The sequence below is a fragment of the Phoenix dactylifera genome, chromosome 1 (assembly GCF_009389715.1).
Source record: "Phoenix dactylifera cultivar Barhee BC4 chromosome 1, palm_55x_up_171113_PBpolish2nd_filt_p, whole genome shotgun sequence".
Classification (NCBI taxonomy): domain Eukaryota; kingdom Viridiplantae; phylum Streptophyta; class Magnoliopsida; order Arecales; family Arecaceae; genus Phoenix; species Phoenix dactylifera.
In genome coordinates this window covers 16,324,293-16,395,947 of record NC_052392.1, presented here as the reverse complement: position 1 = coordinate 16,395,947, position 71,655 = coordinate 16,324,293, and the positions used below count along the sequence as shown (strand labels likewise).

The following is a 71,655-nucleotide window of genomic DNA, read 5'->3' as shown; positions in this document are numbered from 1 at the left end:
GAGGGACTTCAAGAGGTTGTTTTACAACCAATATTTTCCGGATTCAGTCAACCAGTCTAAGCAGAATGAATTCTTGGCGCTGACCCAGACCGACCGGATGTCTGTTCTGGAGTATGCCAATAAATTCAACGAGCTGGGACGATTTTGCCCCCAGTTCATGGAGGAGGAGAGAAGTAAGGTGAATCGGTTTGAACAGGGATTGAGGTACGGGATTCGATCCCGAATATCCTCTCATCTGTTCTCAAGCTACAAGGATGTACTGGACCGAGCCTTGAAGGTTGAGGCTGACCTGATACGGTCCGGGAGGGAGAGAGAAGACATGAAGAGGAACCGATCGTCGGGAGCTCAGAGTAGTGGATCCGGGGGCAGCAAGGGGTCGGAGCCCAAGAAGAAACAGAACAGAAGCTGCCCCACCTGCGGTAGGAACCATGGCGGACCCTGCTTAATGAAGACCGGAGCTTGTTTCTCTTGCGGGCAGATAGGACACATCGCCCGCAACTGCCCGAGTCGAAAGAAGGACGAGCCCAGACACACTGCACCAGAGGACCAGAGATCAAGGGGTAACCCTCGAGTTTTCGCACTGACTCGACAGGAAGCCAGTGCTAGCGATCAGGTGGTGACAGGTACACTTCTGGTCAACTCGGTTCCTGCCCTCATTCTATTTGATTCTGGTTCTACGCATTCTTTCGTGTCAGTTAGCTTTTCCAGACAATTACATAGCACATCTGAGAAATTAGTGGAACCATGGCATGTTGCTACACCCCTTCAGAAAATCGCAATTGTTGACACTAAACATAGAGATTGCATAATTCAGATAGAGAAAAAAAAAAAAAAAAGAAGAGAGAATTAGAGACAAATCTTTACAGCTTGACATGCAAGACTTTGATATTATCTTGGGCATGGACTAGGGTGGTATTTCGGATACCTGGGGAGCAAGAATTTTTCTTCAGGGCGACATACCCCTTCAGGGTGCTCCCACATTGCACTTCATTTCCGCTTTGAAAGCTGGAAAGGCTCTGAAAAAGGGGTGTATGGCCTATCTGGCCTGTGTAAAGAATGCTCAGAAAGAGATCAAACTGGAAGATATTCTAGTAGTTAGAGAATATCCGGATGTTTTTCCGGAGGAATTACCGGGATTACCCCCAGACCGAGAGATCGAATTTGATATCGACCTCGCACCAGGAGAGGGGCCAGTCTCCAAGGCTCCTGATTAAGCTAAGGCTTCAGGCTGCCCAGGATAGACAGAAAAGATGGGCTGACAGAGGAAGAAGGGCCTCGGAATTTTTGGAGGGGAACTTTGTCTCCTAAAAATTTCACCATCAAAGGGTATTACCCGATTCGGAAGACACGGCAAATTAAGTCCTCGCTACATTGGCCCATTTGAGGTTCTTGCTAGAATAGGCAAAGTTGCCTACAAATTGGCCCTACCTTCAGAGCTATCAGGCGTACACAACGTCTTTCACGTCTCCTTGTTACGGAGGTACGTCCCGGATCCCAGCCATGTGGTACCACATGAACCTCTGCAATTAAATAAAGATTTAACCTATGAGGAGGCTCCCCTGTGCATCATAGACAGAAAAGAGCAAATCCTCCGAAGGCGCACCATTCCCTACGTTAAAGTCCAGTGGACCAACCACACTGAAAGGGAAGCTACCTGGGAATTGGAGGAAGAGATGCGACAACGCTACCCTCAGCTCTTCGAGAACCAAGGTATGTTTAATTTCGAGGACGAAATTTATTTAAGGGGGGAAGAATGTAATGTCCGGGCCCACAACCTACTAGGCCCAATAGAAAAATAGGCCCAGTTAAGGGTTGGGCCCAAATTTTACTGTAGCCAGTATAATGATTATTATAAAAAAAAAACGAAGGGATAAGACCGACAGGGAAGGGTGACCCCCACCCCTGCTGGCAGTCGATGCCGGCGCACCGGAGACAGAGGGGGCGGCGGCCATTCCCGGAGAGGGGAGGCATGGAGCGGATGGGACCTCTCAGAGAGGGGGGTCTCATCTTCTAAACCACTATTTAAGTCCCTGCCGGCAACCCTAAGTCGGAGGCCCCCAAGAACACTGAAAGAGAGAGAGAGCCGAAGCCCTGGAGCCTAAGGCGGAAGAGCCCTGAAGCTCCAAGAGGAAGGAGGGACTACGAGGGGGAGGAACGGCCCAACGGTAACCAGCAAAAATCCAGGTAAGTGGCCCTTAGGTTAAATAATAAAGTTTTAGGGAGTGGAGATACCCCTCTGTAGGGTATTCTCCCTCTGTTTCACTGATGAAACAGAGGGGAGGAGACTGGCACAGAGAGGAAGGAGACCGGCACGGGAGGGAAGAACAGGAGGAGGGCCGTGGGCCGGACCCACAGGCTGCGGGCCGGACCAACAGGCCGCGGGCCGGCCTGAGAACGGCCCAAGCCGAGCCCACGCCACCCGGGCCGAGCCCAGCCGGACTCGGCCTGCGGGTGACAGGCCCCGGCCGTGGCTGCCCTAGGGCTGAGGGGCAGCCAAGGGCCGCCGGGTCTGCCGTGCCGGCGACCAACGCGGCCTCAAGGCCGCCAGCCTCAGCTGAGCCCCACCTCTCCGCCGGCCGAGAGGTGGTGGCGAGACTCCCACAAAAAAAAAAAAAGAAAAAAAAAAGAGAAGAAAACGGAAGAGGAAGAAGAACAAGGAAAAGAAAAAAAAAAAAAAAAAAAAAGAAGAAGAAGAGGGGGATACTTACCGCGGACCACGGCCTTACCTCGCCGTGGTCGGAGCCGGAGAAGTTCTCCCGAAGGAGATCGGCCTCGATCCCACCTCCCGGCTCTTCTCCTCTCCTCCGGCACCACTTCGAAGGAGAGGGAAAGGGCCGGCCTCCCACCGTCGCCGCCCCGAAGGGGAAACACCACTCCGGGCTGGTAGATCTGGCCGGGGAGGGTTCGGTGAAGGTCGGAAGGAGGAGGAGGCGGTAGATCCGGCCGGCGGAGAAGAAGAAGGCCACAGATCTGGCCGGAGGAGAAGAAGGGGAGCCGGAGAAGAGGGCCGGAAGCATGGGCTTCGGTAGAGACAAAGAAGGTGAAGAGCCGGAAGCCTCTGGAAGGGGGGAGAAAGAACCCGATAACGGGTTCGCGGGTCGGATCCGAATCCGAACCCGCAACCCGTTAAGCCCAAAGAAAAAGAAAAAGAAAAAGAAAAAGAAAAAGAAAAAAAAAAAGGGGAAAGGGTTTAGCCAAATTTGACTAAACCCGAGCCCAATCAAATTTGGGCTAAGTCTGGACAAGCCAGACTATAAATTTAACCAAAATTAAACCCAAATTAAACTTGGGATTAAGCCTAATGACCAATTAGAAGGCCAATTAAACCATATGGACCCAATCAAGGCTCCAATATGAACACATTAGACTTGGGCTAAATTTCGGGTAGAATCCAAACAAGTAAAAGGAAATAATATGCTCATTATAATGTGATTTTAGGTGACTCAGGATCCGTCACCAGGACGTAAGAAACTTGGGAGAAAACGAATCACTGTAAGTAACCTGTCCTAATCCTGTTATGGATCATGTCATGTTATTAATATTTTCCTAAGCATTTATTTTAAGTATATATGTTTCATGCATGATATGTTACAATGCATAAGTAACTTGCATGATCCCAGAAGCTATGGCTATGTATGCAACATGAGGATGCTGATATTTTAATCATGCATGCAAGTTAGTATAATGAAATACTATCTAGCCAAGAGGCACTATAATGGGCTCAAAGATGCTACTGAGAATGACTGAGCTGCCAGTGGCTGAATAGTAACTGAGCTGCCCCGCCAGTGGCTGAATAGTAACTGAGCTGCCCCGCCAGTGGCTGAATAGTAACTGAGCCTGCCCCGCCAGTGGCTGAGTTGGAATTGGGCCTGCCCCGCCAGTGGCTGAATAGTAACTGAGCTTGCCCCGCCAGTGGCTGAATAGTAACTGAGCCTGCCCCGCCAGTGGCTGAATAGTAACTGAGCTGGCCCCGCCAGTGGTCGAGTCTGACTTCGCAGTAGCATCCGAGAGAAAAAGGACCACGGCATGCCGGGGGCACGGTTTCATATGCATATATTATGAAAAATTTTGTGATTTGCACTACTGCTTTGTTTAAATCGCATACTTGTTATGCCATGATGATCATTAGATAAACGTGCATGTCAGCTTCTCAAACCCTGATTTACATGTTTAGCATACTGGTTGATCCGATAGGATTATGCAGGATTACTTACTGAGCCGTGTAGCTCACATCTGTTTATGTTTCGTTTCTTTCAGATCCTCATCAGTGATCGCCATCAGATATGTTTTTATTTTGTTACAGAGCTTCGTATTTTTGGAAGAAGCTTATATACTTTTGTATATTTGAATAGTATAGAAGTTCTGTATTTTTGGTTTTCAAACTTGAAGGTTGTACTACAAAACTTTTAATATATATATAAGGATGAATCCTTTTGGCTACCTGCTACCCCTGTATGAGGCTGCGTGCTACTGTGGGCGATAGTCGGCAATAGCACGGCCGTGTCACGGATCCGGGTCCGGGGCGTGACATTCTAGTGGTATCAGAGCCTTAGGTTAAACAATAGGATAACCATAAAATGCCTAAGGAAAGGGGTAGTTAAGAATGCCACCGTCATAGAAAATGTTATAATATGCTAGTTTATCATAACCTCACTTTAAAAATTTTTGACTGTTAGGCGATCATTAGGAAGATATGGACGACGACCAGAGACCACCCTCCCCGGAGCCTAGTGAGCAGTCGGTTCCCCCAGATACTCCACGATCTGCAGCAGGTCAGGCAGGCCTAGCCGGAGTGTACCAGCTTATGGCACAAGTGCTGCAACAGCAGCAGATGATGCAGCTGGCCGCTATGCCACCGGCAGGCACCTGCTATGAGAGGTTTCGCCGACTAAACCCTCCGACCTTTGAGGGTGGGCCTGACCCTATGGCAGCAGAAGCATGGATCCGGGAAATAGAGAAGATGTTCCGAGCTCTTCTTTTCCCCGATGAGGTGAAGGTCCGGCTGGCGACCTCTATGCTGACAGGAAACGCCGAATACTGGTGGACGGCCATGGAGACGGCTTATGCCGTTGACGGACTTACATGGAGGGACTTCAAGAGGTTGTTTTTACAACCAATATTTTCCGGATTCAGTCAACCAGTCTAAGCAGAATGAATTCTTGGCGCTGACCCAGACCGACCGGATGTCTGTTCTGGAGTATGCCAATAAATTCAACGAGCTGGGACGATTTTGCCCCCAGTTCATGGAGGAGGAGAGAAGTAAGGTGAATCGGTTTGAACAGGGATTGAGGTACGGGATTCGATCCCGAATATCCTCTCATCTGTTCTCAAGCTACAAGGATGTACTGGACCGAGCCTTGAAGGTTGAGGCTGACCTGATACGGTCCGGGAGGGAGAGAGAAGACATGAAGAGGAACCGATCGTCGGGAGCTCAGAGTAGTGGATCCGGGGGCAGCAAGGGGTCGGAGCCCAAGAAGAAACAGAACAGAAGCTGCCCCACCTGCGGTAGGAACCATGGCGGACCCTGCTTAATGAAGACCGGAGCTTGTTTCTCTTGCGGGCAGATAGGACACATCGCCCGCAACTGCCCGAGTCGAAAGAAGGACGAGCCCAGACACACTGCACCAGAGGACCAGAGATCAAGGGGTAACCCTCGAGTTTTCGCACTGACTCGACAGGAAGCCAGTGCTAGCGATCAGGTGGTGACAGGTACACTTCTGGTCAACTCGGTTCCTGCCCTCATTCTATTTGATTCTGGTTCTACGCATTCTTTCGTGTCAGTTAGCTTTTCCAGACAATTACATAGCACATCTGAGAAATTAGTGGAACCATGGCATGTTGCTACACCCCTTCAGAAAATCGCAATTGTTGACACTAAACATAGAGATTGCATAATTCAGATAGAGAAAAAAAAAAAAAAAGAAGAGAGAATTAGAGACAAATCTTTTACAGCTTGACATGCAAGACTTTGATATTATCTTGGGCATGGACTAGGGTGGTATTTCGGATACCTGGGGAGCAAGAATTTTTCTTCAGGGCGACATACCCCTTCAGGGTGCTCCCACATTGCACTTCATTTCCGCTTTGAAAGCTGGAAAGGCTCTGAAAAAGGGGTGTATGGCCTATCTGGCCTGTGTAAAGAATGCTCAGAAAGAGATCAAACTGGAAGATATTCTAGTAGTTAGAGAATATCCGGATGTTTTTCCGGAGGAATTACCGGGATTACCCCAGACCGAGAGATCGAATTTGATATCGACCTCGCACCAGGAGAGGGGCCAGTCTCCAAGGCTCCTGATTAAGCTAAGGCTTCAGGCTGCCCAGGATAGACAGAAAAGATGGGCTGACAGAGGAAGAAGGGCCTCGGAATTTTTGGAGGGGAACTTTGTCTTCCTAAAAATTTCACCATCAAAGGGTATTACCCGATTCGGAAGACACGGCAAATTAAGTCCTCGCTACATTGGCCCATTTGAGGTTCTTGCTAGAATAGGCAAAGTTGCCTACAAATTGGCCCTACCTTCAGAGCTATCAGGCGTACACAACGTCTTTCACGTCTCCTTGTTACGGAGGTACGTCCCGGATCCCAGCCATGTGGTACCACATGAACCTCTGCAATTAAATAAAGATTTAACCTATGAGGAGGCTCCCCTGTGCATCATAGACAGAAAAGAGCAAATCCTCCGAAGGCGCACCATTCCCTACGTTAAAGTCCAGTGGACCAACCACACTGAAAGGGAAGCTACCTGGGAATTGGAGGAAGAGATGCGACAACGCTACCCTCAGCTCTTCGAGAACCAAGGTATGTTTAATTTCGAGGACGAAATTTATTTAAGGGGGGAAGAATGTAATGTCCGGGCCCACAACCTACTAGGCCCAATAGAAAAATAGGCCCAGTTAAGGGTTGGGCCCAAATTTTACTGTAGCCAGTATAATGATTATTATAAAAAAAAAACGAAGGGATAAGACCGACAGGGAAGGGTGACCCCCACCCCTGCTGGCAGTCGATGCCGGCGCACCGGAGACAGAGGGGGCGGCGGCCATTCCCGGAGAGGGGAGGCATGGAGCGGATGGGACCTCTCAGAGAGGGGGGTCTCATCTTCTAAACCACTATTTAAGTCCCTGCCGGCAACCCTAAGTCGGAGGCCCCCAAGAACACTGAAAGAGAGAGAGAGCCGAAGCCCTGGAGCCTAAGGCGGAAGAGCCCTGAAGCTCCAAGAGGAAGGAGGGACTACGAGGGGGAGGAACGGCCCAACGGTAACCAGCAAAAATCCAGGTAAGTGGCCCTTAGGTTAAATAATAAAGTTTTAGGGAGTGGAGATACCCCTCTGTAGGGTATTCTCCCCTCTGTTTCACTGATGAAACAGAGGGGAGGAGACTGGCACAGAGAGGAAGGAGACCGGCACGGGAGGGAAGAACAGGAGGAGGGCCGTGGGCCGGACCCACAGGCTGCGGGCCGGACCAACAGGCCGCGGGCCGGCCTGAGAACGGCCCAAGCCGAGCCCACGCCACCCGGGCCGAGCCCAGCCGGACTCGGCCTGCGGGTGACAGGCCCCGGCCGTGGCTGCCCTAGGGCTGAGGGGCAGCCAAGGGCCGCCGGGTCTGCCGTGCCGGCGACCAACGCGGCCTCAAGGCCGCCAGCCTCAGCTGAGCCCCACCTCTCCGCCGGCCGAGAGGTGGTGGCGAGACTCCCACAAAAAAAAAAAAAGAAAAAAAAAGAGAAGAAAACGGAAGAGGAAGAAGAACAAGGAAAAGAAAAAAAAAAAAAAAAAAAAGAAGAAGAAGAGGGGGATACTTACCGCGGACCACGGCCTTACCTCGCCGTGGTCGGAGCCGGAGAAGTTCTCCCGAAGGAGATCGGCCTCGATCCCACCTCCCGGCTCTTCTCCTCTCCTCCGGCACCACTTCGAAGGAGAGGGAAAGGGCCGGCCTCCCACCGTCGCCGCCCCGAAGGGGAAACACCACTCCGGGCTGGTAGATCTGGCCGGGGAGGGTTCGGTGAAGGTCGGAAGGAGGAGGAGGCGGTAGATCCGGCCGACGGAGAAGAAGAAGGCCACAGATCTGGCCGGAGGAGAAGAAGGGGAGCCGGAGAAGAGGGCCGGAAGCATGGGCTTCGGTAGAGACAAAGAAGGTGAAGAGCCGGAAGCCTCTGGAAGGGGGGGAGAAAGAACCCGATAACGGGTTCGCGGGTCGGATCCGAATCCGAACCCGCAACCCGTTAAGCCCAAAGAAAAAGAAAAAGAAAAAGAAAAAGAAAAAGAAAAAAAAAAAGGGGAAAGGGTTTAGCCAAATTTGACTAAACCCGAGCCCAATCAAATTTGGGCTAAGTCTGGACAAGCCAGACTATAAATTTAACCAAAATTAAACCCAAATTAAACTTGGGATTAAGCCTAATGACCAATTAGAAGGCCAATTAAACCATATGGACCCAATCAAGGCTCCAATATGAACACATTAGACTTGGGCTAAATTTCGGGTAGAATCCAAACAAGTAAAAGGAAATAATATGCTCATTATAATGTGATTTTAGGTGACTCAGGATCCGTCACCAGGACGTAAGAAACTTGGGAGAAAACGAATCACTGTAAGTAACCTGTCCTAATCCTGTTATGGATCATGTCATGTTATTAATATTTTTCTAAGCATTTATTTTAAGTATATATGTTTCATGCATGATATGTTACAATGCATAAGTAACTTGCATGATCCCAGAAGCTATGGCTATGTATGCAACATGAGGATGCTGATATTTTAATCATGCATGCAAGTTAGTATAATGAAATACTATCTAGCCAAGAGGCACTATAATGGGCTCAAAGATGCTACTGAGAATGACTGAGCTGCCAGTGGCTGAATAGTAACTGAGCTGCCCCGCCAGTGGCTGAATAGTAACTGAGCTGCCCCGCCAGTGGCTGAATAGTAACTGAGCCTGCCCCGCCAGTGGCTGAGTTGGAATTGGGCCTGCCCCGCCAGTGGCTGAATAGTAACTGAGCTTGCCCCGCCAGTGGCTGAATAGTAACTGAGCCTGCCCCGCCAGTGGCTGAATAGTAACTGAGCTGGCCCCGCCAGTGGTCGAGTCTGACTTCGCAGTAGCATCCGAGAGAAAAAGGACCACGGCATGCCGGGGGCACGGTTTCATATGCATATATTATGAAAAATTTTGTGATTTGCACTACTGCTTTGTTTAAATCGCATACTTGTTATGCCATGATGATCATTAGATAAACGTGCATGTCAGCTTCTCAAATCCTGATTTACATGTTTAGCATACTGGTTGATCCGATAGGATTATGCAGGATTACTTACTGAGCCGTGTAGCTCACATCTGTTTATGTTTCGTTTCTTTCAGATCCTCATCAGTGATCGCCATCAGATATGTTTTTATTTTGTTACAGAGCTTCGTATTTTTGGAAGAAGCTTATATACTTTTGTATATTTGAATAGTATAGAAGTTCTGTATTTTTGGTTTTCAAACTTGAAGGTTGTACTGCAAAACTTTTAATATATATATAAGGATGAATCCTTTTGGCTACCTGCTACCCCTGTATGAGGCTGCGTGCTACTGTGGGCGATAGTCGGCAATAGCACGGCCGTGTCACGGATCCGGGTCCGGGGCGTGACAAGTTCCTTTCTCAATTGCATGGTATTAGATTCTTGGAAGGTAAAACTTGTCTTGAAAATAGAAGAATGCTATGTTGTTATTTCCTTGAGCAATTAATACAGATAGGTTTTTATTCTTTGAATGATGTAATAGTGTCATCTTGCCCACAACAAAAATTAATACAAATAGTTAGCTTTCACACTGCAAATTGTCTATAAGACGACGAATAGGAAAATTTCACATCAACTGTACCAACGCAAACTTCTTGGAGAAGGTCGTATGGAGGCCCAGTTTATTTGTCGACCCAAATTGGATGATCCAGACCGTCCAAGGAGAGAAGTGGTGATCACGCTCGTTGACGAGGTGCTGGCTAGTGGGCCCCGCGTCACGCCTTGGCCGACAGCGGTTAGTTGCCGGAAACAATGGGTCGAGCTGTAACCGGGCCTAGATTGCGCCACGTGGCAGGCTGCGCGATCCCGCGGGATTCCGTCAGCCGGCGCGGTTGTCGTGCGCCCCGGTGCTCCCGTCACCGCCCACGCGCGCATCCGACGGACGCTTTTGCACGGAGGATCCGAATCGCAACGCCCCCACTCCCGTAGTTGCATCAGCCGGCTTCTTCTTCTTCTTACTTTATTATACGGAACGTAAATAAATAAATAAACAATAATCTGCCATTGAGAAAAGAATGGCTAACCCTCTGATATATCAGAGCCATATTTAGTGGCGGTGTAACTTTTTAAGTCAAAAATATTTACAGAAAAGCCAATAAAACTGCAGATTTGATAGCTTCGTACGTATCCAACTACTCCGAAAATGTGCTGTAGGTTGGAAAGAATGAGCTGCCTAAAGTACTACGAAATTTATTATTTTTTGATTTTTTTTTATGTGCACGTACTGAAATTGTTTGAATCATTTAAAGTCCACATTGCTTATCTCATCCCATATGGATCCCCCACACGTTATGGCCATCCCCCTCCCTCCAACCACAAAAAAAAAAGAGCCTAGAGTGATTCATGAACGGCATCAATATTTTTTAATGCTTTAAAGAAATAAGAAATAACTTAATACAAAAAATACTGTCTACAGATGGATAGGTTAGCTTGTGGGTCGCATTGATGTGTTGGTGCCGGGAAGAACACAGCAATCAAATTAATGGCGGTTTCCTGTCCTCTAATAATTAATTTATATAAGAATGGAATGGAAGAGCCATTTGTATACGAAACATGAATAAATATAGAGACTTGATCTTAGAATACCTCCTCTTATTGCTATTTTTTTTTTTTGCAAATAGCGTATGCTGAGTTCTTGGGGTTGGATGGGAGGGACGAGAGCGGCACTCCGAGTAATATAAGGGCAAAAGAAAGCGTCAAAGGATTGCTAAGAGATGGGCATCCAAAGACAAGAATATAATGGAATCTACAAGGTTGTATGTAGTTTTGTGCAACCTTTTCCATGATGATTAAGGTGGAACAGAACCGTCCTATTATAAATTTAAAGAACGAGAGCAACACATCATAAAGTAAGCAAGATGTTGTCAATTGTCATCGTAACTCTTGCTTGAAGTTTGATAGGGTTGGTCTTGATGTGGCTCCGCAGTTGTCCCTTCTGCCGGTTCAAATATTCCATCCCCCTGCTCGGATTGAAGATTGTTTGATATGAGCTTCATGTTAATTCCAAATGAAGAGCCATAAATTAATGTAATAACCGAAGTAACCCTAACATGTTGCTAACCCCGTTCATCTTGAGCTTGAAAATGCTCGCAACTCATCATAGTAAAATGAGTCATCAAATCAGGTCAGCTTCATTATTTGGATTTCAATTATAAGGCTAGAAGCAGCTCAATATGGAAATAATACATTCGCAAAGTTATCGTATGTATGCCATCATGATCGGTAATTAAATGTCTAATGCGGTGTTTAGTCCATGTATCCTGCTAGGGCTCTATCCATCATCTAGAGTAATTCGACACTTTCTGAAGCAAAAATTGGAAGGGCTTGGTCTCTCGAACAATAATGCTCAATTTGATAGGTTAAATAAATCTAGTCTTCTAACAGAAAATCTGTAACTTAGTTGTTACTCAGTGCATCATCAAGCTAGTGCAAGTCTGCAGGGAACATTTAAGTAATTTCTTTTTACTCTATAAATAAGAGCCGCCCGATAATGTTGATTGAGTTAGAGAATAGGCAGGCATATGTTGGCATTCCAATCTTCTTTCTCCTTTTGGGGCCTATCCGAAAGAGAATCTAGTTAGCTTTAAAAAAATATATCAAACTAGCATGAAATTTGGTAAAAAGAATTACACAGCTGATGTGCAGCCTTTCTTCTACTCTTTTCTCTACAAAGTTTGTGCATCAAGCAAATTAAGAGCGAGGAGTCAGTTGTACATCAGCCATGCAACTTACTCGTTAGAGATTTCTAGAAACACTGTTTTCAACCTCTAAAGTTTAGCCACCAGTACAAGGTAAAACTTCAAACCTAATTGCTTTGAGTGGTAAAGCTAGGATGTGGAAAGACATCCCATTCATTTGTAGTGTGGCAAGGTCAAGGAAAAACATTTTTATGCCAATGTCTTAGCAAATGAAGAGAACCTTTCCTTGTCACACTTGCATTCATGTATCTATATATGCAATGAAGCCTCCTCTTTTTCCTTATTCCATATTGACTTTTATTTTTTTTCTCCCTCTTCAGGCACTCCAACTCATCTGAACCTTGCCTGCAACCAACCGTCGTCCGTCGTCCCAGCTTCTTCCCGTTTTCCTCCCTTCTACCCCATCAATATATTATTATTGACCTCTACCCCACCCATCTATATAACCCTTTCTCCTCCGTTCTGCCCCTTCAAGTTCATCCATCCACCATCTCTCTCTCTCTCACACACACACACACGCACACACTCGTTCATGGCAAGTGCAATTAGAGCACCGCTCATGGAAGACATAATGAGCCAAGAAGCTTGCGAGAGGCCGGCGACGCTAGCCTTGCGGAAGGACTCGCATATGATATCAAAGATGAAGCCAAAGATCAGAATAGTGCACGTATTCGCGCCTGAGATCATAAAGACCGACGTCAAAAACTTTCGGGAGCTCGTGCAGCGGCTCACCGGGAAGCCCACGAAGAGAAACGGTGGCAAGGAGAAGGCGGCACCTGCCGTGGTCGATTCAACGGAGACCATGGGAATGAGACGGAGCTACCGGGAGTCGTGGGGTGGAGAGAGAGTTAAAGGGGAGCAGGAGGAAGGGAAGAGGGGGGGTTGCGGACGGAAGGGAGTTCGGGTGGGTTCTTGAGGGGGTTCGGTGATTGGGACGGCATCTTCCAAGGGCTTAGTGATTTCCCATTGCTTCCTTCGAGCTCTTCTCGCGTGGATGTGACTGGAAAGGCACATGTCTCTTAAGAAGAAGGAACTAGCTAGCTAGGATTGGAGGTTTGAAGTTTGCTTCGCTCGATCTTCTTCTTCCTTGTTCTGTTAATCCTTCAGAAGGTGGGATCTGTAGATGCATGGGTTTTGAGTTATAATTCTCTTAGTTTGATACTGGAGGTGATTTTTATATATATATATATTATATTTCCTTTTCCTTAACCATGGATGTAAATACATGAAAGGCATACTGATGTTTCATTTATTTCTTCCTCAAGCTTGAAGTGGGGTTTTGGATAATTGCTTACGCTCTTTCACATCTATTCTTCTGTTCCTGTATAAGTTAGCTATGAAGCAAGTCATGGGTCCTTTGATGGGATATTAGATATGATCTCTTTTTTCCCCCTCTTCCTTTCCCATATCCTTGCTACAATTTTGCATTTATTCCTGCACAACCGGCTGCTCTTGTTTGGAATACATACTGTTTCCTCTCTCTCTCTCTCTCTCTCTCTCTCTCTCTCAGAGTAGCGAGGTTGCAGTACGGCAAGGAGAAGGTTTCAGTAGCGAGGTTGCAGTACGGCGAGAAGAAGGCTTCGGTAGCGATTTTATTACTTGCATCCTTTTGGTGGTCCATGAAGTTGTAACTTTTTTTTTCCTTAAAAAAAAAAAAAAAAAAAAAAAAAAAAAAAAAAAAAAAGGAAAGAAGAGGGTGAGAAGAATCTCACCCGCGTAGCAAACTCCACTAGCCTCCCTCCCCACTGGAGAATATTCGATACGGGCAGACAAGTTTTACTCATATCCCCCATCGGTGGGAAGCCTCACGCCGCGCGTTTCGAACCTGAGCCACTCCGATGGAATCAAAGTCCTGTTCCCACCGTGCTACCACCGAGGTGGTATAAAGTTGTAACTTGCAGGCTTGGATTATTGTCCCTGTTGGAAGTGGACCTTGTCTGTGTCTTGCCCTACAAACCGTGTGGTGAGGAAGGTGCATAGCAGAATGCGCCTAGTCAAACTATTTAATTGGGTTCCCTTTCACATAGGACAGCAAATTGGTGGCCTTGAGGTCAAGGATTTGGAGAAAGACCCATTCCATTTACTCAATAAGTTCGTGTTAGCTGGGCGGTCCAAATCTGGATTAGGTTTAGATTGAGTGTTAATTTCTTGGCATAAATATCACATGCTAGATATTTTTTTTGAGCTTGCCTTTACTTAGAATGGTCTGCCTTGTCAATTCCAAACCAAATTTGGCTTTGAGCATTTAATGAATCTAGGAATCAATGTTCTAAATCACATCCTATTCCAGTGAGAAAATGAGATCAGGACAAGGCGGGACTCTAAAATCTATCCGTCATGGGGAAAGAAGAAAAAAAGAAAAGAAAGAAGAAGAAAAAGAAAAAAAAAAAGAAAAAAAAAGAAAAAAAAGGAAGGCAAAATGAAGAAATGAAAGAAAGAAAGAAAGAAAAAAGAAGAGAAAATATATATAAAAGAAAGGAAATAATAAGAGGAGAGAAACGGTGGGTACTTGAATGGCTGCGAGGATAGGATGAAACGTGGTATCCTGTTTCATAGGATACTCCTATCCTACAAGATTTAAAATATTGCTAAAAATAATAAGGATAAGAACCCAACATCGAAGTTTATTAGTTGGCCCAACTTGCAAGCATATTTGAATTATCTATAGTAGGTAGTCTCAAAAGGTTTGATTCAATTGGTTGGCACGGCGCACATTTTATTAATGTATGTGTTATGATGAAAGGAGTCCATCAATAAAAAATTATAAGGTTAAAGAAAAGCTCGAGTGTTGGCCCAGAAGATTCAAACGACGACACCAAGATATGAAAAGATGAAAAAGAATAGATTCTAGAGAATAAGGAAGCCATAAATCCCAGTATATCAAAAAAATTTCAGGGTGCCAGGGAGGGACCGAGCATAACAATCCCACAGACACCCATTCATGCATCTGCTTTCATTCAGAACTGCATGCCCGAGCCTCATTTATGGAAATCAACTGTCCGATGTCTTGGATAATCCAAAAGTCTAGCAATTGCATTAGGCAAAGACCTGTTATATGCTTCCTCTTGCCTCCTCTCTTCAGGCAAGCTAAACTCCTCCGAATACTGTCATCAAGTATCCGTAGTTTTGAAATAAAAAGAAAGACCTTATGATCTTATTACTTAGTCGAAATAAAAAGAAAGACCTGGTGATTACATCAGGTCAGATGTTACCTTTACATATTTATAGATTTTTTTGGATGAATACCCTCTTAAAATTTATATTTACTTTTGTACTCTTATAAAATACTGTTTTTGCACAAATAGCCCTAATATAATAGTTCTTCTAATACTGTTAATAAAAACAATATTTATTTTAATTAAAAATAAAATAGAATTTTAAAAATTAATTTTTTGTCTTCCATTACGATTGCTTTATAAATATTTCTTTTTGCGCATCTACCCATTAAAAGTATTTTAGTCATTTTAATTTGAAATCGTTAATTTTTTAAGGATGCTAGATGGTGTGGGTACATATGCAAAAATAAAAATAAAAAAAAGAATACAATAACAAACCAAGTATTTTACGATGGTGTGTGTGTGTGTGTGTATATATATATATATGTATATATATGTATATGTGTATATATGTATATATATGTGTATATATATGTATGTATATATATATATATATATATATATATGTATGTATATATATGTAAATATTATTTTTGAAAGAATATTCATATAAAATTTGATATTTAAAAGAATATTCATTCATGAAATAATAATAAATACCTAGATGCCGATACACCTTAGATACTAGCCGACATGATTCTTTGCTCTATCTTACTTGAAAATAATATCTACCAGCCGAAGCTTCCGTAGCCACCGAATACTTCAACCGCCTAATTTAAAAAACAGTAGGCTATGGCTGGAAACTTATTGTTAGGTCAACCAAACATGAGAGCCATTGGAGACGACTTAACCTCCGAAGCTTCCATTTCTTCGAGTTGCATTCCTCGCAAGCCAGACACTGTTACTGTACAAGTCGGTAACAATATCTCTATCAAAACTCTCCGTAGAAATTAAGCTTGAAGATTTGATGCTTAGAGATTAAGCTTCTGTCTCCATATTGCAACACCATATCATAGCCATTCATTCCTTGAGTCTGAATTTTTTAATCCATATTGGATCTATCAAGTCGCATTAATTAACATTGAAAACAATTTTTTAATCATATGAACAACTGTAGTGATCATGCACAAGCAAGATTCTCTAAAATCTAAACGAGCTGTTGTACCCAAAAAAAAATCTAAACGAGCTGGCTTTGCAATTGTATCCGGCTTAAATTGCAGCCACCCAACTTCCAAAAGATTTAACTTCTTAATGCTGCATGACCATCTCTGAAGCGTCTCTCAGCGCATGGGGCATTTGGATTCATACGAGTTATCCAAAGTTTCTGCAATAAGAACAGGTATTCTAGGCATATCAATACGGCTCTCTGCATCATTACTGACAGCAAAGAAATGAGAAGTTTAACTTCCATTGGTAAGTCCCAGCTTTAGCCATGAGATTACAAGTACTAGGTCACCTGATGCATACAAGATAGTCATGATTGCAAAAAAAAATCCAGATAAGAGAACAAAATGCGAGGCTATTTAGTATGCCAAAGCCTTAGCATCCAAATCATGCACAGACGAACAATTAATCATATCGTTTCACCAAGGTTTACCCTCTCCTGATAAAAAGAAAGTAGTGTATATTTGCTAGATTTTTTTGCATATATACCCTCCAAAATATACAAAATTATATAAATACCTTCATAAAATTGCTCTTTGCATATATACGCCCATAAAATACTTATTTTGTATGTATATATTTTTTCCTTCTTTTTTATATATATACCCTACCATCTTATGCCATTAAAAAAATAAATAATTTAAATTTAGATTGAAATATCCTTACAGGTAGACGCGCAAAAAGAAAACTTTATAAAGATATACATGCAAATAGAAACTTTGCAAGGATATTCATGCAATTACGCATATTTAGGAGAGTATACATTTAAAAGATCCAATAAAAAATGATCAAAATTCAGTAAAGATAATTCAGTTGTTCTTAATAAAAAATGTAAAAAAAAAGAAGATAAATTATCATGTCACATGATCTCATATTAATATCAACTCTTATAGAATGAATCATGTTATTTTTACGAAATTCTTGCCTCAAAAATAAACAACACAATATTTACTAAACACTAAAAAATATTTTACTAATCTAAGCATCTTTATTTAATTTAAATCTGATATGCTTTAATCTGTTCAAAATAATAATGATATATAGATATCATAAATTTAATAATAATAATTATATTAAAATTAAATAGAAAATAGCACTACCAAAATGATCACCTAATATTCCAACTTAACCGAGGCATGATCTTAAAAAAAAAAATAGACAATGTGGATCAATGTTTTTTTTACTTGTTGATCCAACTGAATTATAAAAGATTAAGCAAGTTTCAGCCGAGTTTTGATTTTTTTTTAATAAATTTTTTGAATGTATTTCCTTCTAAATATAAAAAATTATATGAAAACCCTTCTAAAATTTCTATTTATATGTACACCCTTACAATCATTTTTTTATATCTACCCATAAGGATATTCCAGTTATTGTAGTTTTTAAGCAATTTATTTTAGAATTTTTACATACATACCCTCCTAAATATTAGAATTTGTGCGAATATCCTTCTAACATTGCAATTGTATGTATATCCTCATCAAACACTTGTTTTGTATGTATCCCTTCTTTTTTTTTTTGCATATCTACTCATGCCATCTAATGCCGTTAAGAAGTTAGCGGTTTAAAATTAAAATGATGAAAATACCCTTGGCGGGTAAACATACAAAAAAACGTTGATAGGGGTATACATGTAAATAGCAATTTTAGAGGGTTATTATGCAATTTCATATATTTAGAAGGATATACACGCAATTTTTTTTTGGATTTTTGCATAAATTTAAATATTGTAATTTGCGTGAATGCCCTCCAAATTGATATTTACGTACATGCCCTCACAAAATACTATTTTTGTATGAATACCTTTGACATAGCGATTCAACTAATATGATTAGCCAAAATCATATTTATTAAAATTAAAAATTAATTAAAATTATGAAAGTATTTTTTTATTCTGAAGCGGCTAACAGGTAGGGGTACAAATGGGTTAGGTCAGGTCGGGTCATGCGTGACCCCGACCTAATCTGATTTCTTATTCGGATCCTAATTTTGGACCCAGACCCGACCCAATAGAAGATCGAATCAGGTCGGGTTAGATTTATGGCTACAATTTTTGACCTAATGGGTCATTCAAGTTGGGTCGGGTCCATGTATAACCCGAACCCGACCCAAAAAAATTCGAGTCTGAGTCAAGTCCGGGTCATGGGTATTGTTTTTGGCGCTTGCCAAACCGAGCAAATCCATGGACGACGGCAGCGACGTCGGCAAGGTGGGCAAGCCGGCAATCGAGGGAGCGACGAGCATCGTCGATGGCAGCAAACGGCATCGGCGGCAACAGGCCGAGGAGGAGGACAACAAGGACGATGATGAAGGTGACCATGAGGCGGCACCAGACCTTGGGGATGATGGAGAGGACTTTGGGGAAGGAGAGCTCTTTGGCGGTGTAGATGGAGGCGACGAAGTAGACGACAGCGGAGGTGGAGAGGACGAGGAGGGCAAGGAGGTAGGTGGCCTTGAAGAGGAGGAAGGCAGACCATTCGGACGAGGGGCGAAAGAGGATGTTGGATTTGGAGGGGGAACCTAGGGGCATCGTCGAGGGTGTCCCCGTTGCGGTTGATCTTGGAGAAGAGAAGATGGGAGACATAGATGGGAGCAAGGTAAAGGATGGAGAGGAGGAGGACGAGGGTGATCTGGGAGAAGAGACGTTGCCATGAGAGCACGATCTTGGACACCTTTTGGCTCCAAATCCATGCTAGGGTTAGGATTAGGGTTTCTCTTTGTGGGGAGATTGGGGAGGAATTGGGGGGAAAGATATAAGAGAGGAAGGAGAAGTATTTTGGGAATGAAGAGGGAATGGTGGACTGGTGGCGGACTTTAGATTTGGAGAATTGCCCCTAGTCTTCTATCTAAATTGGTTGTAGTACCAGTCGTTGGATATCAATTTAATGGCCAACAAATTTTAAGCGGTTTGCACCAGCGGTCTACGGGTTCAAATAATTTTACAGATTCGGGATAGGTCGAGTCGAGTTGTAGGACTGAAAACTTAAAATTATCCAAATTTTAAATAGGTCGGGTCGGGTCTGAATTCAACAAACCAGACCCGATCCGAAATATAGAATGGGTCCAATTTTAGGACCCGACCTAGCCCCATAGGTCATCCAAAATGGGTCGGGTCGAGTTGGGTTACGGGTCAATCCGACCCATTTGCAGCCTTAGTAATATGTTAACATGTCTCACTGAAAACTAATATCTCTATTTCCTTTGAGAAATTTTTCGATCTCTCTCGACCCTCTATTTCACTTTTCCGTTTGAAATCAAAACCATTCTCTTGACTCCCTTCTCCCCCATAGACATCCCTTCATTATATCTTTTTTACACAAAGATTGAGAGGTCCTGCCTTTAGCTTTATGAATTATTTTAAAAAAAAATATTGTAAGAGATTTGCAACATTTATTTTTTAGTGTATAAGATTTGCAATGTTTATCTTTTAGAGTTAGAAAATTTCTTATGTGCAGACCGGCCAGCTGATTTAAAATTACTGTGACAAAATTGATCCCATATAGTACATCTTTTTTTCCTTAAAAATTGAAGCACCGAAGAAAAATGGTTTAAGGTACGCAACGTAAGGGGTGGCCTTCAACCACATGGTCACGAAGGTTATTAATAAGTCTGAAGTGTTCAAAATTCTTCAATAATTTTGCTTAGTGATAATTGATAATGTTCTTATACCCATGAGTATAGCAGTAGCAAGAAAGCTTAATCATTGCAATCTATCATGTGTCCTTAAGAGTTTCTAATCATTTTCTATATTCTAATACATGCCCTCATATATGCACATATAACAATATATATTATAAGTTATGTTTTGAATATATAATGGTTATTATAAATAAAAAAGAATAAAGTAGAATAATCCCATGATTAGTGAAAGAACTTCTATAACTTTTTTTGTTATTTAATTGTCGAATCAATTTTTTTCTTAAGCAATATTTTTATGAAAAACATTGATAAGCATGCACTAGACATTGAAATAAAAAAATAAAATTTAAATTTTTTGCATGTAAACCCTCCTAAATAGGTAAAATTGTACGAATACCCTTGCAAAATGTTGTAACACAGGCTTCAGCATGTTACTAATGACCCCTCAAAGCGATGCTATAGTGCTGCTGTGCAGGCAACAAGAGATCCACTGGAAGTCAATTATCTGGGTAATATAAATACTGATCTCATTCGGCCAAGAAAAACTACCAGTGCTCCATAGCTGACCATATTGTGAAAGGCAGTACTAACAGATCAATTGAGAGGCACAGAATAACTCACCATAGGGTGCTGCAATCTGAATATATTAATTCTCCCATAAGCAGAAAAAGAAGCACATCCAATAGTCAATATGGAAGCATCATACAATTGTATAGAACTGATGCTACAACAGGGCGTTGTGCTATCATCATCTTCAATGACAAATACAAAAACTAGAAAATGATATTTGTAGAGAAACTCTGTTCATTCCCTATGAAACATATAAAAAAGTTACATCCTTGTAATAAAGAAAATAATCGGCATGACACAAATAAATGACATTAGCAAGGATGCTTCTACTCAGATACATATGCAATAATGCTGAAATTCACTTCCAAAGTTAAGCCTGGAGATGACAAAACTTGTTCTACTTTTGAAACCCCACAAACCAATTCAAAGTATCAAATTGATCCTTCACTATTCTTTTTCTGTGGCAATTGAAAGAAATCACTTCGTTAGAATTTTTTCAATATGGTTTCAACAATGTAAAAATATGAGAGTAGACATCAAACAAGTCTACATTTAATTAAATTCAACACTAGGAAGGACTTATTCGTTAGGTCAGTATCGAACACCAGCCAACAAGTCTGCATTTAATTACATAAGCAACAAGTCCAGCTATTTGATAAGGCTTTGATATATAAAAGATGTCATTGGCAAACTCGGGGTTATTATAATAGATCTGCAAAACCAAATTTCAAAGTTTCAAAATCCCGATGTACTGGAAATTTAACAAAGAAGATGCTGCAAAATTTTTGAAATGAACTGCCTCCATTTTTTAACTTTTCCTGGACCAAAAATGCCATCTCTGTTGGTGATAACCAGGAAGAATGAGAGAGAACAAAGTATTCAAGCAAAGTCTATGTTGAAGTTGCATAAAAAGTTGATTCATAATATGCATGACCAGATTGCTTTGACTGAATTTGTGGTGGAGATAAGAAATAAACATGGAGAGGGAAATTGTTCCACATATATAAATCCTGATCCCAACACACTGACAAATTCAGAACAAAATTACCAGCACAAAAGTTCCTAAATCATGAAAAGATTGGGATATTGTAGAAGCTTAAAATACGGACAACGGAGATAGACTGCATGTTCACGCACTCTTTTCAAAGTAAATTTGAAGAATGTATTCAAGAGATTCTAAAAGAATTTCAGAACATTTGTGATCAAAAAAGGAAAAGTGTTTCACTAAGCTGGAAAGGAATCATGAAAAATATCAACAATAAAATAATTAGTATTGTTATAACATTTCATGATAAATTAGCAAATATTGAGGGCAAGGTTTCAAACACATTAATGACTAATGAGGCTACCATTTTGCTTGAGAAAAATGAAATACAGAAATTAATGCGGCCAGAAACAGCTTGCATAAAACTATTCAAATTCTCCAGGTAAAACTATAGCTTGCAGAGTAACCTATGAGCGTGTAAGATCAGCAGATAAGCCTCAGCTTGAACAAAGACTCAAATCGTATCTGATGTTATTTACATGCCTAGTAATTCTATCTGTCGGTAAAAGCATTTAATTCCTATGTCAGTTTCCATGCAATGGTAAGAATCCGTGTTTTAAAAGGGAGCAGCAGTATGCATGCCATCAAAGGACCACATAGTGCATAGCAGTATGCGGACCGCATATGCAGGTGTATTTGCTATTGTTATTTTTTAACTATTTAAACATAAACACAATATATTATGTATAATAATGATAGTGATATTTTTTGTATGGATAATAACAATATCAATAATAATCTAACTACCAGCTGTGCTTAGTGCTTAGTACCTAATAATAGCAATAAAAAAGGGTGGCCTAATGCACGAGACTCCCACCATTGTAGGGTTTAGGGAGGATCAAATGTACACAGACTTACCCCTACATAAGGAAGAGCTATTCTGTATTTCAAACCTGTGACCTCTAGGACACAATGCAACTCTACCATTGTGCCAAGGATCACCCTCTACCTTTATAGCAATAACTATAAATTAATTAACATTCTAATATTAGGCCCGCTTGAAGCCTACATCAAACCATCATCTAGAACCTGCTACCCCTGCTTGGGCCCACATAATATTGGGCTACATATGTGACTCCAGAATGTGAAGTGCACTCAAATATTAATTGTACAATACTAAGAATGCTGTATATGCAGCTACACAGTGCACACTACTAAGTGGACCGCCCTTCACTCCATTTGCGGTATGATTGGTTATAGTAACTGCATATAGAGACCGCACAAGCATATGCAAGCGCATATGCAGTAGTATGTGGCACTTCTTAAAATAGTCATAAGAATATACTATTTTTTGGGAAAAGTATGGATATTTATGTCCCCCAGATACAGTTTACAGATGGTTATACAAATTTTGTAGGTAAAAATGGAACTCCCAATATTACCCATGATCTGGAGATATGTTTCGGCTGAACAGAATTATATTTAAGTGGTTATGTATTATCTGCTTATAATGTGTATGATTATTATGGATGTCAGCCAGGCAATGTTACCACACGATTTTCTGATCATCTTCCTTTCAATACAACATGAACAAGACTAGAGAAATAACAATGCATAATTAAAGAGCTTGATCTGGACAAAATACCTCAGCCACCAATATGTATCATTGGCCTATTTGCTGTCTTTGCTATGTCAAACATCCCGGCATGTGCAGCTTTCTTCCTCTTTACCTGAGTTAAATGAAACTGCACTTTTAAGCATCATATTACGAGCTAGAAACTGTAAAATAAACCAAGCCAATGAGTCTTTTATAAGTTTCATAATTATAAAATGGGCATGCGCATTATTAAATACAGTGAGAAACCAAAATTTATACATACCGCAGCCCCGATTATTTCCTTTAATACAAGATCATCATGACCAGCTCGTAGAGGATCTCTTAAACTTACCTACAGAAGTTACAAATACCAATAATGTAAGTAAGTTTAAACATTCACCAAGGAGGGTTTATACCTCCTACATTCATTAAGTTATGGCAAAGCATGTAGAGCAGGTGTACAAATCTAAACACTTCATCGACCTACTCTTGGAGCTAAAAAAGCACGGTTTATAGTATCAGACATTAATAGTTATCTTACTATAATATATTTTGGCAAACAAAATAAACCAGGGGTGATGCAACTATGGAAGCAACAAAAAAGCAGTACTAAAAGAAAACACAGAAAGGACAGTACCAGCTCTGTAAGGTCTGTAAAATGGACAGACAAGCATGATTTGTGTAACTGCACTACTATGATTAACATGTTTAGAACCTGGTCAAAACTAGCCCCAAAAGAGGCCTGAAGACGATTTTTCTTTGTGCTCTTCAGATACAGCCATGTGGGGTTTTATAGGCTTCCAAAGCCTGTGTACTATTTATGCTAGTCGGATATTTGCACTGGACTTCATCTACTACTAAATAGATGGTGGCATAGACCAGCAGTACTCAAATTGGTCGTGCTTGTTTACAGTTACTGAATTAGTTATTTGGTTTTGGGCAGTTATCTTACTGCATAAGTTGAGTTTGTTCAAATAATCAAATGATTAACCTACTCCAAGAACTCTGAATATTAAGCTATGGTGCATTTCTGAGATAAAACTAGGCCTATCAGTGATGCATGTTTGAAAAAGGGTGTCTAATGCATGTCGTAGTATCAGAGATTGATAGTTATAAATGAAGGAATAAATCAGCTACTAAGTGCATACGAGATTAAGAACTTGCATGATCTTACCTTCGTGGTATTTCTTTTTAAGAACATCTTTTCATAATAGTAGCATAAAACAGCAAGAAATTGAAAGGCAGAATCAATAGAAGATGCTAGAGAGAACTATTGAATGCATTGATATCAATCTGTACGTTATATGAAAAAGCAAAAGGTACAACATACATACAGGAAGGTAGCATACCTCTGATGGACCAAAAAGACATACTTTAAAGTTCCCATCAGCTAAGAGCCGCAATCTATTGCAACCAGAACAAAAATGTTCGGTCATTGATGTAATAAAGGAGACAGTTCCACAATGTCCGTCTATCTTGAAATTCTTTGCTGTATCTGTAGCATGATCTCGAAGCCTCTTTACATCCTTGAATCGTTGCCGCTGCTCCACACAAACTAAAAGATCTAATTTTCTATCTTGTTATATAATTATGGAGCACATACACATGAACAAACATACAGAAACACCACACACGTGCTTATAAGCAAATATCCTAATAATCAAAGCCACAGTGCATCTGTCAAGAGTTGTACCTTACCACTCTATCCAACATCTCTGCATACGAAACCAGCTTTTTTATATTCCAAACATTTCCATCAAATGGCATGAACTCAATAAATCGGACATTGATTGGCTTCTCTCTTGTCAACTCGACAAAGTCACAAATCTCATCATCATTTATTCCACGCATTACAACGCAATTCACCTGGTACAAACAAATACAACAAAAACTTAATCTTATTTTGTAGGAAAGCATTAAAAAAGAGCAAGGAAAGCAGACAGAAAAGATATTCCATGTAAGTAAAATATAGCAGTTAAAGAAGCTAAAACAACCCAGAAACTTGAAGGAATAGCACGATGTTAGTAAACAGCATATCAGGAAATAAGCAATAAAACAACAGCAAAAAGGCACATACTTTAACAGGATTATATCCCAGCTCAATAGCAGCATTTATTGATTCCATAACCCTTCCATGCCCTTTACGCCTAGTCATGAACTCAAATTTTGCCGGAACTAATGTATCCAAACTAATGTTTATTGCACTGAGCCCACATTCTTTCAGTTTGGGAAGTTTCTTTGAGAGCACAACCCCATTAGTGGTCATAGCAAGTGTTTTTAGCCCTTTCAAGTTGGAAAGATGCAAACATATCTCTTCAATGTCCTTCCTAATGGTCGGCTCTCCCCCAGTCAACCTGATCTTATCCACCCCTTCACTGACAAAAAGGTCTGCAAGTCGAATGATTTCATCATGAGTTAGGAGCTCAGAACTGGGTGTCAGCTCGACGCCTTCAGCTGGCATACAGTATTGACACCTAAGGTTGCAGCGTTCTGTCAACGAGATCCTCAAATAGTTGTGGAATCTCCCAAAAGAATCAGTTAGCATATTAGCAGAGGCATTATCTTTCGGTGGTGGTTCAGACCAAGCAGCACATGAAGTTGCACATGCCACTGTCCTGTAACAGCTTGCAATATCACGACTGGAACTGCATTCATATCTGGTTCTGGATGAGAAGAAACTGGTTATACAACCAAATCCGTATCTACATGCACCAACCTGATCACAAGATTCTACAAGTCAATATCATTACTGTAAAAATCCCCTCTGCGAGTCATAAAAAGCACGCAAAAAACCAGGATGCCAGAGAACCGCTAACAGAAACATAAAGTTAAAATATATCACAATTTGGAGAAGAAAAAAAAATCAAATGGTGTATGATCCTGTCTGCACAGGATGCATTCATCACACTGAGGAAACAACGATCATGATGTTTGTGTGAATGACCATCTTTTTAAGGGGATAAAGAACTGCAATTGTATAAAATTCATAATGAACTGGTAAATCATTTCTCTCTAAAGGAGTAGCAACTTATTACGAAAGCAAGGCAACAATCTAACATCAGCAATGCATTATCTAACTCTCAGCAGAAGTTTTCGGCGAGATACTAACAATATAAATTTGGAACAAACAACAAGCACCTCATAGGTCAACAAAAAGTAAGAAAATTCCCATTTAATTGATAATATAGTTTAAAACAAAGAAAAATATGAATTACAAGATAAATTGACTAGCAAACAAAAACAACAAAGATGGAGAGCATATCATAGAAAGCACCCAATAAGCAGACAAACTGACCTAACCAAAATGACAAAGTTTCATCGGTATAACGCCCAAAGACTTGGAATCCAGCTTTTCCATTCTTTTTCTTTGTTCAGTAAGAAACTTTTCCATTGTTCGGTGCCAGCATAAAGCACAATTATATTATCGACAAACTTCTATTTTGAGATATATATATTATCCACAAATTTCAAACATAAAAATGGTACAATTCTGACAGAACAAGTTAATACACTCAGAATTAGGCATACAGCAAACGACGTATTTGCCAAAACGAAATGAACACCGATTTTGATTTTACTTATCAGTTATCAATTAAGCATGAAAAAAAAAGTAGTAGTAGTAGTAGAAGAAGAAGATAATGTTTCAAATTACCAAATCATTCGATCGCCGAGAACCCAACCACCAAACGCATCGTGGCATCATCAATTCTGAGAAAAGAATACATATAAACAAAAATAAGTACGAGATGAAACGAAAGAAACCCAGTTTAATTCAAAGTCTAACAGACTCGATTCCCATCATCAATCCACATAAATAAAATATCAAACAATTCATAGGCAAGAAACAATTCAGCCCGCTACTCCCTGCTACCAAGTTCAAATACAAAACAAAGCCCTTTCTCCCCGCTACTCCCTGCTACCAAGTCACAAAATTACAGAACAGGGGAAAGCGGAACTACCTCGGTCGATGCTCGAATTCTCGTTCGACGCTCCAAGGAATTACCAAGAAGAGTTCGAAAGCTCCCACGGATGGATATATATAGGAAGCCGCGGACCCCGAACAAAGACAAATCTGGAAGAGGCCGGGAAGGTGCTCTGATCCCGCACGCCTCTTTCTTCCAATTTTAATTTTTACAATAACGGCGTACGGTCACCCGTCGCGAGCAAGTTATTTAACCTTTACAACTTTTTTTTTTTTTTTTGTTTTTGATAAGAATACAAACTGGTATCAGCCGCAACGTATTTGTGACGTCATGCACTGCACTGATGTCTTGTGATAGATTGGGTTTGGGCTCAAGAACCGCACAACTAGATTTAATTAGGGGAAGAAACAAGCTGAGAGGATTAGCTACTTGTGCTTGGCTGTGTTGCTTGGCATGAACTTGAAAATCAAATTTGAACTGGATTTAACTTAGAGTATGTCTATATTTAAAATTTTGCTAACGATATTAGTCAAATATGGTCGGACTAATCTGTGTTTGGTTGAGATTATGAGGGAGATGATTAGTGAGGTTGGAAGGATCAATGGTCTCCATTGTTGTTTGGTTCCAAAAAAAAAAAGAAAATAGGGATGAGAAGAAGCGATTGCACGTCCATCTGGTCCACCAATTTGTATCCTTCTAATTGGGAGGATGTAAGAAAGGATGGGTAATACATATGAGGAATGGTTTGTATGTTGATAAAATTATTCCACATTAATTTTAATATAAAATTCTAACACTTTTTTATTTTTTTATCTATATTCACTATTTTTTAGTTAACTATTTATATAAAATTAACTAATTATTTAGATTAAATTATAAATTAATTAGTTATTGTATAATTAAAATATTAATTTATATATAATTAATTTACAAATTTATTTTATTGAATTAAATTAAAATTAAGTACTTATATAATTTCTTATATATAATTATAAATTATAAAGATCATAAGTATATAAATTGGCTTATCTTTTTAGTATAAAAACAAGTGTTATAAATTGATAATAGTAACTTTTTTTTTATCAAAAGATAGTTTAATAAAAATATTATACAAATATCATCAATTTTTTAAATTCTTTTTATGTCAAATTGATGAGATAACTATGTCCATCTATCCTTCATATTTTACCAAATACACAAAAAGATGGATGGAAAATCCATCTATTATTTTTCTTCTATCCATCCTTCCTCCAATACATACTTCGTATCAAACAGAACTGGTCTCGGAAATTTTTATATTTGGGTCACGTATTGCTGGAAAAGTTGAAATACTGCAACAAAGGATTGGGCAAAAATCCAATCCAACTTGCCCGAGCTGCATTTCTGTGAAGAAGGGCATCTCATCTCTGCGTCAATATTCTTCCCTCTACCTCATGGCCCATGGTTTTCTGAGGTCCCCGACGTAGGGATTTCTGAGGGCTGGTGCGAACCACATCTCTCATGGAGCCCAGTTGTCCGATGAGCATGAACGCATGCAATGAGAATTATAAAAGTCCAGTGATATTAAATTGTGGATTGGAGCGTCATTGCATACATCTTAAGCACACAGATTTACATAAGAAATTGCAATTATTTGTCGCATCTATGCGGTGGACCTTGTCGCATCGTGTGCCATTGAGGTTCCATTAACCTGAAGTAATATGTTTTATATGGAGGCAAGGAACCTCATAAATTAACAAACTTCCCTTAAGAGCTTCAGTTATTTAGTAGAATATTGGTGATTCACATTTGAGTTGTATTGATGAGTCTCTTGCATCGGCTTCATGTTTACCTCATCCAAATATATAATTATTCTCCTAATATTTTATCTTGTTGTTTAGACTAAATGAATAGATAATACTTGAATTGCTCTCTTTTTTTTCAGTAATATACTTGATCATACTGTTGACTAAACACAGCACAGTTAACCTTAAATGGCTCCTAATTGCACAAAAGAGTAAGCTATCCTTATACAGTCTTTTCAAATGCAGGTTATGCGAGTGAATGTCACGACATACACCTCTCGCACCAGTGATAGAGGCTGGACTAAATGGTCGAGCTTACTTGAATTGCTCGTTTTGTAAGAGTAATGTCTTTATTTTTTATTGATATACTTGATCATAGTTTTGACCAAACACAGCATAGTTAACCTTACATGGCTCTTAGTTATACAAAAGAGTATGCTGTCCTTGTTCAATCTTTTTCAAAGTGTAGGTTATGCAAGTGAATGTCATGACATACACCCCTAGCACCACAGGTAGGGGCAATTGCATGGTTCATGAACACATATATATAGGGTAAAGATTTATGTTTTGAGATTTTTGATGAGCACGTTCTTTCTCTTGGATTATTTTTACACCTCCCCCTCTTAATTGTCCAACGTAATTTTGCAAGATTTTCTGATTACGAAATTTTGACACATACAGTACATCTTTACAAATTATAAATGGCTCCAGTCCCTCCAATTGATCAAGGAGGGGAAGAACGGAGAAAATTCAAGATTTTTTTAGAATTTTTTTGTACGCGAGATTTGGAAGTTAAATGTGAAATTCTTCATTTGTCATCTTATTTGTGATCACATAAGATGCATTAAACATTTGATGAGAGGCATCTCCTTAAAGTTTGCTTCATATATGCGCCAGTTCCCACTCAAGATTACCGAAATTTGAAAAGAAAAATAAATATAAAGAAAACTAAGTTATTTAATAGATGGTTGCAGCTAGTTGAGCAATCATGGAAGAACCCGACCACTTTTCAGAAGTGGACATTAGATAGGTTGTTCCACCATCATTTTCTCCATCTATGTGAAAGGAGATATTCTTTGGTAGGAAAGAAAGGAATAGAATCCATGTCATGCTCTTTTTATAGCGTCTCCTTGAAAAAAGCTTGCAATCTTCATAAAAAGAAGTATATAATGGATGTAAGATGGACAGCCATGACTATATTTAAAACTATTTGGATAGATGTTTGCAAGCTCATGAGACTAAACTGCCAGAAGACTCTTCATTTGAACTGATAGCGGTAATAAAGCTAATTGTGGTATATATGTCACCGCCCGAGAGCAGGCCCGCCCTGGCTACACCAGCAGCCCAGTCACGACCGCCCATCCCTATGCAGCCGTCCCCGGCCATCATACCACGGCGGCGCCCGGCCAGGTCTCCGATGACCCTACCGGCGGTCATGTGACCAGTGGTACAGTGGAGTCCCACTCCATCGGCGCCCAGACAGTGACTTCCAGGCCGGCCAGCCGGCCATGGGACTGGTGGTGGTTACACCTAAGAAGTGCTTGGACTTGGCTGGTAGTAGTAGTAGCGGCTTTAGCCGTATAGGCTTCCGTCTGGTATATTTACGACTTCGTGTTTCCGTTTTTTGGTAGTTCACTAGTTTGTGTGCTGCCTTGCGTCTTACATTACGTTACGAGTGTTAAGTTTAAGTTCAGAAAATTTGCGCCTATTGTAGGGTAAGAAAGTGTTTCGGCATTGCGAATCTTATTCAGCAGATGCTTCTCTGAGATGAGAGCGACTTTTGCTAGTTGTGTCGGATGAGATACGTGAGGTCAATTGGGCAGGGGCAGAATACTAGCTATCAACATTTCTAAACACATTCATGGTCAAAATATTTCGACAAAATGATCTTTTGAAAAGGTTTTGGAAAGGAAAAATAGCAATCGTTGAACCGAAATAGAGGCCTGCACCGCAACACCCACAGAAAGATGCAATCCAATGCACAGGTTTGTGTCCCGTAGGAAGCTGATGAAGAGCTAGAATTATCTTTGGTCGCCGATGTGGCGACTTCTGTATCTCGGCCAATTCTGGCTGTCATCTGGATGGTCCGTCGCACCATGGAGCTATCTCCTGCGCTCTCGGTCGTACCAATTAGCGCACTGAACCCCGGCTATTGGTTCTGTTAAGATACAAGTTTCTCTGAAAACTTCTTATGAGCGTGTCGTGTCTGACATCAAGGCCAATCGTAGCTAATAGCCACATCAGTCAACCTATCGACATGGCGATGCACGGTCTAGAAAAATAGAAACACAAAAATGGCAGAGATCATCAGTTGATTTCCCTTGGCCGTACCGTTCTGCAAGAGATTAGTTGATGCTCGGCTTTCTGACACTACAGGAAACCAGACAATGTTCCCACATTATGCTCTGAGAAAAATAAAAATAACGTCGCTGCTTAATATGCACAATCTGGGATATCACATAGAACGATTTTATTTTGACAAATGAAGGCTAACAGAAGTGATCCGACAGCAACAAATTCATCATGTTTCGTTATCGGTAGACTCTCATTTTCAACAAGTTTTGTTTTGCTCGACGCTGCCGGTCGTACAATATGGTGGCTCACAATCCCTCAGGGGAAGCTCTGCAGAGCCGGATGGCGCTATGACAAATGCAGAACATGCGAAAGCCTACATCACCTCCCTGGTTTCGGCGTACAAGCCTCTCGTCGGCAATCCACAATATTTCGCTAAAATAAGCTGAAGATGAAAATGAAAACAGAACTTCACAGGTCATATGGATCAAGGAAAATAACACTGCATAAAAGAAGATCGCTAAAAACAAACATATATAGCTTGATTTGGTATGATGATAGCTGATCAACATTTTGCAGTGTTTGTTTAAAAGAAATACAGTGGCCTAGAAGTATTTTTCCAGTATCATTTGTTAGGTTGTGATACTAACGACTTGGTTATATGAAAAATTGAAGTAGCCAATAGTAGTTTTACCCCTCTTCTTCCCCTTATCACATCAAATGTATTAAGGTTGTTAAGTCTGATGAAAAATGGTTTCCAGACTCATTTGATTAAAATGGATCAAGGTGCGAAGGACCAAGATCTTACGGGATCAGCATCCAACATTGAAAGAAAGCGTAATGAGAGGAATTCAGCTTGTTGCAGAAACCTACAAGTTCGACGTCATGGATTGTGGCATGATTTCTAGATACATTGGCCAAGATCATGTGACTTCTTCCTATTCATATTTATTTTTCTTGTTAATATGTCATTCATCAAATGTATACAGCAATACGTAAACAAATTAAATAATGATATAATGATCAGAGCCAATTTTCAAAGAATCATGTCAAATGAGTATCTCAAACGAATCAAATTAAACTGGAAGAAATTCTTAAAGCCGCACAAGTGAACACTGGAGCAGCCATAACATTGAATGCCCAAGTGGATAAAGTAATATGTCCTATGCAACAAAGCAATCTCCACAGACAGTTGGTAATTCTTATCCAAAGACCATTTCTCTCTATTTTTCTTTTTTTCACTCAAATAATGTAGAGTAATATATTCCGTTTCTTCTTTGAATGTAAATAAATATTCATTGTGTAGTCACAAAATGATACAAAATTCAAGCTTTGGTACGCATTCTTCTAGATCTTATGTACCTTTCTAAATCATATACTGCAAATGCTAGGTGGACATTTCTGATGAAACCATAGTGTTTCCCAGGAAAAACCCAGTTGAAGAAGAATATTTCACTGCCTGGAAGACTAAAAAGACATTATTAGAAGGATGAGGAAGAGAAAGTATTATAGTTGATGAAGAATATTTCACTGCCTGCGATCCCCCACATTAATTTTCATAAAGTATTATAGTAGCTTGCATTAGGACATTCTTTTACTACCTGATATGTTTTGCTACCAGTTTACAGCCTATATAACATCAATTTCACATGAAACCCCAAGTGGCAAGTACAGATGCAAAACAAGCATGAAAAAGCCTTTTTTTAAAAAAAAAGGAGTCCGGAAAATGGTTTGTAGGTTTAACTTTTTGCTAACCTTCAAGTGCGAAAAAAATTTCCAAGAGACCAGGGCTTCTCATTTCTCATTTGCACAGATTGTGCCCGTAGAGGAGGTGCACATACAGATAAAGGAAGTACCCAATCCCCCTTTTCTCTTTGCTCAACTAGAAGAGGATGTTCAAACCTGCCACGTCAACAAATTAGACTAACATTCTATAAAAGAAATTGCAAAAGTAACTGCTATATGATATGTTGACGTATACAACTACTAGCACACACAAGCAGACACTGGAAAGTATCATGAAGAGGTGCATGTGCAGTCAAAAGGCAAAAAATGTCACAGGAAATATATTGGCCAAAAAGAATTTGGTAATAAGATATCTTATGCTGCTGTGATTTAATGTATGCCTCGAGAATACTTTAGAAACAAAAAAAGAAATAAATATAAGGTAGGAGATAAATTTTGTTTGACCTATTGAACACTGATTCACACCCTGCTTACCTATGAATGAAAAGATATAGAAGATATAAACTTTACTAGCTGGTTGTAAGAGTGGTTTTAACTTATTCATTATCGTCTTCCGGTCCTTTAGCAATCAAACATAGAGTCAGCTATAGAGCACCACTCTAAGTGGAGATGGCTCCATGAAAGAGTTGAGGGGATGTTATGACAAGCTGTCAGCCCGATGTCAACCACCTGAACCTGGTGCTAAATTCCTGGCAAGGCAAATTTTAGCAAAAGAGAGGCCTGCAGTGAAACCTATATCACTAGGTGACCAATTGGCCAGGAAAAAAGAACTACCTGCAGTGCAGAGTCATACCGGCATCCATGGAAGGAAACTATTACTATATAGATCAGATAGCAATCAAAAGAATTTTAAAGATAAAGACATCTAGCGAGCACGTGCGAGCAATAATGTCCATAGAATGTTCTACGACTATAGCAGTACCTAGTCAAGTCCACATCCTTCGGAGTGGTAAAAAATTCAAAGCGTAGTGACCATTGCACTGAAATTTTTGGGGTGGAGAAGGACATGGGCCCATCAATAGGAATTGATAAAAGAAAGCTTGTCTGGACCAAATCCGCAACTACCTCATGATGCTCGCTCTGTATCTGTAATACAAATGCGCAAGGAAAAAACGATTAAGATATTTCCGTATAACAAAAGAAAAGCTTAAAAGTTCTTAACTAATTATTTCTCCACAAAATAAGATGAATCGAATTAAAATCCTGCAGAAAAGATTTAAGAAATTGCTGATGAGAATGCACAATATTTGATTAACATTCCAATTACCTTTCTGATTGTAGGAGAGCTCCTTCTTGAAGGATGGACAAAATGCTGGTCAATTGTTTCTGAAGTCTCCAAGGTTATTGAGACCTGGAAACATCAACAAGATTTGGACATGGAACTTTCATGAAGGGTATGGAGTCAATAAAGACAAAATGCTTGTACCTCAAGGCATCTTCTAGCTCCTTCTCCATGAAAAAAGGTAAGAGTGCCCCCTATCTGTTTTCAGAATATATATTTAATAAACAATTAAGCTTTTAGAAGTGTGAAATTTAATGGAAGTGTGGATAACAAACTTGTACCATATCTCCAAAATAATAAGTTGAGTCAGAGTTCCTTGGGGAGAACCGAAGCAAAATTTGGTCATCTATCCTGATATTGTAAGATCTTCCTCGAATGAAGCCTTCTGCTGCAGAAAATGTTTGCGGCAGATTAGCTTTACTATACTACGACGCAAAGGTGTTAACACAGGTAAAATTACACAAAGATAGTGTGGTGACTTACATGCTGCAAAATCAACAGCTTTAGATGCATGAGGTGATCCAATATCATCTTTAGAGAAATAAGAATCTTGAGAGTTTCTTTGCTGACTTGGAGAGGGAGCAGCTGATGAAGTATTAAGCTTCTTTTGTGGTGACACAAATCCTGAGATAATGCATGGTTAGAATGAGATATTGTTGCACAAAAATAATTGGCAAAAAGTAGCACAACTAGTATGACACTGTATAGCAAATATATCAAAATGATGAAAAAGTAGCAAACAAGCAAGTCTAGACAAAAACCATCCACATGCCATGTGAACCACATAACTCCTTGGTGTAAGCCCCACATCAAATGCTAGTGGTCCACACATTAGAGGTACTTGTGACCTTGTGAAGCACACATTGTTTAATGGGTCTCTTTTACACCGACATGTATGTTTCCTCTCTTCTTTATGAAAACGCTTACCTCCACCAGGATCATCTATGACCTCTGCTACAGACAGTTGAGGAAGTAGATTATATGAAGGGAAACCTGAGCGCGCTCCATGAGAATACTGGAATTCATTGTTAGAAAATCTTGATGCAATTGACTGCAAGGATAGAGAGTTTCTAAGGGTTAGGTCAGCATTTCCTTTGGTAGGATCATAGGAAGAAACAGATGATACTTCATCTCTTGAACTGTCATATCCTTCTTCGAATCCATCTAAATTCTCATTTGCTCGAACCTACCAAGAGATTTACGTGCATTAATACAAATACAGATCTGAAATTGAGTCTTCAAGTAACAGTAGAATGATGTTTTATATGACCGATTTTGTGTGCGTGAACTACATAGCATGGATTCTGTACATGTTAACTAATTTACAAACAAATGATTCTGAGACAGACAGGAATAAAGGGTATTCTCTCTGATACAGTTATGGTATAGGTGCAGTGAAGAATCTACTAAACCAAAGCTTATGTTTCAATCACCAAATTCTTCAAAATATACAGCTTGTATCAGTAAATTGACTTTCATGCTGAGCAAGAAGGTATCAAGATCTCAGAGCACCTCTATTTCTTTATGTGTTTGTGTTTCCGTGTTTGTGGTTGCATCCATGCATATCTGTGTAGGTAGCAGCTGTTAATTCCAAAAAACTTCACCAACTGTTCCCAAAAAAGAGAAAAAAAGGACCCCAATGGCTTCCTTGAAACTTTAAAGTACCACACCAATGACCAGGTGGTAAGAAATTCTAAAACCTTGTCCAAGCCATCTATACAAGTGAAACTAGGCAACAAAGAAATAAAACATCCGTACAACAGCATGTTTCAAAATCTTTATGTTCAAAATCATTTTATATTTTTTAAGAAGGAAACTATGAGATTTCAAAGTTGAACTTTTTGGGAGGCTTGGTTGCAAAGCCATGATAGAATTTTCAAGATACTAAAATTAAATGATGTTTTCAATAACTTGACCACACAAAATCAATATTTTCTTTTACAGAACATATAAAATTACAATACTTTCAGACTTAGAAGTTAATTTAAGAACAGGGAAAGTAAGCCTTAAAAGAGGAAAAAAATAATGGACTATAACATGAAACCTTCTCGAACCTACCCATTCAGAATCTGCATCTTTTTCTCTCCAGTAAATATCCAATTGATCAGCTGCAATAGGTAAACTTCCTGAAAAATTGTCAAACTTAATTCAATATTTTTTGTTGTCATTGTATTGACATTTTGGCAAGCAAGGATATGGTAATAGCACTAGAAATTGTATTCTTATGTCACAATCAAATGTATCAATTTGAATGTTTAATGTACCTTCAGAACTATAATGGGCATTCCCCATGCATGGAGTCTGCCATGGCCTCACCAAATGACACAAATCAACCATATCTTTCTAGGTGTATTTATCGACCTAGTAGGCTTAGTACAACTCTATAACATAGCATATTAATCTATAAGTTATACAGCATTCAAAAATACAAAGGGATAGGTAGCAACACACTTAACAAATATTTGATCCTAATATGTCAAAAAATTCACTTCTGATAAATCACTTTTAATACAATCTTTGTCGTCTAGTGTTTCAAAGTTATTATCATGCTGTAGTATTTATGTTTGAGCTGATGCCTATAAGAAGCAATAAACCATATTTAAAGTGTTGTTATAAAACCCAACAACATAATTTCAAAAGAATCAAATATCCTAAAAGTGAGGGTAAAAAGTTCTCCCTACCTTTGTAAATCTTTTAAGCAGCTTGCCATTTCAATGCATGCCAGAGTATTAGCATCCCACAACACAATAAAGAAACATCACTAATTAAATGTACACTAGCAAATATACGCATACTGCAGGATTAGGCGTACTGGACCCAAAATTCCGATCTAATAAAAGACCTTATACCACAAAGTAGGAAAAATAGAATTCTTATTCTATGCAAACAACAACAACAATAAACAATAACAAAGAATGGAAAAGGAAACACACTGCCCCAATATTTGAGCACCACCTTCCATAATAAAAGAGCTCTCTTACTGATGTACCAACTAATAGGAGAAGTAACGACTCACAGTAAAATGGCTCTTTTGCAATGATGTGGTATTGAATTTTACAAAAAAATACTGGAAGAAGTAGAACGTATGATACTAGAATACGGGTGAAAAAGGCCTTGTATAGCTAATTTGTAAGTCGAGGAAAGGCTTTTGGTTCTCACAGCAAGTATAGAAAACTCCAAATATGAGAAGGGACTTTGTGTCCTATTCCACTCTTCATCAATATGAGATAACATATGAGGTACTAGATTCAAAAAGCCAAAACCCAATTGTCCGGCAGGTTTGTTGGTCAATAATGATAGATAAAATCAATTTGTATTAACTAGCATCTGTTTCATGCTTACTTGCGACCAACACTCCACATAAAACAAATAATGCATAACAAAAGCACTTCAAGTACATGCATCCAAAATCAATATATAACTACCCTGACCTTCATTCAGCAAGTTGTTGCTCTTTTGTGAGACCCATATTTGCAAAGGAGTTCGAGCTTCCTGCAGAAATGAAGTTAAGCATAATTACACCATAATGAAGCAAGAAAAAGATCACCATATAATTTAAGGTGGCACCATTTTCAGAAGAAGAAACACGGATGCACACTTAACGACAGAAACATTTAAAAAACATCGCCTGCTACCAAGATTTATAAAATATGTTGAGTTGCAACAATTTAATACTCAAAGATCGATTGCTGGAGTTCTCCCACCAGTCTAAAATTAATAATAACTTCACCTGCCGCAAACAATTCCTCCAGATATTTTTGCCCCCTTGGTACAACCATTTAGAGACCTGATACCATTTAAAGCTTAGAGAAAAGGGCTTGCTTTTAGTTGAGATTAGCAGAAATGCAGTTGCATATGACACCGAACAAAGATCGACACTTGGGAAAAGGATTATCGGTTTATCACTTACTGATAGGTCTTTACTCTTAAATAATATGTTGGAGTAAAGTAGCGTACTATACTGGTCAAGGGGTTGAGCATTTTTAAAAGGCTTATTTAATCATTACCTAAAGATATGAAGATGGGATCAACTAGATAGATCTAGTGAGACAGATAACAATTCTGGTGGAAAAGGTGTTGACTCTTCTTGTACTGACCCAAGATATGGCGATCATCCTGTCTACACGGCATGTGCATCACGAAGTAGAATAAGAGATGTACAGTGAGAGGACTCACTAGCAAAATATTATTGTCCACATATATAGGAGCACACATCCACCTAGTAACATATGCTTATTCTGCATATCATAGAGTGTCACATACCAACATAAGATATGATAAAAGGCTATCAGAAAAACAAAAATGGCATCCTGATGCACGAGACTCCCGCCACTATGGGGTCTACGGAGGATCAAATGGATGTAGGCTCACCCCCGTGTTTGGAGAGGCTATTTTTGTGTTTCGAGAAACACACGATACCCATACTAATAATACTGTAAAATCAGTTTACTTAATAATGTTATTTCACATTAGTCTATCTTCAGAGCTCCATCTTGTTGTTTTGCGTTTTAAAGTTTTTTTTAGTAGCAATAATGCATATATGAGAGAAGTAATACTATATCATGTTTTCCAATAACTATACTTTATTGCTAAGTTCAAAATATGTCTATGGGTACTTATAAAGCAATCACAAACTCCTAATAAGAAATAAGACTGGTTTGGGGGTGGCCGGGTGGGGGTATTCACTCTGTATCAAAGTTTATTTTAGTAGCAACAAGACATCTGATAGAATTCATAGTACATTATGTTTTCTAACAACTATACATGTGCTTTTAGAGTTCAAAAGATAATTGATCTTCACAAAGCTATCTTAATCACAATGGTAGGAAGAAATATACCTATCTTACCATGGCTAGCATATCTATAGACTATTCTTTCACAAGGCATATCATTTAGCCCTGCAAGTGTGAGTGCTCCATGCACTAACATATCCAGATACATATGATTTCAAAATCCTTGCTCTTCAACCATAATGAGGTGATGCTCTAGTAGCAATGCAACCTCCTTCTGCACTATTGCCCCTCGGCAAGAAGAAATTCAACCTCAAGGTGATTGTATCCTAATTGATAATTTATTTTGTTTAGGGTGTATGGATTCCATAATAGATCAGTTCTTCACTAAACCCTCTTCAAGTTTTCAACTGAAAAATAGATCATGTGAACTGAATGTACCTTAATGGCCATGCTACTAAATAAGTCCAATATGGGTTGATTACTCAGACTCAAAGCTTATTAGAACGATACTGCTGAACTTAACTTTATATAAGATGTCTAGCATAGTTGGTACAGTGTCAAGTGTCACAACAAATTGAGGTCAAAAGTGGTTACCTATTTACTGTTTTTGAATATGCCAGAGGTAAACTAGGGATATTAATATTGGAATATATGTTTAGCAACAGTTAGCATTGTTTGCACTAGATAGATCAGAAGAACCAAATAGAAGGATGGAGGGAGGAAGGGAGAGGGAGAGAGAGGGAGGGACGGGGGGAGAGATACCAATGGGTGGAAATCCAAGGTAGAAGGGTTCCTATAATTGGTCGTATGGGAAGGTCCAGAAGGGGCATTGATGGAACTTGCGATGAAGGCTTTCAGATGGCCTACTTACTAAAGGATATTTCTGTTTACAGGGGCAAAACATAAAAGAGATTCATACAGTGAACCACAATGGAGAAAGTTTATTATCCATTGGTTTTTGTAACAAAACAAAACCTACAAGACGGGTACATGAAACTGAAGCACAACGACGTGTACACATACACAAAATGATAGAAAGATCAGCAACTCCATAAATAATTATATATGTATTGAGAATGGGCTAGGGATTCCCAAACTCTTCCCAAAAAGAATAATTACATATGCATAGAGAATAGAGAAAATAAAGAAAAATGAATATTTGATATATGAGCATGCCATCTCCAGAAAGTAAACCATGAATACTATATACGACAGTAGATAATGTACAGTAAAAATTATCTACTAAAAACCTTGTTGAAATATTTAAGCAATAGACAAACTAACCAATTGAATTAAATCATTTGTGGACCTATTATGATCGCCGTTCTCCAATACAAGCCAGCGTCCACGTAATGTACTTCTAACATAATATATATAGCGAATGCTGGTACCCCTATAAGATGGTGGTAAAATCTTTGGCAGCTCAACTCGTACTAAATCTGCATAAAATTGTTCACACTCAAAGTTTGAAACTATATTTTATAAAAGAACACATTTAGCACGAGAAAGATACAGAAACCAGTGTTATATTGAATAAAATTGTGCCTTAAGCCATAGAATGCTGAAAAAAGTAATAAACATAATTTTCATAATGCCTATAAATTATTGAACATCCAAAAAAAAGCCTCCTAATTGCTAACTCAAAACAAACTGTCTTATACTCGTTAGTCAGAATCAGACACACCACAATGTCTAATCAGGAACCTAAATAATTCCATGCAACAGTCAACTTTTGTGACAACTAGGTGTTTATTTAAAAAAGAAAATGACAAGAACATAATAGATCTCATCCTCCCTTCCATTATCCAAGGATAAGTAATCTATTTCACATATCTTGCTGGTCCCACTTCCCACATGCCAACACACTCTTTACCAGTAACCATTTCGAGTGGGATCCAATTCCAAAAGGGAGGGTGCCCCTTGAGTTCATTTGCTTTTGGTTTATTGCTGCTTTCTATTCTCGCATGGATCTTGAATCTAAAACACTCTTCAATACTGTTTTGAAAGCCCATCTCCCTTTCCTATAGACATCTAACCAACTTTCAGTGGCTCTCAACTTATGAGGTGAACATGAATCAAATACACAGATACAAGCAAAATGAATTTCATGTCTGACTTCCATAATATTTTTTCAATCAACTTGACCATCAAAAATAAGTGATTGAATAAATAAGAAAGGACTAAAACTGTTTATCGATGAATTACGTGTCAAACAACTCCAAGCCATCATCCCCAGACCTTTCTTCTTAGAGTCTTGTAAAAGACATTAATCATCAATCTGTCATAGTTACACTCTTCATTGACATTTCTGCCAACAACATAGCCTCTCAACCATTAGGCTCAATTACATGGATTAGTTTCATAGCAACTCAAAACAAACAAAGTGTAGCGCCATTTCGATGTACAGAGCTTTTAATATTTTTGAGCAAAACAGGAACAGGCTTATTGCACCAGCAATGGTTTTCTGATATCATGGCTTAGAACTTATATGAAAATTTATTGTTATTAAATATCATAAGAATGCCAGGTTGAATCAAAACATTTTTTTCTCTGAGCATTTAATATAGTAAATAGTTTCAGTTATAAAAGACAGAAGAATATGAACAAACTGCTTTGGCTCTAAACTGTGCTAAACAATCTAGATCCCTTTTCTGTCAAATCTTTAGTATATGAATAGACATTGACCTAGACTAGAGAGTCAACTTACATGTCTTGGTAACCCCATAAGAAACAATCACTTTTGATACTATCGATGGTACCAGAGAGTCCAGGAACAATTGCTCACCTGCAATTCAACAACGATAGATGGTGAACCAAGAAACACATTTCAGTATATTGGACCAACCAAGTGGTATCAAGTCAAAGGAATTAGAATATTTGACTAATTATATTGCTAGTTAAGCAGCTAATAAAAATAATGCAGAAAACACAGAATTCAAGTGTCACAGAAGTAAACTAAAAAGCCTCCACGAACTAGTCTCATATTACCATTTAGGAATTTGTCCCATTAAACCTAATCTTAATATCTATTCCTATATCTCACTGCATGCATTTTCAAATTCTTCCTCGCAATTCTTATCCAGATCAGTTCAGAAAGGGAAGAAATTAGTGCGACTGATTTAAAAAACAAAAAAAAAATGTAACAGAACAGGAAATGTGCAAATATTAAATAAATTATCAAAATTTAAAAAATTAGAAATTTATGTGAAGCATGTCAATGAGAAGGCAGAATATAAAAGAATTTAGAAAAAAAGGTTTTTTTAATCTTGACAACCAAGGTAAGTAATAATAATTTAAATGAGGAATTATATAATTGGAAAATCTCTTGATTAAAATCCAAGAATGACTTGACTTCTGAGTGTTTCTGATAAACAGGAAAAAACATCTAATGTCGCTTCCTTCAGTGTACTTAGCTCCCCCTTCCCCTGCCACCCTTCCATGCATATTGAAGTTCTTATGCATTCACATGAATAAGCCATCTCAATCATTTCTCCACACTTTTTTTTCTATGTTCAACTCCTAAAACTTCTTCAAAGTTACTTTAATTAAACTTTGCCCTACCAATTTTACCAAATAGGCACCTCAAAATTCTTATATTTTTCTATGAGAATATTATTCTTGCCATACTAATCTCTTATGATATTTCCGTGTACCTCCCCTACTTGCTAGGTGCACAACACTCTGCAAGCACATACTTAAACTCATCCACCTTGATTTAGTTATATATCAGAAATGTCTTCATCCACGTCTTTATCATTCCATGTGGCTAAAATAATGACTTTGGATATCGTTTGGACCATCAAGTTGAACATCTATTGAAGGTTTTTGTCTTTTCCAACATTTATCTATATCCTGCGACAAATGACCATATTCCTATATAAGCTAAATTACGTCATATAGGCATTCCAATCTTTTACACAGAACCACAACTTATATATGGTAGTGAACTTATCAATCTCTTCCAAGCACAAACACGTATAAGGAAATGGCATGAGTGCAAGTTTTGCATATTATGAGATCACGAGTGTTCGGTTTAAGTCTTATGTTTAATCTGTGGACAAGAAAGCAAGGATGTGCAATCCTCATAATCACCAATACTATCAAGAATCAACCAATTTAACCAAACAATCTTTTGAATTATGCCAGTGTTAGATAAATTTAAAGGAAGTAGAAAACTACCTCTCCTTTGCTTTGATCCAGGTAATGGCTTCTGTGTGGCAAACCACTGAGTGTCCAATTTCTCAATACCTTTAATTTCAAATGTAAGGTTATCGACCAAGAGCGAAGGGATACTATCACTTGAATGCTCTGCCTCAGTAAGCCCCTTTGAAATTTTCAGACTACAAATCTCTATGGTTGCAGTAACTGAGTCACCAGGCCTGTATATCTCTTTATCTGTTTGGAGTTTGAAGGAAGGAGTAAATTTGTTCTTGACAGCCGAGTCACCCTTCCTGCCATCAAACCAACCAACGTTTCCAAAGAAGGAGAACCCCTGAGGCAATTTCCGTGACATCTCCTCAACACTGAACGCCCATACAGGTGGGACACTTTCTCTTCACCACAAAGAATTATTAAGTCGTCCACAGCTTGGTACTTGATCCATCATTGTCAGTAATACATTATTGCACCTAAAAGATTTGTGAAATAGCATGAAGAAAAAGTTCTGCCTGCCACTTAGAAGATATCCTGCACACATATAACTTACCGTTAACAGATAGCCATATGGCCATTGGATTAACAAGGGAATATATTCTGATGCAATTATACTTAAAGAAAACCTAAAAAGATCAGATTTTCTTTCGTTATAACGAAGAACTACCAACTGAATCAGAAATCAAATATAACTATCTAATCATTTCCGCAATACAATCCAAAAGACTACAAAAGGAGAATCGAGATAAGATTTCTAGTAATGCTGAAGCGGTGGAGCACTTGACGAGCAGGCTTGGACGTCGAAATGTTCCAAGAAACATCGAAAAAAAAAAAATTCATACGCCATAAATACTCGTTCAAGTTACAAATCTACCCCCAGATTAGTTCGCGAGAATGGCGCTTAGATCTAGGGTTTGATAAACCCTTGATAATGACCTCAGAAACCGGGGATATCATGCAAGAACGACGATTGGTGCGAGCCAATGCGGATAATTCCAGTTCTAAGAATTCCAAGAACTCGAACAGCGATTAGATTGCAGGTCAAGATGGAAGGAGATCGAGCTCCAGGGGATCGAAGAGGTTAGAGAATCAAGAAATCGATTGGATCGAGGAATTGCCCTAAGATCTGAGGAGAGGGGCGATGGGGGAGGAATCGAGCGGCGAAAGAGGGGAGGAGGGCGAGAACGAAAAGAAATCAAAGAGATGCGGTTAGGTTACCGTTGGCTTCTTGCGCTCTAATAACTGCTCCTTCTTGAGTCTTCTGAGAATCGTTTCTTCTTCTTCCCTCCTCCCTCTCGGCCGGTCGGCTTGGATCCGCGCTGGTGCACGATTACCTCCCGGTGAGATCTTAGACGTTCTTTGGATAGGTGGAAGGTATCCTTACAGAAAAGAAGTGGTTGATGGAATCGGGTACGGTCACCACAGGTGAAAAACCAGTTGCACATGCCGACATAGGATTCAGTGCGGGGCACGAAGGAGTCCGGCCAGACGCTTGCCTCCAGCCACAAGCAAGTATGTAACAGATGCCATATTTAAATTTTATTTACTTGGAGCAATGACTGAAAGACATGGCAAAAGTTTTTAGATTCGTGAATGACCCATGATTGCTTTGTATATGCACTTGTTAATACCTTAGCATGCACATTTATATGACAAATAAAATCAAGAAATATGACAGAATTATATTTTTTTAAGAAAAAGATAAATGCAAAAAAAAAAATTGAGTGATTTCATGCAAGAATACAAGATGGTTTTGCCACTAGTGATAAGATAATGCTATTTAAATAAGCAAGTTCAATGATATGTGCAAGTGAAAGAAAGTTGAACGAAAGATACTTGGTTTATTTTGTGGCAAATAATAATAATAATAAGGTTTGCTCGAGAAAGATGGAGATGATTCGGCTATAGTTAGTGGTTGGATTCTACAGGATGTGGAGGATGGACATGTGCCACCCGCTGCTCAGAGATATCCAAGTTATGATCAGTGGTAGGATGGTTTTGCAAACAAAGCATGTGTATCATGAGGCTAAAGGGGCAGCAGATTAGATAGTCTTGTATTTGGCTAAGGAATAATACCCGGTGCACTCTAGGACTTATTATCTTTTGATTTTTTTTGGATATATTTGTATCCGACATGTACGATACATCCGCTTCAGGAAAAAAAAAAGTGATTGTTATATAATTTTTAAAATTTTCATCCCAAAATCATTTAAAGCTAGCAAAAGTAAATAGAAAGAAAAAAATCTCCGAAATTTTTTATAAATACTTGTTTTCTTGAATCACAACTTTCAACATAAACTCTTAATAGAATAAAAAAAAAATTTATCTTCTCGAGACAATGCCACCTTCTCATAATCCAGGTACAAAAATACGCCTTTGTATTTACCATTTACAATATCGCTGTAGATGATATGTCAAATACAATTATTATGGGATGCTTTCGAATGTCAGTATAAGAAAATGCAGTTCATACAAAATCTCCATTGCATAAATTATTCAAGTCATGGCTTAGAAGGCTACGATTGTCAATGAGCCGAGGAGCCAAGGATGGATGGAGGTATAGAGCGAGTGCACAAATGAGTTGGCCTAGACAAATTATCACCGTGCTAACGCAGCTATATTTTCTCAAAAAATGAGGGAAAAAAGAAAAAACTTGAAATCTTATTTTTTTATTTTTTTAAAAAAATAAAAATATTATACATAACATATTCAAATACAGTTAAAAAAGTCAAAAAGTAAAATATTACGGAAAGCACTGGACAACTCCGTCTCTTCCATCCAGAAATGATTTCTGAAGTGGTTGGCAATAAAAGGCGCCACACAATTTGCAGCTTCATTGGTCTTTCTATACATATTTCGTCGAAAGCACGTTCCACCATAAATCATGGCCTGAGTAAGTGAATATTTTTGGGGCATGGATGGTGATCGCCCATCTTGAAATCTTTTTCATGCGGCTGATGGGGGTTCGGGGCGGTGTCCTACTATCCCGTCTCCGATCACGAAACCCCAGGTCACGATTCCCGGTCTCCTCGCGGTTACTTCACCCACTCCCGGTGACGGGACTCCTTTTGCATCTCGAGACCTCATGACTCCCTCGGCGACCTCGGTCCTCCTGGTAAACGCCGTCGCATCTGGCCTCAGGGCTCAAGCGCCGGAGGAGAGGGAGAAAGGCCCCTCGAAAGGGAGAAGCCATGATCTTTGTCGACGGCCTCCCCTACCCCGCCCCCGGGTCCCAATCTCGGGGACAGGTACAGTATTCCATCTTCCATCCCTCTCCTCTCCTATCCATCGCTCCATGGAAGAGAGAGTTCTTCTCCCTCGTTTTTTTTTTGGGAACTTGGCATCTCTCTCACGCTCTCTTCTACAGGGGAGAGAACTATTGGCCTCCTTGCTGGATCACCCGGCTTTGATCTCCGCCTCGAATCGCCTTAAAGCGACGCCGGAGAGGAAGGTCTCCGTCTCCGATCAGTCGCCTCCCGTCAAGCACGTCTACGTGTTCCAGAGGGAGTACGCGACTGTCGATCCCGCCGCCGTCGAGGTATTCTGTTGGTTCTTGCTCACTCGCTCGTTAGTTTACCTCCTGATGTATCAAAGTCGGAATCTTGGACCACTTCTCCTAGTATCACCTATCAAAAAATGTTTTATTTACTGGTTTCAAGTTGGGTTGCGGTCCATTGCCTCCTTAATTGCAAGGGTGCGTTGCTGAGTCTCTCGCGAGTACTTCCTGTGTTATGAAAGTTGGTATCTTGTACATGTTCTCTCTCTGCGGCTTGTCAGAGTGTTTGATTTCTATGGTTTTGGGCTCGGTTTCGGCTTGCTTGGTTAACTGGGTCGCACGTCGATTTAAGTTTTTTGGATTGAAGTATGCCTAACGAATCTTACTGAATTGCTTCAGTTTCACTTGTGATAGTATTGATATTAGCATTTTGTATAGCTTATTTTTCTGAATCAACTCTTAGATTGTTCTTTTTGGTTTGGCGTTTGTCCTAAGCGAAGCACTTGATTGACACGGATACTTGTGATTCTGAGGTTTCTTTATGGAAGCCAATTTATATTGATCTAATTTCATTGCTTTTTTCATTATCTCACTGTAAAATGGTATAAATGGCTTTTTGCGATTATTCATGAGTGCAATTTCTGTGGTTCTGACAATCTTCGAGTCTTTTCTACTTTGACAGTTGGTCGGCATGGATGAGGCCACTACATGCGTGGGCCTTGTGATTCGCAACCGGAATAATGGAATGTAAGAATGGGTGTCCTCCTTCACATTACATAGTATGTATGACGATTGTTGATTCTGATGTTGTTGGGTTTTTGTATATTATGCGCAGGACCTCCATTAGCCATATGGACTTTCCAAAGGTTGTCGATAAAGGCCTCATCCAAATGTTATCATTAGTTGCTGATCATGAAGCTATCTTGGATGTTTGTTTCTTTCCTTTTTCTTGTTTGGCCATCTATGTTGCTGTTTTTATATGTACTTGAGAAGTTTTACTATTACTACAGCTGAACAACTCGATGGGCATTTGAATTACAGGTTCACCTGATCGGTGCCTTCAATGACGCGTCAAATGAAGTTTGACTCCAGTTCACCTGACTATCTCATTTTTTTTACAAATTGTTTTAAGAGGATGATCTTCTAAAATCAGAAAATTGTAACTTTTCATGGCAGCATGACAATGATATTCCTGGATCAGAAGGACTTCGGGAACAGGACGGTTACTCGATGTGCTTATGTTCCAAAATAATTGATGCTTTGCATAATAGTCATGAAAACTTTCATCTCCAGACTCTGTGTGTTCTTGAGCATAACACCAAACGTGATTCAAATGGAAATGCTTGCCCAATTATCAGTGGCATTGTGGTGAGTTCATGCCCATCTCTGCACATCAACTAATATAAACTTTGACATAACTTCTGGGAGGTTCTGTTCTTTTAGAATTTTATGAATCAGAAACTCTAAACATGTCGATTTTGCATTGCTTTGCTACCCTAGCATCTTTAGGATATAATGCCAGAACAGGTGAGTCGTGACCCTCATTTGCAGCCTAGATTAATCTGATAAGCTATCCATACCCACCTAATTCATACCCCTAAGAACTAAATCAGCTCTACAAGACCTATCCTAAATTTTGTGTATCAAATTTTGGTGTCAATTGAAAGTTCAGATTCCTTCTGCTGTCGTGCACTATATGTCACATGGATATGACTCTAGATTCTCCTCCACAAAACATTTTCACTGAACAAGCACCTTCTTTGTTCTTTTTTCATTTCTTTTTTTCTTTTTTGGAAAAAGGAATTGACGTTCGAACGCAATCACTACTGATTATTTTAGGTAAACACTTTGTCTGGGTCAATCATGCCTGCCAGCTTCGCTAGAAGTTCAAGATGCCCGGACGAAATTGTCAGGAGGATTCGAGTGACTGTATCTTCCGAAGATTCTAGTTGGAAAGGAAGGTTACTGAAGACATATGATACCTTTGATGATAAATTTCACATTGCCCCTTGCTATTGGTATATGATTTCCTTCCTTGGTTTTTATTTTGAGAAAGGGACGAAGAATCCCATTCAAGTTCTGATATTTCCTTATGCAATCATCTTGTTTTATTGGTAATTGTTACAATTGCATAACATTTATGTATTTGTTGCAAAATAAGATCCATATAAGTAAATAATGAGTGACCACCTTTGACTTCAACACCTAACAGTAATGCCATGTGCAATATAAAACATGATAGTAAAGATCTCTCAATATTTGAGTCATTTCAAGAGGTCATTTTGATTGTTTGTTATTACTTGATAGTTTCTGCCAAATCTCTGGCTTGTTTCAAGCTAGTTTTAATTTTTGAGGAATGAAGCCTTTTATTGCATAAATGAGTGCTATAAGGTCTTCACAGTGATATCATGTTTTAATAGATGCCATAAATCGAAGTTCATTCATGGTCCAGTTGAAGTTGTTTGTGATGCATAACAACAAATAAATTATGTCTATATATTTTCTGAGGAATTGAAGGATCACAATAAGGATAATTGTCTTTAATCAAAAAATAAAAAAATTGTGCCATACGTAATTCTGAACCTTTTGGTTCATCCGTCATTACAATATTTTACCTCTCTTCATTCAAAAATATGATATTTTATCTCTCTGCTGATGTAGGTTGTCGGACTGGGGCCAAATTGCTTTTTCACTGCAGCAACTTTCTGATTCTGAAATCCTCTTGAGATGCTCTACCTCACCTTCTGCAGAGAGTCCTGATTTTGTTGAGAATGAAAGAAGGTTTGTGCTTGAACATTAGTTGGGATCCAAATTAGCAACTTGCAGTAATGATGCTCCACATCTCCATCTTTGACAACTTAGATATATTAGCTTAGACCAGTGACGTACCCTTAAAAAGATTATTTCGTCACAAAAAAGTGATTATGTTTGTTTTTATCGTGCACTCATGGTGATTGCTGTATTTTAGTGAGTCTATGGACTATATAAACTGTTAATGTGTTCCTTGCAATGTCAGCATCTCATATGCACATGTCAAAAACATATGAATATTTAAAAAATGAAAATTTTCTGGTTGATTTTTTTTTTATCATCGTCCCTTTTAAAGAAATTGAGAAGGATGGTAATGTTAATTTATGATACACTTGGAAGGAAAATACAAACTAAACTAACTGCAGCTTGACACCCATATGAAATCGGTTGCATGTTACTCTTCATCAATCTCCTCCATCCAATTGATTTACTCATATTGATGTGGTGTTGCACAAGAAGGACACTATACTATCTGTTTACTGGTTGTTTTGAAAGAGCCCCAATTATCTATTTTGTAGTCTTCTATATGGGATTCCATTGCAGATTTAGAAAAGAAAACAAGGAAAAAAAGGCTATCTGAAAAATTTAAAAGGTGCCTAGGAAGCATGTAACTAATTTTGTATTCTGTGAATTGCAAAAGATCGCATTTTTTGTTTGAGATTCACTTTCTTAAGAAAAATACATGGTATATGTTTAAGAGTATAACTAAAGTCAAACAAAGTTTAGTCTTCAAATTTGACCATAAACATGGAAAATACCTGATTAAGGAGGGTGTCAGGAGCAATAAAAGCATGCTCCAGAAAAGGAGAGAGATTTTGAAAAGGTTACAATGCCAAGGTAGAATATTAAGCCAATAGAATCACAAATAACAGCAGCATTTGCAGTGTGATGTATTGCTAGGTTTACACTCCCAAGTTTAAGGAACCATGCTGGCAAAACAGTTGGCTTTCTAATAACACTCTTTGAAACCCTGTTTTAGTAACTCCTTTAACATTGTCCTGAATGTTTCCTTTAGTTCTTCTATTTGTCACACTGCTTTAGCATCACTTGATCTTTGTAGAAAATAAATGAAATAGCAAGCTGGTCTGTATATTCCTATATATCTGACATGTTTGGGTACCAGCATTACCCAGATAAGATTTGGGTAAGTTTGTATTTTGACACATTGAGGTACAGGCAAATGCATATACAGCATATAATGTATATAACACAAACATATACCACTGAAGATCATAATAAAACCGTTTCATAGTCTCTCCTGTAGAGATCATTAGGATTTTGCCTTGTATGATAGTTAACATTGCACCACTTTATAACTGAAAAGGATGAATGGTCGGCAATGTTTTCCCATCTAGAATATACTTGGACCTGAACAATCACCAATAATAAATTGATTTGACAACCTGAATCAGCCCTCCCCCCACGGTCAGCCACATCCACTCACCCACCCAACCATGCCTTCCTGCCCACCCCCGCGCACCCATGCATGCATGAATGCCAAAAAAGGAAAAAGAAGAGAGAGAGAGAGAGAGAGAGAGAGAGAGAGAGGGACACGTTTAAGATTTGCTCTTTATGTTCAAGTGTATAATTAAGGACAGATGTTTAGAGACTCATGTTATCTGCCTATTTTAGTTATTTTGGTCTTCTTTTTTCTATATCCTTTTTAAAATTAGCGAGGAGACATAGTTCCAGCTTTAGTGTCTTTTTCTGCTGTTGCATAAGCTGACAGTCCTATCCATTTGAATGCAGTATATGGAGCTACTTGATCCAGTATCCAGATTGGAGACAAACATTTGTAGGAGGGAAACCACGGGTATTCAAGAGGACCAGCAATGGAGGATGGCAAAGGTGTGAGTAACACATCTTGTTTACTAAAAGGATTTTTTTGAGCCCTTTGTCCCAATGATTGCCAAAAGAATATTTGTTCCGTCAATCTAACAGTTTCACATCAAAAACTTGCTCAAGAGTGGCATTTTAATTAGTCAATCGATGCCATCTATCACTTCTTTAATAACATTAACATTCTCTCCTTAAGTAGATCTATTGCCAAGATTATGATTTGAATATTAAAATCTGGTTGCCTGAAGCAGGAATTGAAGCCTGAGGGAAGCTTTACCTATTAGTGCTGGAAAAATAATGTTCATAGGACAAGTAGGATGAGCTAATATTCGTTGCTGCAATGGTAACGAGAAACTTAAGCGGTTTAACAAAGAAAGGTATTCTGGGAATGTTTAGAAGACAAATTCAACTGGTCTTCATACTGGGTTTGGCAACCATTGGCATTTGCAGAACTAAAAGAACAAATACAGGTGCAAATTTCAGATCCAGGGGCTCTGGAGACAAGTCCATAATTGTTAATCGGTCATTTCTAGATTACTGGAGTTTTAAGATATTGTTGCACATGCCATGTTATAATACTAGTCACTTTCAGTCCTATGATCTGATTAACTATGAGCATTTTAGAAACCATATTGTTGCATTGGTGGTTCGCCAAGGCTTCTCAGTTTCCTTACAGGGGTATACACTGTAGCATCATGGCTGATGGAGGACGAGAAAGGACTATCAACAATTAACCCCTCTATGCGTGAATCACGCACTGCATCAACACAGCCTTTTGTTAGCCTATAAAAATTATTTAATCCAGAGAAGCTGAGAATCCTTCTTACTCTTTCGTATGCTGCTTTGATATCTATTGGACGTTGACGTTCATACGGTTCCACTCTGCTGCCCCCAAAGCATGAAAATGGAGAACGTATTCCAACCCAAAAGATGAACACTAACATATAAAATAAGAAAATATGTGAGACAAGACGAATGAGAGGCATCCTGATTTATGATTTTCCTCTTTTTTTTCCTCTTCTGTGTACAAACATCTCAAGAATCTGCTTGAAATTTTACGCTCGTTGTAACCAGAAAAACTTCTTAACCACAAAATCCTGAACCGAGCTCGAAGAACTACCACCATTCAGGATCCAAAGAAGTGAGCTCAAAAATCTACCACCCTTCCAAAACCAAAGAACTGAGCCTCATGAGATCAGCAGCCGTAAATAGATCCTATGTTTATCAGATGTTAAAATGGTTGCTTCTTAAAGGATCCGAAATGTTCATAGGAAAGCAAGGAAGCAACTCTATCATTTATTGTATTCAAAAAACCAAAATTCAGCAAGAAAACAAATAGAAAACATCCAGCAGCATTGAGAAAAAAACATAGAGAATATACAGAACCATACCCTGCCTATAAAACAAATAGGGAACAAGTACAACGGCATTGTTGCATCTGCGTGAGGTCTCTAAAACATCCAAAACATACACACCGTCCATCATTAAAGTAGCACAGGAAGCTCAGATAACAGCAAAATAATCCAAGAAAATTCCTTCAGGAGGGCCAAGCATGGGGACCCAGAAGACTTTGACCTTTCTGCAACCAACGAGGATGAGATACAGCTCATCCAGAGAAACGCAAGAGTACAATAGGGACCATATAGCCAACTAGAGAGCAGGGCTCTCAACATACAAAACGATAAATATCCAAACCAATAAAAACGTCAAACACCGCCGAACCGTCACTTTATAATGGCAAAGAATACCAGAATTAAAAAGATCCACGGTCCAAGCACTTTTGACTTATGGAACTTAACATCTTAGCACATCCACACTAAACGAAAGACTTTAAAATCTCTGAAATAGTCGTTCCACATAAATTTCATCCATTACAAAAGCCTCGAAATCCAGTTCCCACGAAGAAAAAGAAAAGTGAACCTATCAGGAAACAGTTGGCACAGAAGCATCTCATGCAGCAGCTTTGCGCAGCTCACTTGCCCCATGAGCAAAGTGGCACCGCTCCCCAAAAGTGCAAGAACCCTTCGCAAAGTTCTCGCACAACTTGGTCTTGTAGTTGTTACCAGAGCCACCAATTGCCACCACAGCTGGGTTCTTCACCGGCAGAGAGGTGGTAGAGCTAATATTGACGATCAATTCTCTAACCATGGCACTAGCATTTTTGATCTGGTCAAAAGTACCCTCCAGTTCAATGTTCCTCAAGTTGGGGTCCGTCTCGTGATCTCGAATGGCCAGCCTGACCCCTGTGATTCGGCAAATCTGCTTGGTATTCACACCACCCTTCCCAATGATGGCACCTGCAAGAGATGCATCAACGCTGATCTTGGCAGTGGCTGAGGCACCAAAGCTTGCAGCAGCTGGCAGACCAACAGGCGGAGGTGGTTCAAGGCGGCTTGCAAGTCTTCCCCCAGTTGGAGGTGCAATAGGACCATCCTGGGATGGTACAATGGGCTTGCCAAGTTCCCTTTCCCCATGGGCAAAGTGGCATTTCTCCCCAAATTTGCATCCCTCTGCAGTGTTGTATTTGTTGCATAGCCGGGTCTTGACAGCAGGTCCAGGAGGGCCATCAGAAAAGGCGGGAGGCACCATGGGGTTTCTTGCCGGAGGAGGGACAGCAGGGTTGCCTAGATTGGTCATCTGTGCAACTGCCTGGATACCACCAGGAACATAGTGCAGGAAATGACAACCCTCACCAAAAGGGCAACCAGAAGTGCTGCATCATAAAAAGTTGCTCAAATATCAGTGTTAAGCCTGTGGAGATGGATATGACCAAGAAAAAAATGATGTGATGATCTAATATGGTATCCATCAACAGAGCCATACATCAAAGCATGCTCATACTATGCCTGATACAAGAAACAATGTCACCCCCCCCCCCCTAGGAGGGAGCTTGGATTCACACTAGCATGAGAAACAAAAGAGAAAATAAAGCACACTTACAAACACAAAATCATCCATGAATAGGGCAAAACTATATTTTTGAAAGAAATGAAGACAACCCTCAATGATTCAGTAAAAGATTTGCATAGTGCATTGCTGTTTATAATGCAAGTGCAGGGAAAAAAAAACATCAAATAACAAAAATTCATAAAAAACATCATTACATGATAGTTTAGCACAGAAAATAATTTAAAAAAAAGAGGGGGCACAAAACGCTCAAAACCGTTACTGGCACAGCCTAAAATGAAAGGACCCCATATCTAAGTCTTCCATAACACATCATTGCCCAATATAATACTCAATTAAAATAAGAGAAATACATACACTTATGCCTGCTGCCATGATCACGTCAACTAGCCCTAAGATAATCAGATGGATAATCATAATCGATTGGGTCTAAACAGTACATCTAAGTATCAATACTTCCAGATCATAACACTTTCACAAAGACCAGAAAGATGGAACTGAACTGAAATACACTACAGAGTCCCCAAAACAGGTTATCCTCTCACACTCAACAATGCAAGTTAATGCACACCTTGTTTGCGCTATGCAGCACATTGAACACACTATTTCTAATACAAGAAGTAATAGTCCTCGACACCTCAGGTCCAAGGCAAAGCACTAAACAATGAAAATTTTATAACACAAATTTTCCATGACTCATTATAGAGAAATTTAACTTCCATTATGAAATCAAATATTAGGGAAGGGAGTTCACAAGATTAAACATCACTAAAGCACTTTGTAAGATATCCCATAACTTCAATCTTTCAGATATCCCATGACATCAGCCATTTCATCACAATGATTTTCTAAATTGACAGCGATGCTTTTGTTCCACCAAGATTCTAAGCACATCATTTACGCAACTGTTTATTACTTAAGTCCCATGACACAATCAGAACTCATATTTCTATTTGCCAAATACGACCTTCTATTCATGGATTAGCTAACAAATAAAATCAATATCATCACCTGAATTTCTGAAAGAAGATGATTTTTTCTTTCAAATTAAGTACCGATGCTCATCAGATTAAGCATTCGTGCAGAAGCACCTGCAAATGTGTTTGCATAGCAAACCAACAAAGGAGCAACGTAGAGCAAGAACGGCAGAACCGTCCGAAACCACCCAATTCGAAGCGTACCGAGCTATAGCAGTGGACCGGGATAGTTCCAACCTTCAAATCGAAAAACCGACAAAGGAGGGGGAAGGGAGAAGGAAAGAGAAAAACCGAGAGAAAACAGTGAGCAAGGACCACCGAAAAGGACCGAGGGAGGGGAGAGAGGGCTTCGAAAGCCCTCTCTCCTTCGTGCGTCGAAATAGGGGCGGTGCCCCTATTTCAAACCCCCTCCCCCTTTTTCTTTTTTTTTTAGTGAAATAGGCAGCCAATGATGACTTCACTTATTATGTTCTTTTTTAAAAAAATCTTTTAAATGAAGTCGGCAATTGAGGCTTCACTTAAAAAAATTCAAAAAAAAAAAAAAGATAAATGAAGTTGGTAGTGGCTGCCGATTTCACTAAAAAAATAAAAAAAGGCCGACAAAAAGGGGCTTTCGCCACTGTTCCAACGCATGGAGAAGATAGGGCTTCGAAAGCCCTCTACCTCCCTTCCCTCAGCTCTTGTTCACCGCCCCCCCTCCCTTTTCTTCCCCCCGCTCTCTCTCCCTCTGCCTCCCCCCCCCCTCTCTCTCTCTCTCTCTCTACCGCCCTCCCCACCCTCTCCCTCCCTTACTCTCCCACTCCCTCTCCCTCCCTCCCTCTTCCTGTCTCCTTCCTCTCCCCCTCCCTTGCCGGTTTTCTGTTAGTTCACACCAGAATGGCACAACACGGGGGCATACCGTACCATATCGCCAGCCTACCAACATGTGTCGATTCCAGTACTGCAGACCTTGACGTAGAACATTTGGCCACAAACAAGAACCTGAGTGAATTTTTCCTATAATGCTCTTTTTGATAAAAACACCAAGGGTGAAAGAATTACATGTATAGATAAAGACAATTTCATTACTTAGAACATACATTGTATCTTATTGTCAGAATTACTATTCCTTTTCGAAGGCATGGTAGTATAAATTCTACAGCGCATATATAAACAATTGAACCACACAACAAGTTGGTTGAACATACATAAGGCTCCTTATTTTGTTCAAGAGATTGTCCACTCCCAAACTTGCCCAATCTCTAAGTTTATTATCTGTCTCTATATGCTCAATCCAACAAAATGCTAATTCATACTAGTTGGCAGATAACATTCCTTTAGAAAGCGAAAAGAATGCCATAACTGCTAGGATGAGCCAAAAGACAACATTCAATACTCAAAACATAGTCATTTACCACAAAGATCAACTAGTAGTAGCTAAATGCAGAAAGTATAAATCTACCAGACCAATCACAGCATGCTAGTTCTGTATCATCTAAGCATGTGGACCAGATTCAGTCAGATTAAATTATAACGTTCGACTCCCCAACCTTCCCAGTCCTTCAATTTCCCTTCCCAACCTTTAAGTTCATTATCTTTGCTCTCATTTGGCTACATCATTAAAATGTTGTTCATACTAGTGGGCTGATTCCATTACTTAGCAAAGAACATTACATATGCATAGAACATGAGTATAAGCTATAAATCAGAATTCCACTGCTCAGATGTTTAGAAATTTTGGTAATCAAGACATGGCTATTTACCAAAGAACAATTTAGAGATAGTCCACATGCAATAAATACAGACATCCCAAACCAATCTCAGCATGCTAGTTGTTTAATACGTCAGTTGCACATATTGTAGCAGCCTTGAACAGCATGAACACCAAGAGAGTCAGAAACGAGGATGAAAGCAAAAAGATTACATGGAAGTAAGGGGGGAAAAGAACAATTTATGATCATACAAAGTAAACAGATGTCTTCCACCACATTGTGCAAACCATTGAGAAAAGCCAGTATTCTACAGGCCAAAACAAGAATACTTTTATATATATTTAATACAGGAAGTCTTTGGGTGCCGCTCTGACGAGACCAAACCCAGCCTAACTGCAAGACAAGTCTAAAGGTGGGACCTGAATCCAAGCCCATAAATCCACACTTCCCATCAACAACCAAGCACGGAAGAAACAACATTGCATCATATTTCAACAACACTTGACCATTTTTAGTTGGATCAAATTCGTCATATTAACAAACCATGTGATCATATCCCACCACTTTTATGGAAAACACTTCTACTTAAATTTTACCACATTTTTTGAAGGCATCACCCATTTTACTCTGATAGTAGAAAAGGACCCTTTCCATTGAAACAAGCTCGTGAAATCCTCAGCATCAAACAATTCTAGGGCTCTACATTGTCATAAATTCTACCAACATGTCCCACAGGAACCATGCCTCAATTTATCGTAACCCATACGTTTAACATATGAGCATTAAACCCAACTTTCATAATTCAACGCTAAAATTGTCAGAAAAAAATTCCTTTTTGCATGATCAACAGTTCAAGCCAATAGAATTTCCAGTTCTAGAACTCAATAGGTCCAAAATAAATTGCCCCTATTGCATTTCTATATTTCTACACTTTCAAACAAGCATAACTTTGGTTTACTTTTTTTTTCATTTTAGACAAGTTCCTTATCATAATATTTTTTTATGTCTAAACATAAAATATATCAATGTCAACTCAGTTCAGGAAAGACGTACAAAACAGCTCGATGTTCATGTTACGAAGCAATACTAATTTTCAACAAAGACAAGATATCATTTAACCCGAATATCAGTTATCTAGAAAAAGTCAACATGACTAGCAAAAACAGATAGGCAAATAGAGAATTATAGAGTATACATATGTATATTAGAAAAAAAACAACTATAACCAATATGAAAATTGGATGTGACAACAACGCTATAAATATAACCTATATTTAACATATTCATTTCATATCATAATTTCCATGAAGTTGCATATAGCTTGTGCAATTTTGATAGCCAAAAGCACTCTTGTAGCTTCCCAATTTACTCTGTTCAATGTTGTTAACTTGATTAGAGCACAAGAACCTGTATCACAATCTTAAACGCCTGATTCATTAGCATTAAAAATACTACTTTAGGGAAAACACTTTTTTCCAATTAGATATGAAATTGCAGAAAAAATAATGTTGCTATTATGATGTTGATTTTAGATAAGTTAGGATTAGAACCTGAAAAACTTGGTGCAAGGCTTCGATTTGCTTCCTAGACCATGTTGGAACGACTCCGTTTCTGTTACATGACATTAATTTTGTGTTCTCAGTTACAATCCTGTTAATTTACTAACCTTCATTGTTCAAGTACATATTAAGCATATTAAAACCATTTCAATAAAGTGAAGATTAACAAAACACCAGGAAATCTTTACAAAAAAGGGGGTGCAATTACAACCATCTTCCAAGAAAACTAGTGATCTCTAAAGTATGACCACAATTTAGAAGCAACACTTCATGAGGCCTCCAGCATCATCCTTAAGAACAAAAAACACAACTCAACCCATTCTGTTGCATATAATTTTCCAAAGAATACATAAGTTTATTTACAACATATTAAGAAGGCATCCCGAAAGCAGCGTGCTTTGTAGAAAATTGCACTGCACAGAAAGCCAATTAAACATCACAGGACACTATGAAAACCCTAGAGGTTTGAAAAATTCGATTTACCACTTATTAATTGACAAAAAAATAAAGATTGTTATTCTGAGTGGCTTCAAACCATTTCACAATTTCATCCAACTTTTTTTGTCAGGCCTCAGACAATTGTCGCCAGCAAGAAGGCGCAGTGGGTACAGCTAAAGCAGAAAAATTATTGGTAAATATATTATCTTCACCAAAAAAACGCTTTAAAACTCTCAAAGACGTTCTTCCATCAATAATCAATCATAAGGTCTCTTTGATGTAGTAAAGATCCCAAACCATAATTGTTACATAAAAGTTTTGTATTCTTGTTATGAAGTTAAAGGAAAGAAACAGAAAAAAAAAAGCAAAAACTCTAAAAGTCAATATAGTGTTCAACGAAAATAAATCACCATTATGTAACACATATAATCTTCTGTTGGACCAACATTATGATCTTGGTACTAGATCAAACTACTAAACTATAACGAGATTTTATACTCTCAGATACAATATAATGCAATCGATATCGGATCAAATACGACCAACAACCCTAGAATATTCGCTCTCTCGACAAGCTTGCCACGTGACCGTTCTAGCAAATCAAGAAACCCTAAAATCTTCCCGAGATAAAGCAACCAGATCACCACTAAGAACGAAGAAAAGAGATCTCTTCACGATCTTGCTCTCCTAGATCCAAAATCTTGAACCCCGGAAACTCCGACCGCCCAAACAGGCTATAGCTAGATCCATCACAGCTCCAAGAGATGCCTCAAGATCCAAGAAACGATCAATGGAGAAGAGAGGAACTATAAACCCTAGGTTCTACTTACCCCTCAGCCGCTTTGGTCCAGCGGCACCTCCATTTGAAACCTCCGGCCTCCCCCTCTTGCGAGCTGTTTCCATGGCAACCGAGTGATCTGGATCTCCTAAGCGCGCGCGGAAGAAAGCGGAGAGAGATCAGCAAAACCCCAGCGAGGAGATCGGGCCGAAGAGGCCTGGAGAAAAACCCTAGCTACCGTTTGCGGCAGAAGAAACTGCCGAGCCTCGGGGAAGGGCAAATACTGGGAGCAGAGATATTTATATGGAGACCGTCAAAGGGCCCGATTTAAATTGGGTTTATCGGGGGGCTTCAGGTCCGCGCGGCAAAAGATGAGGCAAAGCGACAAAGATCTCGCCGGGTTTTGAAAAGCACACGGGAGATTCGGAAATAACGGGAGTGCCCTCCATGCGCACAAGCCTTTCTAATCTAAGCGGTGACGAAAGCGTTCTCGGGTTTTCATTAAAAAAATAATAAAAAATAAAAAGGTTCACGGGTGGAGGCGGTGACAGGGACTTTGTAAAAGGGCGTACGTGAGTTCTTGTAGGCCACGAAATGGTTTAGGCCCATTGCTGGCCCAAATTGGCGACAAAATAAACATCAAACAGTCATTAGCGGTCCTAAGAGTAAATAAATACCTAGCAAAATATCTAAAACACCCTTCATAATTTGATGAGCATAAAAAATAATTTTTGAGCTCATATGAATAAAATTTAGGATAAATTACAATGACACCTCTCAACTTTTTGTAAATTACACTTACATCTCAAAAATTCTAAATTTTCCATCACAAAATACCAATAATATTCTTGTTAGCTAGACAAAATGAAGAGATGTTTTAGCGGGAACGGAAGGAGATCACGTGGCAATCATGTAGTCCATTCAGTTTCTTCTTCTTTTCCAATTTTGTTGAATCTGGGAGTTTCGACCTTCGTGTCGAATGCTTGGCGAGTTAACTAATCTCTCTAGATCGAAACGACCCAAGCAGAATATCGGCCCTCGAGCTAAAGGCTTAGTGAGCTAACCGACCTCTCTATATTGGGATGGCACAGGCTGACTTGTCACCTTCAAACCGAAGGTTTGAAAAGCTAACCAACCTCTTTAAGTCGGAACGGCCCAATCGGAGTTCCATCCCTCAAGTTGAAAGCCAGGCAAAGTTCTAACCTTCATGCCGAAGGTTTGATAGGCTAACCGACCTCTTTAGGTCGAAATGGCCCAAGCGGAGTTCTAGCCCTTGAGCTGAAGATTTGAGAAGTTAACCGACCTCTCTAGGTAGGAACGATTTAGGCAAAGTTTCCGCCTTGTGCCAAAGGCTTAGCGAGAACTCGGGTAAAGCAAAAAAAAAAAAAAAAAGGAGCAGAGAGAGAAAAGAGGAATCTGAAAATCATCGATGGCTTAGAGCATGAACTCTATCCAAAATTCGGGCAGAAGTTTCCGTCAACTCCTCCATCGGTGTGAGCACATTCATCGTACAAGTAGCCTAAGCTACCAACTGATCATCGAATAAAATCTTTACCTTGACATCACCTTTGCCAATGGCATGATCTAGCTCCCCAGAAACCAGAAGGGACTCAAGCGTTTGAGCCCTATCCGGCTTTCCTAAGCTTCTTACTTCTCCATCCATTTTCTAGCTTAGTAGAACCTAACCTATCTAGATAGAACCATGCTTCCAATTTTGCTTTCGCCTTCTCTGCAAGCAGATCCATTTTGTCTTGAGAAAATGGGAATCCCTCCCATGCTTCCTCCCCGCGCTCTTCCACAAGCTCGCCTATATTGGCATGCAGAGTCTCGAGTTCGAAGCAGCGAACAAGCCTCTCGCGGCTTTTATCCTCCGAAGGGATATATCAAGCCACGGCATGCTCGCAGAGCCTTCTTTGAAGGATGGATTCTTTATCATCCAAGGACACCATTGCAACTTCAAAGCTCTCTCCCCTTTCCTTCAGATTTCGATATATTTTTGCAAGCACCAGAGTGGACTCGTCGAATGGTTTGTAACCATGAACTGAGAAGTACGGGCATACTGTTTTTCCCTTCAAACTATGGCACAAAGACACCTATCGGTAAATTGATATAATTAAGAGAAACAAAATTTTTAAAAAAAAATACTGTGCACTAACGGGTTACTTAATAACTTGAATATGAAGATACTCCGTTTAGACACAGATGCAATAAACTGATATAAGAGGATGCATTGGATAACTATTTGAAGGCATTAAACAACAATTATTAAGGAGACGAAGATAATCTTATCTCCATTGTTCAAAATTAAATAGTCATGCGACCACAAAACCAACACGGTCTGAAGAGTTTGCTCCCTTTAGCAGCCTCTTGGTCCTCCTTCAGCTTGTTGATATTTTCAAGAGTGAAGGGATACCCCACAGAGCCATGATCAACCGCCTTCATTAAGAACCTTCCCGCTTGCATCAAGGAAGACAAGGGAGTGTATGCCCCGCACATTGAAAAGCTCAGCAAGGCGATCACAGGCCTTAAGAGTCAGAGAGAATGGACTGGCAAGCCATGGCGTCTTTGAGAAGTAGCCATTAAATGAATCCTCATCCTTGTCACCTGACACAAAGACAACCTCAAAATCCTTCCCCTCAGAAAAAAATGGAGGAAATGATAGAGTAGGCGGAGATAGAGGAGAAGGCTTAGTCGGGCTGAGAGGGTTGTGCATTGGATACCGTTGGAGGAGGAAAGGCGAGGAGTAGCTCTGGTACCTGGCTGGAGAAGGGAAAGAAAAGGTGGCAGGGACTACGGATTACTGGGTTGCCTGGCATTTTTTCCACCCATATTTTAAAACAAAAGGGTAAATTAGCAATTTTGCACCTGTCGTTAACTGCATTAGAGCTCTGGTGGACAGCCAAGGCCCATTGCGACCAATCCCTAATTTAGACATTATTTAACTAAAATAGCTAGTCAGAAATTATTATTTGAATTCTTTAATTCTGTATAAATATCTTTTCAGCGAATAACCGATGTGGAACTAAACATACGTCACAACAACAATACTATAAAGCGAGGGTACCCAAAAATACATAGCTAGATAGTTGAGTTAGAGAGCTCACGGAGCTGCCTGTATCCCAGCGCTGCAAATGTATCGATCCAGTGCCGACCGCCACTGATTCATAGGACTCTTTGGCAAGGTGCTGAGCAAGTTGAGAAGTTTGAGCTGGACTGCTCTGATTCCCTTGGAATACTCGGTCATTTCTGGCGTTCCGTATTGCCCAAGCAGTGTAGCAGATGATAGCTTTGTCATGTTGGTTTATATGATAGTCTGAAAGTCTGTCGATTATTTCATCCAAGGAATGGAAATCAGGAATTGCAGAGTTTAGTTTCTTAATTCAATCCAAGTCCGAACAGCGGCAGGGCGATTGAGTAAGCAATGTTATAAATATCACAATCTGAAGTGGTCTGATGAAGAACAACTTTGGCTTGTAAGATATCTTTGCAAGGCAGCTTACCCCAGGTCACTTCCCACAAAAAAAGTTGCACTCTAAGCGCCACAGCCAATCTCCAAAACCAATTGAAATCCTTGCTTACAGTGCTTACTTGCGAAGCCTTATTTGTTGGAGCCCCATCAAAGATGACAATACATGAGAAAGTCTAAGATCTCCTTCAAATTTGACATCGAATTCAAATTAGATATAAAATAATGTATGTATTTGTTATTTTCTACATCCACCTTGTAATACATATGGATGGGAGAAGGATAGAATATGGATCATTTCTATCTTGTTAGAATAAGTTCTTAGATTTTTTTGGTGTTAATTAACGATTCATCAATGCTATAAAATGATAAACACCAAATTATTTATCATTTCTTTTTTAATGTTATTAATAAAATTATATGTAGTTTTGTTCTTAAAAAAAGCTGCTTTATTGATTTTGTTTTAGTATTTTTCTATTATTTTTTCTAAAAAAATGTCTATTATTTTTGGTGGAAGTGAGCATATTTTGTCATACAGATGCATGCTCCACTACAACATTTTAAGAGCTTCTAAAATCTGTACTATTGTTTCTTAGCTAATCAATTTTAGTTGCCAACTTTTACAGGTGCATGCTGGTCTTATGGTAACTAATATTGAGCTTTATGTTTACACTTGCATGGCTATTTCTTTTTTGGTGATTGACCATATATCATTATCTAGGACTAATATGTAATTGAAAGACTTGTATGAAAACCTTTGTATTGTCAATATTATGTGGAATGGTTACGAACTCCCCTTGTGGAGGCATCAAACATATATCCACAATAATCACTGGACTATCTATTACGTTCACGCTATTTGTCTTCTAAGTTCGAGTTGTATATTTCGCATGAAAGAATGATTGATCTTCTTTTAACAAATCAGCTGGTGAATCACGCATTGCACAGTTCTCAAAGTACTCCAAACACAGTCATTCTCCGCCTGCACTGCTCTCGAAGTGGCCATTGCATAATCCAAATGGTAGATACGCGTGAAGGAAGGCAAATCCTTCTACACATGAAAGATACAACCTGAAACTTTGTATGATATGTTTTTAATATTTAAAGATGGAAAGTTCATTGGTGCACTTGAAGGTGTAAAATATTAGAAGAAATAGATTGCTTCATAATTGATAGAGTCTTTGTCTGGAGAGACCCAAAGCATGCAAAAATTATTATGTGCACTGTATGCACAACCACGCTGGTGCACATCATCAATCGCTGCAGTGTATTGCAGTAGGCCATCACTAAAATGAGCACATGATGAATGAAACCCACATTCGCACTTTCCGACGCTAGCGTAGTAAACCAAAAGTTTTCCACGCGCATGGCACATACACATTACTGGTGACATAAGAGTGCTATCTTTTGGTTGTTCATGTAGAAATTTTTATTCCGGATTAGCATTTTGTCATTTAACAATGGACCTCAAATCAATCTCTATTGAATCAAGTGTGACAGCTTCTTTGTCTTGAATACAATAATAAGACAAAGATTGCAAACTGTTGTTCTCTCGTTATTGTATTTTTTTTGGGGAATGGGAAGATTGTCAGTGTCAAGCAGGAACATTTGTGAGGCCACAACCAAGGAAGCTTGTAGAAATATTAATGCTGCTAACTTTGGTATTAGAATGAATTAATTTCATGGAGGCTACGCCGATTGGTTGTCTACAGTATCTATCCCCTGGTGCCGTGTGAGTTTGCTAGTTATGCAAAAGAAGTTCTGGTGATGAGGTTGGGCCTTGCTTATTGCCGCATCATCCAAAAACTGGTTTTCCTTCTACAGGATTGTTGGAAACTATTGTGATCACTACTATCTGTTGAGATTTCTCATATTTATAGGGAAAACTAGTGTTGCTAATAGGATGGAATCATAAATAGTGAATTATACAAGAGCTACTTTTTGGGTGTACTCGGCTGATCTTTCCATCCAATTTTTGAATATTTTATTTTTCGATTCTCATGGATGCATCTTTTCTCGATTAATTTAAGTCATCCAATTTACCCAAAAAAAAAAAGCATATTAAGATGTACTAAGTTGATAGAAGTAATGGTCTTTAGAAAATATAAAATTTCACCCAAGGATGAATATTTTTCCATGAAAACTTATAGAGCAAATTACACAAATCTCCTTGAGATATACATTTATTACACTTGCACCCAATAGTTTGTAAAACTTATACTTACATTTAGTTAAATTAACCGTGTTAGCGAATCTATTTACCTCATGTGAAAAGTCAAAATTACACCTGCTTGATGAGTAAATTACAAAAAAAATTTCTGAGATTAGAGATAAAATATACTTACATCCAATAGTTTGAAATACCTATGTTTATCCCCTTGAGGTTTATTTTTATCCAACACTTTAACCCATAACTTAACAAAATGTTAACCAAATTGTTAACTTAAATGGGACCTAAATATCACTTCAGAAAAAAATTAAAAAATGACCAAAGTAGCCTTAAATGATATAACATCCCCCCAATATGGAGAGCAATCATGAGGCATCATGGGTCTAAGCTTAATCTTGATGAATCATCAGAAAAAAAACTATGTGCTAAGAAAAAAGCAATCTACATCTCTCGGGCACGTGGATGCCTCTAAAACTGTCTACTATAGAAAACTAGTATCAAGAATTTTGTCGCTTGAGCCAAGCTGTTTATGATCCAAGCTAGACTATTGAAACACAACTGATACACCCTCAAAAAAAGAAGAGCTCTCACACACATACTGATTTGGATCCTTTTGATGATAGGTTGCGAAAGCTATCATAATTCTAAATGTAAACATAGGAATCTTTATCCACAACGATAATGTTAAGAAATTATGTATATGGTATTGGACAAGTAAAACTCAGAATCAGTAAATAATATACCGGCATCCCTAGTCTTTGTGATGTGATGGGTGGGGAAGCAAAAACAAAACCTAATTAGAAAGGATGTTGCTGGTCAGAAATTAAGGATGTTCGTCACCATATGACGATTAAGAAGGAAGCTTGTCATTGGTTGCTCATTAGAAAGGGATGCTCATGATGGGTGGCGAAGTGAAAAAGAAACCCTAGCCACTCAATTTCGAAAAGAAGAAGACTCTTAAAAATGGAAGACTTCGAAGAGATGGAGGAGTCAAAAAAGTGAAAGAGGAGCCTTATTTTCTTATATAGGTAATTTTAAATTTTTACGATAGATAAATGGTTTTACTAATGCCGTGAATTTAACTGGGCATAACTACAAGTTTTACAAAATATTGGTGGTGTAAGTGTAATAAACATAAACCTTAGGAGAATTTTTGTAATATTATTTTGGTCATTTTAAAAATTTTGCTAACGTGGCACTTGGATCCCATTAAAAGTTAACAATTTGATCAATATTTTGTTAAGTTATAAATTAAAGTACTGAATAAAAATAAATCTCAAAGGAGTAAGCGTAGGTTTTTTATACTATTGGGTGAACATGTAATTTACTCCTAATCTCAAAAATATTTTTGTAATTTACTCAAACTTATATGATGTTTTGCTCAGCTTGCACAGCTTTACCTCCTTCTCTAGTTGAGTTAATTGCATTTGATGACCTTGAATCTTGCATGAACAAATTCTACTTAATTATTAGTTCTGAAAGAAAAGAGTTTTCTACAAAGATACACATTGAGTTTTGTATGATGTTACCCCTAAGTCCAAATATAAATGCATAAGACCAGCAATATATGAATTTAAAACATAATATATGTTTGCTGAATACCCAATATATTTTCTGAATACTCGATAGACAGTTGTTTAACCTATTATCCATCTTGTACTCGGATATAGGGGGAAAATTCATGAACCAACCATTGAATATGTAGTATTATGCAAAATAACAGATTCTTATAAAATAGATAATCCAATGGTTATTTTGTAATACAAATTTATGCTTTTGTTCAAACTTAATTAAATGTAATTTTGCTTCAATGCAAAACTCATTTGATCATTTACCCCAGGAGACACGGGCTACCCCAGCTTATGTGCTAGATATCAGACCAGAATAAGGCTACGGAAAATGTAACATTCGTTGCTAGCGCAGCATAAAGTTTTTGTGGAGTCTTAGATCCTGTTAGGTTTGGAAATATTTTTCCCTTAAAAAAAGGGAAAGCTTAGAAGCGTTTGGCACTATGCACTGCATAATACAAGGGCTATGGCCTAGTCAAAACATGTAAATCATAAAAAAAAAAATTAGTTGAATTAGATCCAGCACTAAGCTGGTGGATCGGTTCAACCAAAAAGCAACATGGACAAATAAGCCTTCGGCTTCTCCTTTTTTTTTTTTTTTTTTTTTTTTTTCTTTCTCCGTCTTCTTTCTAATTGGACTAATCCAACAGATGAGCTAGTAGATCTGATCTAACAAATAAATTCTCGTGCCTGAAAGCAATATTCGATTGCTGGAACCGTCAAAGTTGTTTTCCTTAGCAAAACCCTCTCTCCTAACCAGCCGCCACGAATTCAACCGTTTTAGCTCAGATGGCAACTCTTTTGCCACGTTGCACAAAACATCTTTTTTTTTTCATTTTAATAGATTAAGATACAGTCTTGTCTCACCAGGCCGGTAACGACCAACGAGCAAGACAGTTCAGCGAAGAAATAGACCACAACCGTTCGAATTGGATGGTCAACGAGGGCCAGGAGAGCCGCGCGAGCGCGCCATCTCAGCCCAAGGGTTCGGTTCGATTCGATTCCATTCCATTCGAAGGAGAGGGCAAAACCGTTGGACGCCATGAAAGCCTCTCTCGAACTCCGGGAGGATCAGAAGCCTTTGGTGGGGGGCTAAGGTCCCTCCCACCCAGTCGGAGTCCGGCAGGATCTGAGCACCGCTCTACCGTCTTTCTCTCTCTCTCTCTTGATGGTACAGCGGCAGTTCATACCCTACGGATATCGACACGACCAAGAAAATCAGAAAACAACGAGGTAGAAAAAGAAACCGGCAATCTGTTACCTCCGTCAACCACACAAAACCACTAGGGGCTGCATAGAAGACAATCCAATCAGCTGCTCCATTTGCTTCTCTGTAGATATATGTGGCCTGATAGGTAATACACACCTGCAGTAGTTTGCGAATATCGAGGAGTAGTAGCCTACCCTCATCCGTACGACCCCGACTCCGGATCCAGTCGATCACCGTAGCCGAGTCGCCCTCAAGAATAAGCCGATCTGCACCTAAAGTCTGACGGGCAAAAGAGATACCCTCCCAGGCCGCTCTGAGCTCAGCACACACCATTGAGGCATCAAAGATCTGCTGATCTCCTGCCGCCACTAGTTTGGACGTACTCATGATCTCTGATGACAAAAGCTGTACCTAATTCATATTTTTCATCGTCCACCACACTGCCATCAAAATTCACCTTCAGAAAGCCAGGGGGTGGAGGCACCCAAGACACTACAAGAGCAGGAAGGGGGCCCCAGATGTCTCTGGCCAGGCCAGAAGGTGAAATCTCAGCAGCACTGGTGAACTCTGAAGCATGCAGTAAAGTTCTGTCTGCTACCACTCTTGGGGGCATACCGCTCTGACCGCCACTGCTCTATCATCTTCAAGCCCCTGCTGGCGATTTCTTGGATCCTCCATGTCGGGCTCCCGTGCTCCGCCGGTGGCTTTTGGACCAAAAAAACGCCGCCTGTCCCAACTCAAATGCTGATGGGTTGGTCGACGGAATCGAGAATGGCTTCCACACCGACGCGAACGCCATCGAGCAGCATGACCCAGGTGGGCGTCGAGGATACCCGTGGAGATCCGCACAGCCTTGTGTGAGCATCCGATGGCTGGCATCTCTCTCCGGAGATTCCGACAGCTCGTGATTAGCAATATCTCGATGAAAGACGTGGCAGAAGATCGTAATGTGAATGGGACGGCCGATGCCGACGTGGCGGAGGCGTGCGCGTCGGTGAGGCGGCAGCCGAAGGCATTATTTTCACTTGGACCTGGTCCGGCAGCCGAGCGACACGCACGAAAGCATGTGTATTATATATATATATATTCATTTTATCCACCCGTATATGCTGTCCAACGGTTGAATTGGTCTACTAGTTGAGTTATGAGCTTGATCCCACTAGTAACCACTCCAGCTGAAAATAATGAAGAAGGAGAACGAAGAAATTATTGTCTACATGCACCACCTTGTGGCTACAGCCCATCACTGAGATGTATTGGTCATGCAGTGCATGCTATAATTTTTTGTTGTTGAGGAAGGTTATGGAGGAGCTGCTGTTTAATAATAATATATTTCATTCAAAATTTTGATGTTTTAAAAATAGTTATATGCTGGATATAAAACTAAATAATAACTTATGTAAAATATAAATTCTTACACATTCAAGTCACTTGATTTTTTGAGTGGACGAGTATTAATTTTTAATGTTTATTTCTCTCTCCTCTCTTAAAATCATATGGGCGCATCTCGGGTCTCATGAAGATGCAACCTTTGATGATTGGATGAAGTAAATGGTGAAGAGATGCATTCCATAGAAAAATATATACACGCTCATTCACACGCATCCTTTTATATCTATAAATAGAGAAAGGGAACTCGATAACACAACACATGGGAGAATAGAGAAGAGAAACGGTAAAAAGTAAATTGAGCACCAAATGAATGAACTCAAGCGAACTCTTTGAGCATTTAAGAAGAGAGAATTGAGTCCATATAAAAGACAATCTAGAGAGATTTTCTTCAATTTATTTTAACAATTTTCACTGCATCTGAATATGATTGTTTGAGTCCGATCTTAATTCTTCTTTGTTTTAGTATACTTCAAAGAGATCACGAATTGGCTCATTATATCTTGGGAGTAACCTAGATAGGCCGCTCTAAAGGAACTGCTTTCCATAGCATGTCTTGAATGGAATAGAATCTATAATTTAATCTATTTTATTTGTTTTATGAGTGCAGAAATATATATATTAAATAATTAACAGAAGATAGTAATATTAAATTAAAAGATTCCCCAATCTAAGAGAAGAATTTTCTAACTGGAGATTCGATCGAAACTCGGTGCCAAAAGGAACAGCCCATCTATTGGGAGTTAGAGCTCCAACAAAGGTAACGGCAAAGAAGGCAACTGCAGGAATAGAGGTACAAAGGGTGAATTGAAGCCGACAGTGGGTTGCGGAGTTCTCGGGAGCGACGGGAAGTTGTCGGAGAATTCGGTCAAGGCAAAGCCAGACAACGTGAGCGAGTAGCCAAGGAAGCCCTTTGAGTGGTCGCCGCCGGATCTGGAAACTAATGGGTTCACTCTTATTTCTTTTCTTTTTTTAAACCTCACTTTGTTCTATATTTAATTACTTTTTTTATTTGTAAATTACTAGCTTTTGACTTGTAAATTACCAGCTTTAGAATCTCAAGACTTCTGAAGTAATTTAAGAAAACAGGATTTTTATACTAACCGGATTAGATTGAGAAGAGGTGACCAAATGGTTTGACGGTGTAAAACGTCTGTGGCTGGTGTTAGACTAGTGGAAAACGTGTGGGTTGGTCCCATGGAAAAAGGATAGCCTACAAATGTTGGTCAAACATTCTCATCCTTTCTTGGTTGAATGACCATGCATGATTCAATCTTTATGACAGAATTTACGATCAATAGGCTGGAAATGGAAAGATTTTGATTACCTATTTGTAGTTACCTATTTGGAAATGGAAAGAAGTAGGTAACGGTCGAATTTGTAGTTACCTTTTTTTTTTTGAGAATAATGATCAAATTTATAATTACATTTCTTTGAGGAATAGAGTATATCGGGCGTTTGACCGTGACGACAAGAATATGGGGAAGAATTTTCTTGTGAATTTGTTGAAAGATCGAAAGTCTCATTAACTGTGAAACTAAGACAGCCCACCTATCACTCCCCAGTTGGAGTTTGCTTTTAAGATAGATACATGATTTCTAATCCTAATAAAATGCATAATTATAAACTGGTACTTAGCATTATGATGTGGCACGAACCTCCTTAACTAGAACTTATTGAATTCAACTGTGTTGCAGACGAGTGCAACTTAATTACATATTATCCGGTTGACACCACGGATTCTATCGTACTTGGCACCAATCACTGACTACCACATACTAGGTGAAGGGGCTGGTGATCATTAGCAGGTGATCCTGTAGGTACTCTCCAGTCAAAAAGCTAACATGGTATTGAATTAGGGAGATCTGGACTTTTTTTTGGTAATGTGGGGAGATCTAGACTTTAATCACTAACAGTTTATTTGTAACGATGGCCATCGAGCAAAGCTTGAGATGTTTGTGTTCCAACCTTCCCTTAATTATAAATCCAAAACAAACTGTCTTGGGATACTCACCGGATCGATCAATTGTTTGGGAAGCCACTCGCAGAGCGGATTCGATCGCTCTCAGTTTCAAAGCATCCTTGCCCGACGTTAGGGTGTGGAGCTCGTCCTACATGGTTAGAGTCAGGATGGTTGACGTTTGTTGTGCTGTCCGAGGCGGAGGGCAGTTGGGGGTAGATCTCGGCTAGATTTGGCAATTTGGGCTGCACCCTAGAGTGGCCTTATTCCTATGGAAGGTCACCTGGGGCAGGCTACCGACGAGACTGCTGTTGTGCGAGAGGGGGATGGGTATTCACCCTCAGTGCTCGGAGTGTCAGACTGATGAGTCGCTGGACCATGCTATCTTCCAGTGCCGCCGGGCCAGGAGGATCTGGATGATGGCAGGTTTCCCCATGGATTTATGGCGCC

General features: G+C 39.4%; 4 protein-coding genes across 11 annotated transcripts; 1 reads left to right on the top strand and 3 right to left on the bottom strand.

The window, feature by feature from the left end:
- Positions 1-20,520: 20,520 nt before the first annotated feature.
- Positions 20,521-27,150, bottom strand: LOC103718422 (GTP 3',8-cyclase, mitochondrial). 2 transcript variants are annotated; one of them, XR_605834.4, is made up of 8 exons: positions 26,994-27,150; positions 26,687-26,742; positions 25,112-25,750; positions 24,728-24,900; positions 24,384-24,589; positions 23,318-23,386; positions 23,083-23,167; positions 20,521-20,910 (listed from the first exon to the last, which is right to left on the bottom strand). XR_605834.4 is itself a non-coding variant. In XM_008807238.4 (8 exons), exons 2-7 carry the CDS (start codon positions 26,735-26,737, stop codon positions 23,084-23,086), a joined length of 1,203 nt encoding a protein of 400 aa, XP_008805460.1. In that variant the 5' UTR covers positions 26,738-26,742; positions 26,994-27,149; the 3' UTR covers positions 20,521-20,910; position 23,083. The 2 variants fall into 2 exon arrangements, 1 of the variants encoding a protein (XP_008805460.1); XM_008807238.4 differs by having other exon boundaries at positions 24,384-24,575; positions 24,733-24,900; positions 26,994-27,149.
- Positions 27,151-31,147: 3,997 nt separating this feature from the next.
- LOC103718423 lies at positions 31,148-44,467 on the bottom strand. 6 transcript variants are annotated; one of them, XM_026809005.2, is made up of 16 exons: positions 44,165-44,467; positions 42,974-43,480; positions 41,502-41,579; positions 40,079-40,233; positions 37,493-37,553; positions 36,120-36,187; positions 35,188-35,247; positions 34,989-35,112; positions 34,545-34,685; positions 34,343-34,449; positions 34,206-34,259; positions 34,047-34,130; positions 33,702-33,865; positions 32,789-32,935; positions 32,396-32,492; positions 31,148-31,478 (listed from the first exon to the last, which is right to left on the bottom strand). In XM_026809005.2, exons 2-14 carry the CDS (start codon positions 43,305-43,307, stop codon positions 32,791-32,793), a joined length of 1,575 nt encoding a protein of 524 aa, XP_026664806.1. In that variant the 5' UTR covers positions 43,308-43,480; positions 44,165-44,467; the 3' UTR covers positions 31,148-31,478; positions 32,396-32,492; positions 32,789-32,790. The 6 variants fall into 6 exon arrangements, with proteins under 6 accessions (XP_026664806.1, XP_026664805.1, XP_026664804.1 ...); XM_026809004.2 differs by having other exon boundaries at positions 32,396-32,500; positions 34,989-35,247; XM_026809003.2 differs by having other exon boundaries at positions 34,989-35,247.
- A 1,363-nt stretch (positions 44,468-45,830) lies between these two features.
- LOC103718424 (protein N-terminal asparagine amidohydrolase) lies at positions 45,831-51,923 on the top strand. 2 transcript variants are annotated; one of them, XM_008807247.4, is made up of 10 exons: positions 45,831-46,194; positions 46,314-46,484; positions 47,125-47,189; positions 47,278-47,371; positions 47,484-47,522; positions 47,619-47,810; positions 48,282-48,460; positions 49,104-49,223; positions 51,003-51,101; positions 51,344-51,923. In XM_008807247.4, the coding sequence occupies exons 1-10, from the start codon at positions 46,138-46,140 to the stop codon at positions 51,348-51,350; spliced, it is 1,023 nt and encodes a 340-aa protein (XP_008805469.1). In that variant the 5' UTR covers positions 45,831-46,137; the 3' UTR covers positions 51,351-51,923. The 2 variants fall into 2 exon arrangements, with proteins under 2 accessions (XP_008805469.1, XP_008805468.1); XM_008807246.4 differs by having other exon boundaries at positions 51,003-51,759.
- An 867-nt stretch (positions 51,924-52,790) lies between these two features.
- LOC103718425 (zinc finger CCCH domain-containing protein 31-like) lies at positions 52,791-59,728 on the bottom strand. Its single transcript, XM_008807248.4, has 3 exons — positions 59,495-59,728; positions 58,218-58,278; positions 52,791-53,805 (listed from the first exon to the last, which is right to left on the bottom strand). The coding sequence occupies exons 1-3, from the start codon at positions 59,565-59,567 to the stop codon at positions 53,043-53,045; spliced, it is 897 nt and encodes a 298-aa protein (XP_008805470.1). The 5' UTR covers positions 59,568-59,728; the 3' UTR covers positions 52,791-53,042.
- Between the last annotated feature and the right edge of the window lie 11,927 nt (positions 59,729-71,655).

Coding starts and splice junctions, on each gene's coding strand:
- LOC103718422 (XM_008807238.4), bottom strand. CDS start 26,737: ATGATGCCACGATGCGTTTGGTGGTTGGGTTCTCGGCGATCGAATGAT. Junction 25,751..26,686: donor CTCGGCGATCGAATGATTTG/GTAATTTGAAAC, acceptor TCTTGTGATCAG/GTTGGTGCATGTAGATACGG. Junction 24,901..25,111: donor TGGGATATAATCCTGTTAAA/GTATGTGCCTTT, acceptor TGTTTGTACCAG/GTGAATTGCGTTGTAATGCG.
- LOC103718423 (XM_026809004.2), bottom strand. CDS start 43,307: ATGTCACGGAAATTGCCTCAGGGGTTCTCCTTCTTTGGAAACGTTGGT. Junction 34,686..34,988: donor CATAGATGATCCTGGTGGAG/GTAAGCGTTTTC, acceptor GCATTATCTCAG/GATTTGTGTCACCACAAAAG. Junction 34,450..34,544: donor AGCTGTTGATTTTGCAGCAT/GTAAGTCACCAC, acceptor CATTTTCTGCAG/CAGAAGGCTTCATTCGAGGA.
- LOC103718424 (XM_008807246.4), top strand. CDS start 46,138: ATGATCTTTGTCGACGGCCTCCCCTACCCCGCCCCCGGGTCCCAATCT. Junction 46,485..47,124: donor TCGATCCCGCCGCCGTCGAG/GTATTCTGTTGG, acceptor CTACTTTGACAG/TTGGTCGGCATGGATGAGGC. Junction 47,523..47,618: donor TCAATGACGCGTCAAATGAA/GTTTGACTCCAG, acceptor TTTTCATGGCAG/CATGACAATGATATTCCTGG.
- LOC103718425 (XM_008807248.4), bottom strand. CDS start 59,567: ATGGAAACAGCTCGCAAGAGGGGGAGGCCGGAGGTTTCAAATGGAGGT. Junction 58,279..59,494: donor TGGACCAAAGCGGCTGAGGG/GTAAGTAGAACC, acceptor GTCATGTAACAG/AAACGGAGTCGTTCCAACAT. Junction 53,806..58,217: donor CCTTGCACCAAGTTTTTCAG/GTTCTAATCCTA, acceptor TTTATGATGCAG/CACTTCTGGTTGCCCTTTTG.